Source organism: Pseudophryne corroboree, unplaced genomic scaffold (assembly GCF_028390025.1).
Source record: "Pseudophryne corroboree isolate aPseCor3 unplaced genomic scaffold, aPseCor3.hap2 scaffold_729, whole genome shotgun sequence".
Taxonomy (NCBI): Eukaryota; Metazoa; Chordata; class Amphibia; order Anura; family Myobatrachidae; genus Pseudophryne; species Pseudophryne corroboree.
Genome location: NW_026970310.1, coordinates 143,232 through 212,596, shown reverse-complemented (window position 1 = coordinate 212,596; position 69,365 = coordinate 143,232). Strand labels below are relative to the sequence as shown.

Sequence of the window (69,365 nt, the reverse complement as noted above, 5' to 3'; positions counted from 1 at the left end):
TGCATTTTTCTCCCAAACGAAAGACACTAGAATGAAAATTTTAAAGCCTCCTGTTAGTGCTTCATCTACACGGTATAGCCCTGAATTTTCCAATGCCTAGCTCTTTGCAAAAGAGAGATATCGGCAAGGAAAAGCAGCATTGTACCTTTGCATTTTTCTCCCAAACGAAAGACACTAGAATGAAAATTGTAAAGCCTCCTGTTAGTGCTTCATCTACACGTTATAGCCCTGCATTTTCCAATGCCTAGCTCTTTGCAAAAGAGAGATATTGGCAAGGAAAAGCTGTATTGTACCTTTGCATTTTTCTCCCAAACGAAAGACACTAGAATGAAAATTTTAAAGCCTCCTGTTAGTGCTTCATCTACACGTTATAGCCCTGAATTTTCCAATGCCTAGCTCTTTGCAAAAGAGAGATATTGGCAAGGAAAAGCTGTATTGTACCTTTGCATTTTTCTCCCAAACGAAAGACACTAGAATGAACATTTTAAAGCCTCCTGTTAGTGCTTCATCTACACGTTATAGCCCTGAATTTTCCAATGCCTATCTCTTTGCAAAAGAGAGATATCGGCAAGGAAATGCTGTATTGTACCTTTGCATTTTTCTCCCAAACGAAAGACACTAGAATGAAAATTTTAAAGCCTCCTGTTAGTGCTTCATCTACACGGTATAGCCCTGAATTTTCCAATGCCTAGCTCTTTGCAAAAGAGAGATATCGGCAAGGAAAAGCAGCATTGTACCTTTGCATTTTTCTCCCAAACGAAAGACACTAGAATGAAAATTGTAAAGCCTCCTGTTAGTGCTTCATCTACACGTTATAGCCCTGCATTTTCCAATGCCTAGCTCTTTGCAAAAGAGAGATATTGGCAAGGAAAAGCTGTATTGTACCTTTGCATTTTTCTCCCAAACGAAAGACACTAGAATGAAAATTTTAAAGCCTCCTGTTAGTGCTTCATCTACACGTTATAGCCCTGAATTTTCCAATGCCTAGCTCTTTGCAAAAGAGAGATATTGGCAAGGAAAAGCTGTATTGTACCTTTGCATTTTTCTCCCAAATGAAGGACACTAGAATGAAAATTTTAAAGCCTACTGTTAGTGCTTCATCTACACGTTATAGCCCTGAATTTTCCAATGCCTAGCTCTTTGCAAAAGAGAGATATCGGCAAGGAAAAGCTGTATTGTACCTTTGCATTTTTCTCCCAAACGAAAGACACTAGAATGAAAATTTTAAAGCCTCCTGTTAGTGCTTCATCTACGCGTTATAGCCCTGAATTTTCCTATGCCTATCTCTTTGCCAAAGAGAGATATCGGCAAGGAAAAACTGTATTGTACCTTTGCATTTTTCTCCCAAACGAAAGACACTAGAATGAAAATTTTAAAGCCTCCTGTTAGTGCTTCATCTACACGTTATAGCCCTGAATTTTCCAATGCCTATCTCTTTGCCAAAGAGAGAAATCGGCAAGGAAAAACTGTATTGTACCTTTGCATTTTTCTCCCAAACGAAGGACACTAGAATGAAAATTTAAAAGCCTCCTGTTAGTGCTTCATCTACACGGTATAGCCCTGAATTTTCCAATGCCTAGCTCTTTGCAAAAGAGAGATATTGGCAAGGAAAAGCTGTATTGTACCTTTGCATTTTTTCTCTCAAACGAAAGACACTAGAATGAAAATTTTAAAGCCTCCTGTTAGTGCTTCATCTTCACGTTATAGCCCTGCATTTTCAAATGCCTATCTCTTTGCAAAAGAGAGATATCGGCAAGGAAAAGCAGCATTGTACTTTTGCATTTTTCTCCCAAACGAAGGACACTAGAATGAAAATTTAAAAGCCTCCTGTTAGTGCTTCATCTACACGGTATAGCCCTGAATTTTCCAATGCCTAGCTCTTTGCAAAAGAGAGATATTGGCAAGGAAAAGCTGTATTGTACCTTTGCATTTTTCTCCCAAACGAAGGACACTAGAATGAAAATTTTAAAGCCTCCTGTTAGTGCTTCATCTGCACGTTATAGCCCTGAATTTTCCAATGCCTATCTCTTTGCAAAAGAGATATATTGGCAAGGAAAAGCTGTATTGTACCTTTGCATTTTTTCTCTCAAACGAAAGACACTAGAATGAAAATTTTAAATCCTCCTGTTAGTGCTTCATCTACACGTTATAGCCCTGAATTTTCCAATGCCTATCTCTTTGCAAAAGAGAGATATCTGCAAGGAAAAGCTGTATTGTACCTTTGCATTTTTCTCCCAAACGAAGGACACTAGAATGAAAATTTAAAAGCCTCCTGTTAGTGCTTCATCTACACGGTATAGCCCTGAATTTTCCAATGCCTAGCTCTTTGCAAAAGAGAGATATTGGCAAGGAAAAGCTGTATTGTACCTTTGCATTTTTCTCCCAAACGAAGGACACTAGAATGAAAATTTTAAAGCCTCCTGTTAGTGCTTCATCTGCACGTTATAGCCCTGAATTTTCCAATGCCTATCTCTTTGCAAAAGAGATATATTGGCAAGGAAAAACTGTATTGTACCTTTGCATTTTTCTCCTAAACGAAAGACACTAGAATGAAAATTTTAAAGCCTCCTGTTAGTGCTTCATCTACACGTTATAGCCCTGAATTTTCCAATGCCTAGCTCTTTGCAAAAGAGAGATATTGGCAAGGAAAAGCTGTATTGTACCTTTGCATTTTTCTCCCAAACGAAAGACACTAGAATGAAAATTTTAAAGCCTACTGTTAATGCTTCATCTACACGTTATAGCCCTGAATTTTCCAATGCCTAGCTCTTTGCAAAAGAGAGATATCGGCAAGGAAAAGCTGTATTGTACCTTTGCATTTTTCTCCCAAACGAAGGACACTAGAATGAAAATTTTAAAGCCTCCTGTTAGTGCTTCATCTGCACGTTATAGCCCTGAATTTTCCAATGCCTATCTCTTTGCAAAATAGATATATTGGCAAGGAAAAGCTGTATTGTACCTTTGCATTTTTTCTCTCAAACGAAAGACACTAGAATGAAAATTTTAAAGCCCCCTGTTAGTGCTTCATCTACACGTTATAGCCCTGAATTTTCCAATGCCTATCTCTTTGCAAAAGAGAGATATCGGCAAGGAAAAGCTGTATTGTACCTTTGCATTTTTCTCCCAAACGAAGGACACTAGAATGAAAATGTTAAAGCCTCCTATTAGTGCTTCATCTACACGTTATAGCCCTGAATTTTCCAATTCCTATCTCTTTGCAAAAGAGAGATATCGGCAAGGAAAAGCTGTATTGTACCTTTGCATTTTTCTCCCAAACGAAGGACACTAGAATAAAAATTTTAAAGCCTCCTGTTAGTGCTTCATCTACACGTTATAGCCCTGAATTTTCCAATGCCTATCTCTTTGCAAAAGAGAGATATCGGCAAGGAAAAGCTGTATTGTACCTTTGCATTTTTCTCCCAAACGAAAGACACTAGAATGAAAATTTTAAAGCCTCCTGTTAGTGCTTCATCTACACGTTATAGCCCTGAATTTTCCAATGCCTATCTCTTTGCAAAAGAGAGATATCGGCAAGGAAATGCTGTATTGTACCTTTGCATTTTTCTCCCAAACGAAAGACACTAGAATGAAAATTTTAAAGCCTCCTGTTAGTGCTTCATCTACACGTTATAGCCCTGCATTTTCCAATGCCTATCTCTTTGCAAAAGAGAGATATCGGCAAGGAAAAGCTGCATTGTACTTTTGCATTTTTCTCCCAAACGAAAGACACTAGAATGAAAATTTTAAAGCCTCCTGTTAGTGCTTCATCTACACGTAATAGCCCTGAATTTTCCAATGCCTATCTCTTTACAAAAGAGAGATATCGGCAAGGAAATGCTGTATTGTACCTTTGCATTTTTCTCCCAAACGAAAGACACTAGAATGAAAATTTTAAAGCCTCCTGTTAGTGCTTCATCTACACGTTATAGCCCTGCATTTTCCAATGCCTAGCTCTTTGCAAAAGAGAGATATTGGCAAGGAAAAGCTGTATTGTACCTTTGCATTTTTCTCCCAAACGAAAGACACTAGAATGAAAATTTTAAAGCCTCCTGTTAGTGCTTCATCTACGCGTTATAGCCCTGAATTTTCCAATGCCTATCTCTTTGCCAAAGAGAGATATCGGCAAGGAAAAACTGTATTGTACCTTTGCATTTTTCTCCCAAACGAAAGACACTAGAATGAAAATTTTAAAGCCTCCTGTTAGTGCTTCATCTACACGTTATAGCCCTGAATTTTCCAATGCCTATCTCTTTGCCAAAGAGAGATATCGGCAAGGAAAAACTGTATTGTACCTTTGCATTTTTCTCCCAAACGAAAGACACTAGAATTAAAATTTTAAAGCCTCCTGTTAGTGCTTCATCTACACGTTATAGCCCTGAATTTTCCAATGCCTATCTCTTTGCAAAAGAAAGATATCGGCAAGGAAAAGCTGTATTGTACCTTTGCATTTTTCTCCCAAACGAAGGACACTAGAATGAAAATTTAAAAGCCTCCTGTTAGTGCTTCATCTACACGGTATAGCCCTGAATTTTCCAATGCCTAGCTCTTTGCAAAAGAGAGATATTGGCAAGGAAAAGCTGTATTGTACCTTTGCATTTTTCTCCCAAACGAAAGACACTAGAATGAAAATTTTAAAGCCTCCTGTTAGTGCTTCATCTACACGTTATAGCCCTGAATTTTCCAATGCCTATCTCTTTGCAAAAGAGAGATATCGGCAAGGAAAAGCTGTATTGTACCTTTGCATTTTTCTCCCAAACGTAGGACACTAGAATGAAAATTTAAAAGCCTCCTGTTAGTGCTTCATCTACACGGTATAGCCCTGAATTTTCCAATGCCTAGCTCTTTGCAAAAGAGAGATATTGGCAAGGAAAAGCTGTATTGTACCTTTGCATTTTTCTCCCAAACGAAGGACACTAGAATGAAAATTTTAAAGCCTCCTGTTAGTGCTTCATCTACACGTTATAGCCCTGAATTTTCCAATGCCTAGCTCTTTGCAAAAGAGAGATATCGGCAAGGAAAATCTGTATTGTACCTTTGCATTTTTCTCCCAAACGAAAGACACTAGAATGAAAATTTTAAAGCCTCCTGTTAGTGCTTCATCTACACGTTATAGCCCTGCATTTTCCAATTGCTATCTCTTTGCAAAAGAGAGATATCGGCAAGGAAAAGCTGCATTGTACTTTTGCATTTTTCTCCCAAACGAAAGACACTAGAATGAAAATTTTAAAGCCTCCTGTTAGTGCTTCATCTACACGTAATAGCCCTGAATTTTCCAATGCCTATCTCTTTACAAAAGAGAGATATCGGCAAGGAAATGCTGTATTGTACCTTTGCATTTTTCTCCCAAACGAAAGACACTAGAATGAAAATTTTAAAGCCTCCTGTTAGTGCTTCATCTACACGTTATAGCCCTGCATTTTCCAATGCCTAGCTCTTTGCAAAAGAGAGATATTGGCAAGGAAAAGCTGTATTGTACCTTTGCATTTTTCTCCCAAACGAAAGACACTAGAATGAAAATTTTAAAGCCTCCTGTTAGTGCTTCATCTACGCGTTATAGCCCTGAATTTTCCAATGCCTATCTCTTTGCCAAAGAGAGATATCGGCAAGGAAAAACTGTATTGTACCTTTGCATTTTTCTCCCAAACGAAAGACACTAGAATGAAAATTTTAAAGCCTCCTGTTAGTGCTTCATCTACACGTTATAGCCCTGAATTTTCCAATGCCTATCTCTTTGCCAAAGAGAGATATCGGCAAGGAAAAACTGTATTGTACCTTTGCATTTTTCTCCCAAACGAAGGACACTAGAATGAAAATTTAAAAGCCTCCTATTAGTGCTTCATCTACACGGTATAGCCCTGAATTTTCCAATGCCTAGCTCTTTGCAAAAGAGAGATATTGGCAAGGAAAAGCTGTATTGTACCTTTGCATTTTTTCTCTCAAACGAAAGACACTAGAATGAAAATTTTAAAGCCTCCTGTTAGTGCTTCATCTACACGTTATAGCCCTGCATTTTCAAATGCCTATCTCTTTGCAAAAGAGAGATATCGGCAAGGAAAAGCAGCATTGTACTTTTGCATTTTTCTCCCAAACGAAAGACACTAGAATGAAAATTTTAAAGCCTCCTGTTAGTGCTTCATCTACACGTTATAGCCCTGAATTTTCCAATGCCTAGCTCTTTGCAAAAGAGAGATATCGGCAAGGAAAAGCTGTATTGTACCTTTGCATTTTTCTCCCAAACGAAGGACACTAGATTGAAAATTTTAAAGCCTCCTATTAGTGCTTCATCTACACGTTATAGCCCTGAATTTTCCAATGCCTATCTCTTTGCAAAAGAGAGATATCGGCAAGGAAAAAGCTGTATTGTACCTTTGCATTTTTCTCCCAAACGAAGGACACTAGAATGAAAATTTTAAAGCCTCCTGTTAGTGCTTCATCTACACGTTATAGCCCTGAATTTTCCAATGCCTATCTCTTTGCAAAAGAGAGATATCGGCAAGGAAAAGCTGTATTGTACCTTTGCATTTTTCTCCCAAACGAAAGACACTAGAATGAAAATTTTAAAGCCTCCTGTTAGGGCTTCATCTACACGTTATAGCCCTGAATTTTCCAATGCCTATCTCTTTGCAAAAGAGAGATATCGGCAAGGAAAAGCTGTATTGTACCTTTGCATTTTTCTCCCAAACGAAGGACACTAGAATGAAAATTTAAAAGCCTCCTGTTAGTGCTTCATCTACACGGTATAGCCCTGAATTTTCCAATGCCTAGCTCTTTGCAAAAGAGAGATATTGGCAAGGAAAAGCTGTATTGTACCTTTGCATTTTTCTCCCAAACGAAGGACACTAGAATGAAAATTTTAAAGCCTCCTGTTAGTGCTTCATCTGCACGTTATAGCCCTGAATTTTCCAATGCCTATCTCTTTGCAAAAGAGATATATTGGCAAGGAAAAACTGTATTGTACCTTTGCATTTTTCTCCTAAACGAAAGACACTAGAATGAAAATTTTAAAGCCTCCCGTTAGTGCTTCATCTACACGTTATAGCAGTGATTTTCAACCTTTTTTTACTCGCGGCACACCGAACAATATTTTAAAATTGACAAGGCACACCATCAGTTCCCCATAGAAAAAACACATTGGCCATCACAGTAAAAAAAAGAATCCATACATACATTGGCCTACACAGGAAAAACAATCACATTGCTCCCCACATAAATCATGTTGCTCACACATAAATCTATCACATTTCTACCCACATAAATCCTGTTGCTCCACACATGAATTATTCACATTGTTCCCCCCATAAATCCATAAATCCTATTGCTCCCCACAGGAAAAATAACATAACAAATATTAGCCCCTACCGACTAGCTGTTCTCCTCCCTGTCCCTCAGTGACGGGGATTGTTCATAGTGGAGTGCTGAGAATACTGAGCAGCTGTCGGTCGGGCAGGTGTGGATGTGGGTGGGAAAGGAAAGTTGTGGATGCAAGCGGGAACTGGAAGATGTGTATACAGGCGGGTGGGCTGGCTGGGTGGTGAGACGCTGCGGCTGTGACCTATGATATCACACTGCCACGTCATCAAATCATAGGTCATGGCCAGAGCATGACTGATCCTCTAAGAAGAGCCCGGGCCAACAATTCACTCTGAAGGTACAGGAAGCTGCTCTGGCTCCGCGGCACACCTTGCAACTGGTCGCAGCACACTAGTGTGCCACGGCACACTGGTTGAAAAAGCCTGCGTTATAGCCCTGAATTTTCCAATGCCTAGCTCTTTGCAAAAGAGAGATATTGGCAAGGAAAAGCTGTATTGTACCTTTGCATTTTTCTCCCAAACGAAAGACACTAGAATGAAAATTTTAAAGCCTCCTATTAGTGCTTCATCTACACGTTATAGCCCTGAATTTTCCAATTCCTATCTCTTTGCAAAAGAGAGATATCGGCAAGGAAAAGCTGTATTGTACCTTTGCATTTTTCTCCCAAACGAAGGACACTAGAATAAAAATTTTAAAGCCTCCTGTTAGTGCTTCATCTACACGTTATAGCCCTGAATTTTCCAATGCCTATCTCTTTGCAAAAGAGAGATATCGGCAAGGAAAAGCTGTATTGTACCTTTGCATTTTTCTCCCAAACGAAAGACACTAGAATGAAAATTTTAAAGCCTCCTGTTAGTGCTTCGTCTACACGTTATAGCCCTGAATTTTCCAATGCCTATCTCTTTGCAAAAGAGAGATATCGGCAAGGAAATGCTGTATTATACCTTTGCATTTTTCTCCCAAACGAAAGACACTAGAATGAAAATTTTAAAGCCTCCTGTTAGTGCTTCATCTACACGTTATAGCCCTGCATTTTCCAATGCCTATCTCTTTGCAAAAGAGAGATATCGGCAAGGAAAAGCTGCATTGTACTTTTGCATTTTTCTCCCAAACGAAAGACACTAGAATGAAAATTTTAAAGCCTCCTGTTAGTGCTTCATCTACACGTAATAGCCCTGAATTTTCCAATGCCTATCTCTTTACAAAAGAGAGATATCGGCAAGGAAATGCTGTATTGTACCTTTGCATTTTTCTCCCAAACGAAAGACACTAGAATGAAAATTTTAAAGCCTCCTGTTAGTGCTTCATCTACACGTTATAGCCCTGAATTTTCCAATGCCTATCTCTTTGCAAAAGAGAGATATCGGCAAGGAAAAGCTGTATTGTACCTTTGCATTTTTCTCCCAAACGAAAGACACTAGAATGAAAATTTTAAAGCCTCCTGTTAGTGCTTCATCTACACGTTATAGCCCTGAATTTTCCAATGCCTATCTCTTTGCCAAAGAGAGATATCGGCAAGGAAAAACTGTATTGTACCTTTTCATTTTTCTCCCAAACGAAAGACACTAGAATTAAAATTTTAAAGCCTCCTGTTAGTGCTTCATCTACACGTAATAGCCCTGAATTTTCCAATGCCTATCTCTTTACAAAAGAGAGATATCGGCAAGGAAATGCTGTATTGTACCTTTGCATTTTTCTCCCAAACGAAAGACACTAGAATGAAAATTTTAAAGCCTCCTGTTAGTGCTTCATCTACACGTTATAGCCCTGCATTTTCCAATGCCTATCTCTTTGCAAAAGAGAGATATCGGCAAGGAAAAGCTGCATTGTACTTTTGCATTTTTCTCCCAAACGAAAGACACTAGAATGAAAATTTTAAAGCCTCCTGTTAGTGCTTCATCTACACGTTATAGCCCTGAATTTTCCAATGCCTATCTCTTTGCCAAAGAGAGATATCGGCAAGGAAAAACTGTATTGTACCTTTGTATTTTTCTCCCAAACGAAAGACACTAGAATTAAAATTTTAAAGCCTCCTGTTAGTGCTTCATCTACACGTTATAGCCCTGAATTTTCCAATGCCTATCTCTTTGCAAAAGAGAGATATCGGCAAGGAAAAGCTGTATTGTACCTTTGCATTTTTCTCCCAAACGAAGGACACTAGAATGAAAATTTAAAAGCCTCCTGTTAGTGCTTCATCTACACGGTATAGCCCTGAATTTTCCAATGCCTAGCTCTTTGCAAAAGAGAGATATTGGCAAGGAAAAGCTGTATTGTACCTTTGCATTTTTCTCCCAAACGAAAGACACTAGAATGAAAATTTTAAAGCCTACTGTTAGTGCTTCATCTACACGTTATAGCCCTGAATTTTCCAATGCCTAGCTCTTTGCAAAAGAGAGATATCGGCAAGGAAAAGCTGTATTGTACCTTTGCATTTTTCTCCCTAACGAAAGACACTAGAATGAAAATTTTAAAGCCTCCTGTCAGTGCTTCATCTACACGTTATAGCCCTGAATTTTCCAATGCCTATCTCTTTGCAAAAGAGAGATATCGGCAAGGAAAAGCTGTATTGTAACTTTGCATTTTTCTCCCAAACGAAGGACACTAGAATGAAAATTTAAAAGCCTCCTGTTAGTGCTTCAACTACACGGTATAGCCCTGAATTTTCCAATGCCTAGCTCTTTGCAAAAGAGAGATATTGGCAAGGAAAAGCTGTATTGTACCTTTGCATTTTTCTCCCAAACGAAGGACACTAGAATGAAAATTTTAAAGCCTCCTGTTAGTGCTTCATCTACACGTTATAGCCCTGAATTTTCCAATGCCTAGCTCTTTGCAAAAGAGAGATATCGGCAAGGAAAATCTGTATTGTACCTTTGCATTTTTCTCCCAAACGAAAGACACTAGAATGAAAATTTTAAAGCCTCCTGTTAGTGCTTCATCTACACGTTATAGCCCTGCATTTTCCAATGCCTATCTCTTTGCAAAAGAGAGATATTGGCAAGGAAAAGCTGTATTGTACCTTTGCATTTTTCTCCCAAACGAAAGACACTAGAATGAAAATTTTAAAGCCTACTGTTAGTGCTTCATCTACACGTTATAGCTCTGAATTTTCCAATGCCTAGCTCTTTGCAAAAGAGAGATATCGGCAAGGAAAAGCTGTATTGTACCTTTGCATTTTTCTCCCAAACGAAAGACACTAGAATGAAAATTTTAAAGCCTCCTGTTAGTGCTTCGTCTACACGTTATAGCCCTGAATTTTCCAATGCCTATCTCTTTGCAAAAGAGAGATATCGGCAAGGAAAAGCTGTATTGTACCTTTGCATTTTTCTCCCAAACGAAGGACACTAGAATGAAAATTTTAAAGCCTCCTGTTAGTGCTTCATCTACACGTAATAGCCCTGAATTTTCCAATGCCTATCTCTTTGCAAAAGAGAGATATCGGCAAGGAAATGCTGTATTGTACCTTTGCATTTTTCTCCCAAACGAAAGACACTAGAATGAAAATTTTAAAGCCTCCTGTTAGTGCTTCATCTACACGTTATAGCCCTGAATTTTCCAATTCCTATCTCTTTGCAAAAGAGAGATATCGGCAAGGAAAAGCTGTATTGTACCTTTGCATTTTTCTCCCAAACGAAGGACACTAGAATGAAAATTTTAAAGCCTCCTATTAGTGCTTCATCTACACGTTATAGCCCTGAATTTTCCAATGCCTATCTCTTTGCAAAAGAGAGATATCGGCAAGGAAAAGCTGTATTGTACCTTTGCATTTTTCTCCCAAACGAAGGACACTAGAATGAAAATTTTAAAGCCTCCTATTAGTGCTTCAACTACACGTTATAGCCCTGAATTTTCCAATGCCTATCTCTTTGCAAAAGAGAGATATCGGCAAGGAAAAGCTGTATTGCACCTTTGCATTTTTCTCCCAAACGAAGGACACTAGAATGAAAATTTTAAAGCCTCCTGTTAGTGCTTCATCTACACGTTATAGCCCTGCATTTTCCAATGCCTATCTCTTTGCAAAAGAGAGATATCGGCAAGGAAAAGCTGCATTGTACTTTTGCATTTTTCTCCCAAACGAAAGACACTAGAATGAAAATTTTAAAGCCTCCTGTTAGTGCTTCATCTACACGTAATAGCCCTGAATTTTCCAATGCCTATCTCTTTGCAAAAGAGAGATATCGGCAAGGAAATGCTGTATTGTACCTTTGCATTTTTCTCCCAAACGAAAGACACTAGAATGAAAATTTTAAAGCCTCCTGTTAGTGCTTCATCTACACGTTATAGCCCTGCATTTTCCAATGCCTATCTCTTTGCAAAAGAGAGATATCGGCAAGGAAAAGCTGCATTGTACTTTTGCATTTTTCTCCCAAACGAAAGACACTAGAATGAAAATTTTAAAGCCTCCTGTTAGTGCTTCATCTACACGTTATAGCCCTGAATTTTCCAATGCCTATCTCTTTGCAAAAGAGAGATATCGGCAAGGAAAAGCTGTATTGTACCTTTGCATTTTTCTCCCAAACGAAGGACACTAGAATAAAAATTTTAAAGCCTCCTGTTAGTGCTTCATCTACACGTTATAGCCCTGAATTTTCCAATGCCTATCTCTTTGCAAAAGAGAGATATCGGCAAGGAAAAGCTGTATTGTACCTTTGCATTTTTCTCCCAAACGAAGGACACTAGAATGAAAATTTTAAAGCCTCCTGTTAATGCTTCATCTACACGTTATAGCCCTGAATTTTCCAATGCCTATCTCTTTGCAAAAGAGAGATATCGGCAAGGAAAAGCTGTATTGTACCTTTGCATTTTTCTCCCAAACGAAAGACACTAGAATGAAAATTTTAAAGCCTCCTGTTAGTGCTTCATCTACTTGTTATAGCCCTGAATTTTCCAATGCCTATCTCTTTGTTATCATGCTGTTAACTGGGTTCAGATCACAAGTTGTACGGTGTGATTGGTGTGGCTGGTATGAGTCTTACCCGGGATTCAAAATCCTTCCTTATTGTGTACGCTCGTCCGGGCACAGTATCCTAACTGAGGCTTGGAGGAGGGTCATAGGGGGAGGAGCCAGTGCACACCAGCTAGTCCTAAAGCTTTTACTTTGTGCCCAGTCTCCTGCGGAGCCGCTATTCCCCATGGTCCTTTCGGAGTCCCCAGCATCCACTACGGACTATGAGAAATAGAATTATCGGTAAGTAAATTCTTATTTTCTGGACTGTGTCCAGGATCATCCTTAGGAATAGAAGACGTGTCGTAGGGATCAGCTGCGATTTTGGAATATTAAGAATCCAACCGTGCTGCCGCAACACTACCTGAGATAGTGCTAACCCCGACTACCAACTGTTCCCTGGATCTTGCCCTTATCCGGAGATCGTCCAAGTAAGGGATAATTAAAACTCCCTTCCTTCGAAGGAGTATCATCATTTCGGCCATTACTTTGGTAAAGACCCGGGGTGCCGTGGACAAACCAAACGGCAGCGTCTGAAACTGATAGTGACAGTTCTGTACCACAAACCTGAGGTACCCTTGGTGAGAAGGGTAATTTGGGACATGGAGATAAGCATCCTTGATGTCCAGAGACACCATATAATCCCCTTCTTCCCGGTTTGCCATCACCGCTCTGAGTGACTCCATCTTGAATTTGAACCTTTGTATGTAAGTGTTCAAGGATTTCAGATTTAAATTAGGTCTCACCGAGCCGTCCGGCTTCGGTACCACAAACAGCGTGGAATAATACCCCTTTCCCTGTTGTAGGAGGGGTACCTTGATTATCACCTGCTGGGAATACAGCTTGTGAATGGCTTCCCATACCGCCTCCCTGTCGGAGGGAGACGTCGGTAAAGCAGACTTTAGGAAAACGGCGAAGGGGAGACGTCTCGAATTCCAATTTGTACCCCTGAGATACCACCTGAAGGATCCAGGGGTCCACCTGTGAGTGAGCCCACTGCACGCTGAAATTTATGAGACGGGCCCACACCGTTTCTGTTCCTGGGAACTGGCTGTTTGCTGCAGCCTTTTTCCTCTCCCTCTGCCACGGGGCAGAAATGAGGAGCCTTTTGCCCGCTTGCCCTTATGGGGCCCAAAGGACTGCGCCTGATAATACGGCGTCTTCTTATGTTGAGAGGCTACCTGGGGTAAAAATGTGGATTTCCCAGCCGTTGCCGTGGCCACCAGGTCTGTTAGACCTACCCCAAATAACTCCTCCCTTTTATAAGGCGATACTTCCATATGCCTTTTGGAATCAGCATCACCTGACCACTGTCTTGTCCATAACCCTCTTCTGGCAGAAATGGACAGCGCACTTACTCTTGATGCCAGTCGGCAAATATCCCTCTGTGCATCACGCATATATAGAAAGCATATTTTAAATGCTCTATAGTCAGTAATATACTGTCCCTATCTAGGGTATCAATATTGTCAGTCAGGGAATCCGACCAAGCCACCCCAGCACTGCACATCCAGGCTGAGGCGATTGCTGGTCGCAGTATCACACCCGTGTGAGTGTATATACATTTTAGGATATTTTACTGCTTTCTGTCAGCAGGTTCCTTAAGGGCGGCCGTATCCGGGGACGGTAGTGCCACCTGTTTAGACAAGCGTGTGAGCGCTTTATTCACCCTAGGGGGTGTTTCCCAATGTGCCCTATCCTCTGGCGGGAAGGGGTATGATGCTAATAACTTTTTAGGAATTAACAGTTTTTATCGGGGGAAACCCACGCATCATCACACACTTCATTTAATTCCTCAGATGCAGGAAAAACTACAGGCAGTTTTTTCTCACCCAACATAATACCCTTTTTAGTGGTACTGGTATTATCAGAAATGTGTAAAAACATTTTCCATAGCCTCAATCATGTAACGTGTGGCCCTACTGGAAGTCACATTCGTCTCTTAATTGTCGACACTGGAATCAGTATCCGTGTCGGCGTCTGTATCTGCCATCTGCGGTAACGGGCGTTTTAGAGCCCCTGATGGCTTTTGAGACACCTGGACAGGCACAGGCTGAGTAGCCGGCTGTCTCATGTCATCAATCTTTTGTAAAGAGCTGACACTGTCACGTAATTCCTTCCATAAGCTCAGCCACTCAGGTGTTGACTCCCTAGGGGGTGACAACTCCATTACAGGCAATTGCTCCGCCTCCACACCATTTTCCTCCTCATACATGTCGACACAATCGTACCGACACACAGCACACACACAGGGAATGCTCTGATAGAGGACAGGACCCCACTAGCCCTTTGGGGAGACAGAGGGAGAGTATGCCAGCACACACCAGAGCGCTAATAATATATATACAGGGATAACCTTATATAAGTGTTTTTCCCCTTATAGCTGCTGTATTGTTATACTACGCCTAATTAGTGCCCCCCTCTCTTTTTTAACCCCTTTCTGTAGTGTAGTAACTGCAGGGGAGAGCCAGGGAGCTTCCCTCCAACGGAGCTGTGAGAGAAAATGGCGCCAGTGTGCTGAGGAGATAGGCTCCGCCCCCTTCTCGGCGGCCTTTTCTCCCGTTTTTCTGTGGAATCTGGCAGGGGTTAAAATGCATCCATATAGCCCTGGGGGCTATATGTGATGTATTTTCGCCAGCCAAGGTGTTTCTATTGCTGCTCAGGGCGCCCCCCCCTAGCGCCCTGCACCCTCAGTGACCGAAGTGTGAAGTGTGCTGAGGAGCAATGGCGCACAGCTGCAGTGCTGTGCGCTACCTTGGTGAAGACAGGATGTCTTCTGCCGCCGATTTTCCGGACCTCTTCTTGCTTCTGGCTCTGTAAGGGGGCCGGCGGCGCGGCTCTGGGACCGAGCTCCGAGGCTGGGCCTGTGTTCGGTCCCTCTGGAGCTAATGGTGTCCAGTAGCCTAAGAAGCCCAATCCACTCTGCACGCAGGTGAGTTCGCTTCTTCTCCCCTTAGTCCCTCGATGCAGTGAGCCTGTTGCCAGCAGGTCTCACTGAAAATAAAAAACCTAAAACTAAACTTTCACTAAGAAGCTCAGGAGAGCCCCTAGTGTGCACCCTTCTCGGCCGGGCACAAAAATCTAACTGAGGCTTGGAGGATTGTCATAGGGGGAGGAGCCAGTGCACACCAGGTAGTCCTAAAGCTTTACTTTTGTGCCCAGTCTCCAGCGGAGCCGCTAATCCCCATGGTCCTTATGGAGTTCCCAGCATCCACTAGGACGTCAGAGAAACACTGATAGAGTACATTATATTTATGAATTAATTGCTTCCAGATTCTGCAGCAGCATCATCAGCACCACCAGTGTTACTCACAGTCACTTCACACTGACTGCTGCACAACACATCACTTAATTTCCGGGCCGCCCGCCACCTGGTGAAGAGACATGGGAGATGAAGGACCAGCAGTGCCACGTTGAGCGGAAGTATTGTGAATTAGTTACCCACACACTCCTTGTGACACCTGCTCCCCGTCTGCCCTCCCACCCGCCGCCTGCCGTCCGGAACCCGCACTGACAAGTAAGTCTCAGCAGAATGTGTCTGCCAGCAGCTCCCAGTCCCTCCTAGAGGAACACTGCCAGTGGTGTGGCGGCCGCGGCACACTAGGACTGAGAGACCGCAGCAGGAGGAAAGCACAGGTGGGCGGGAGGAGAGCATGGGCGGACATCACCATGTCACATTGCAAGGTGACGCCAGTCCCCCCAGTGAGGCCGCCGATGAATGCACTCAGCATAGTATTAGCAGCAGGCAGAGGGGGGTCGGGTGCAGCGGTGGTGGGAGGTACGGAAATGAGCTGCAGGCTAGGCTCCACCGATCACACACTCAGCGATCACTGTGCTACAGCAAGCGTGGCGTGCAGCGGTGCTGGACATTAGGGAGTGCCTGTGCGCACCAGGCACCCCCTGTACGCACGCCTATGCGCTACCACCACCCATATGCCACACTACATCACTATGCTACAGCCCTCCCATATGCTGCACTTCATAATTACACTATACCCCCCATACAACATACTACATCACCACACTACACTACTCACAATAAAATTAAAACATCCCAGTTCCTCATTCTTAATGAGCTCACGTGAGTTCTCTCCCCAACGGAGCTCCAGACCAAGTAACAATGAAGACACCAGCAGCGTGTAGGGGGCAGGCCTGGTCCACTTGTCAGGAGAGAGCAGTCACAGGAGGGTAAGAAGGGGGCGGGGCCTAGTCCTACAGACGGGAGAGAGCACAGACAGGAGAGAGCAAGGTACAGGGGTAGAAGGGGACGGAGCCTATTCTTACACGCTTTCAAAATTCGACTTTAAAATTCGACATTTGACAAATTCGACTTTTCTGCAATGGTACAAATGCGGCAATTCGACAAAAGTATATTCAATTGAAGTTTGTAAATTCGACAACAGTGCTTTTAAACAGTAAATTCGTCATTTTCAATCCGCCACACTTTGCTGGCGGAATCTAATAAAAAAAATTTAAAAACATGTTTTTTTTTTGCAGTTTTTTTTTTTTGGTAATAGCATATCTATTTATATTAGAAGGGATTAGGTACTTGGTTTGTCTTTTTTGGAGGCACAAGTATTATTTATATATTTTTTAAAATATTATTTATTTTTTAAATGGAATGTGAAAAACCCGAAAAAAAATTGCGTGGGTCCCCCCTCCAAAGCATAACGAGCCTCGGGCTCTTCGAGCCGGTCCTGGTTCTAAAAATCTGGGGGAAAAACGGACAGGGGATCCCCCGTATTTTTAAAACCAGCACCGGGCTCTGCGCCTGGTGCTGGTGCAAAAAATACGGGGAACAAAAAGAGTAGGGGTCCCCCGTATTTTTTACACCAGCATCGGGCTCCACTAGCTGGACAGATAATGCCACAGCCGGGGGTCACTTTTATACAGTGCCCTGCGGCCGTGGCATTAAATATCCAACTAGTCACCCCTGGCCGGGGTACCCTTGGGGAGTGGGGACCCCTTCAATCAAGGGGTCCCCCCCAGCCACCCAAGGGCCAGGGGTGAAGCCCGAGGCTGTCCCCCCCATCCAAGGGCTGCGGATGGGAGGCTGATAGCCTTGAGAAAATTTAAATAATATTGTTTTTTCTAGTAGTACTACAAGTCCCAGCAAGCCTCCCCCGCAAGCTGGTACTTGGAGAACCACAAGTACCAGCATGCAGGAGAAAAACGGGCCCGCTGGTACCTGTAGTTCTACTGGGGAAAAAATACCCAAATAAAAACAGGACACAGACACCGTAAAAATATAACTTTATTTCCCACCTGCCGACACACCCATACTTACCTATGTTGACATGAAGCAGTCGGTCCTCTTCTCCAAGTAGAATCCACGGGTACCTGAAAATAAAAGATAATTATACTCACCTGATCCAGGTTCCAGATTAAATCCACGTACTTGGCAAAACAACAAACCGAACACCCGGACCAGACGGACTGAAAGGGGTCCCATGTTTACACATGGGATCCCTTTCCACGAATGCAGACATCCGAATCTCGCGAGAATCCGACAGCGGGATGATGACGTTCGTGCGCGCTCGGGCTAGCCGAGCAAGGCGGGAAGGTTCGAACCTGCCTCGGACCCGTGTAAAATGGGTGAAGTTCGGGGGGTTCGGATTCCGACGAACCGAACCCACTCATCACTAGTATGTACGTGAGTGTCAGGTGCCGTGCGCGTACATACGTGTCAGTGCCGTGCGTGTACGTACGTGTGTGTCAAGTGTCGTGCGTGTACGTGTGTGTGTGTGTGTCAGGTGGCGCGTACCTACATGTGTGTATGTCAGGTGCTGTGCATGTGTGTACGTACAGGCGTGTGTCAGGTGCCGCGCGTGTACGTACGTGTGTGTGTGTGCCAGGAGCCGCGCGTGTACATGCGTGTGGGTGTCAGGAGCCATGCGTATACGTACATACGTGTAGGTGTCAGGTGCCGTGCGTATACGTATATACGTGTGTGTGTCAGGAGCCGCGCGTGTTCGTACATGTGTGTGTGTGTCAGGAGCCACGCGTGTGTGTGTGTGTGTCAGGAGCCGCGCGTGTTCGTACATGTGTGTCAGGTGCCGCACGTGTATGTGTGTGTGTGTGTTAAATTCCGCGTGTGTACGTACGTATGTGTGTGCCTGGAGCCGCGCGTGTACATACATGTGTGTGTGTGTCAGGTGCTGTACGTGTATGTGTGTGTCTCAGGTGCTGCACGTGTATATGTGTGTATCTCAGGTGCTGCATTTGTATGCGTCAGCTGCCACGTGGGTGTCAGGTGTTGAGCGTGTATGTGTTTGTGTCGCATCTGTATGTGTGTGACTGTCAGGTGCTGCACGTGTATGTGTGTGTCAGGTGCTGCATGTATATATGTGTGTGTTAGGTGCTGTTCATGTATGTGGGAGTGGCAGGTGCTACATGTGTATATATGTGTGAGTGGCAGGTGCTGCGTGTGTATACGAGTGTGTGTGAGGTGCTGCGAGTGTATGTGTGTGTTAGGTGCTCTGAGTGTATATGATTGTGTGTCAGGTGCTGTGCGTGTGTGCGTTAAATGCCACATGTATGTATGTATGTGTGTCAGGTGCTGCGTGTGTGTGTGGGTGTGTCAGGTGCTGCATGTCTGTGTGTGTGGGTGTGTCAGGTGCTGCATGTGTGTGTGTGTGTGTGTCTGTCAGGTGCTGCATGTGTGTGTCAGGTGCTGCATGTCTGCGTGTGTGTCAGGCGCTGCATGTCTGTGTCAGGTGCTGCGTGTGTGTGTGTGTGTGTGTGTGTGTGTCAGGTGCTGTGTGTGTGTGTGTGTGTGTGTCAGGTGCTGCGTGTCTGCGTGTGTGTGTCAGGTGCTGCGTGTGTGTGTGTGTGTGTCAGGTGCTGCGTGTCTGCGTGTGTGTGTCAGGTGCTGCATGTCTGCATGTGTGTGTCAGGCGCTGCATGTCTGTGTGTCAGGTGCTGCGTGTGTGTGTGTCAGGTGCTGTGTGTGTGTGTCAGGTGCTGCGTGCCGTGTGCGTGTGTCAGGTGCGTGAGTGTGCGTGTGTCAGGTGCGTGAGTGTGTGTGTGTCAGGTGCGTGAGTGTGTGTGTGTGTGTCAGGTGCGTGAGTGTGTGTGTCAGGTGCGTGAGTGTGTGTGTGTCAGGCGCTGCGTGTCTGTGTGTGTCAGGCGCTGCGTGTCTGTGTGTGTAAGGCGCTGCGTGTGAGTGTGTGCGTGTGTGTCAGGTCCGTGTGAGTGTCAGGTGCTGCGTCTGTGTGTGTGTGTCAGGTGCTGCGTGTGTGCGTGTGTGTCAGGCGCTGCGTGTGCGTGTGTCAGGCGCTGCAGGGAGGGCGGGGGGGACGGACAGCAGGGAGGGCGGGGGGGGGGACGGACACACAGCAGGGAGTGCGGGGGGAGAACGGACACACAGCAGAGAGGAGGAGGGGGGGTGGCCGGACACAGCGGGAGGAGGGGGGGTGGCCGGACACAGCGGGAGGAGGGGGGTGGCCGGACACAGCGGGAGGAGGGGGGGTGGCCGGACACAGCGGGAGGAGAGGGGGTGGCCGGACACGCGGGGGAGAAGTGGAAGCTGGGTACACAGCGGTGGGCTGCCTGACAGAACTCACCCAGTGCTACGCAGCTCCGGCGATCTCCTCCCGCTTCATGGACCTCAATGAACTCACACGCCGGGAACCGCTGGCTGTCCTCCTGCAGCTCCACGTGACTCCTTCCCGCTCTGTCTCCTCGTGCCCAACTGCCAGAGCTACTCTCTGTACACCCCCTGCTGGCGGTCACTGCGCAGGCGCAACAAATTGAAATGCCCTATCTCTATAATGGGGCATATTTCTCTTAATTAAAAAAACCCTATAACTTTCTGAAAAACCACAAACCCAAAAGGCACTGCACTGGGGCATACTCTATCTAGTAAAACAAACCCCAAGTCTTAATTCGTCCTCTATCCTGACTTATGCCTTCCCAAAAAAATCTTCATTCACTCTATGGGAAAACGTTGTCAAAAAGCCACAGAGGGAGTGGCAGAAAAAAACTGACAGTTGGAAATTTAGCTTACTCCCAATTCCTCATTTTTTATTATTTTGCCCTGAAATTTGTCCTGCAGCAGCGGGTGACGATTCTACGCGTCCATACCAAATTTCAGCTCAGTACGTCCAATCAGTTTTGAGGTGTAGCCCCTCAAACACCATGCCCCCATCTCAGAAGTTCCCTATGGGAGAATTCCGTTTGTTCGATTCAGCCTTAATATAAGGGCACGACCGTGCCCTTATAATTGACTGTATTGTTTTCTTTCAAAAATCCACTTAATTTTCTTTACCCGATTATTAAAATGGTAATTGACAAAAACAAACTACATTGTCACCAGAAGAGCAATACAAAATGTACAAGTGATATATTAAAATCATCTTTCCAGCTTGAATTTCAATGATGCATTGGGGCAACGATTTTGTGAGAAACATCTTCACCCTTAAATAAAGATTTTCTTAATTCCTTACCTGTGTGCTAATTAGATATCACCTTGTTTTCACATTAAACAGACTTCCACATGAGAAAACAGCAAAGATGCAGTGGCGTTAATGTTTCCTGGTGTCAACCTGTATTATTTCCGTAGATATTGAAATGAGGATGCATCTTGCTGCCTTTCCAATGAAGCAAGTTTAATTTAGTAATAGGTGAAAAACCATCCCTACAAAGATGTTAATCAGATACTTGGCTTTGTGGACACTTTTCAGAGAACAAATTTGTTATCATAAAAATAAAGCCAGAAAATGAAGAGCTGTTTAATCACTCAATTGGATTTTTCTGCCAGCATTTTTCTTTTTCTCTGCAACCCACTGCTAAATTGTGCTTCCTAGCTGTTTTTTTATAAAACCACTTAATCAAATTTAACTCTGATTACATCAGAGAAGGCCAGGTACCCTACACCATAAGAGGGGGTTTGCAATTTTGACTTGTCTACTTAAATATCACCAAAATCTGATCACAAGGTCAATTACGTCCCTGGGTGGGATTGAACCACCAACCTTTTGATTAATAGCTGAACACACTAACCGATTGCGCCACAGAGACACTTTGCAAAAACTATATACTGACAAAGACTAATAAGCATTCATCTAGAACGTTTCCTAGAAAAACTTTAAAAAGTCAATAATCTGGAGAGTTTTTGTAAGATGTTTCTTCCAGCAACCAATGAAGAAACACATTGGTACTTTCGCATGATGAGTGAGTGCTTCAGGATCTCTTGCACTTACATGTGCAGCAGAGTACTGCAATGGAAGCATGCTGGGCCCATAACCCAGAGGTAGGCAGATTGAAACTATCCTTTGCTATATGCATTTTTTTTTGTTCATTAAAGTAATCCAAAACTGGGATTGATATTTTAGCTTTTATTTTTACTTAAAGTACAATAACTTTTACCATTTTAATTTGTTTTAATAGTATATTGACAGTATTGTTTTCTTTCAAAAATCCACTTAATTTTCTTTACCCTATTATTAAAATGGTAATTGACAAAAACAAACTACATTGTCACCAGAAGAGCAATACAAAATGTACAAGTGATATATTAAAATCATCTTTCCAGCTTGAATTTCAATGATGCATTGGGGCAACGATTTTGTGAGAAACATCTTCACCCTTAAATAAAGATTTTCTTAATTCCTTACCTGTGTGCTAATTAGATATCACCTTGTTTTCACATTAAACAGACTTCCACATGAGAAAGCAGCAAGGATGCAGTGGCGTTAATGTTTCCTGGTGTCAACCTGTATTATTTCAGTAGATATTGAAATGAGGATGCATCTTGCTGCCTTTCCAATGAAGCAAGTTTAATTTAGTAATAGGTGAAAAACCATCCCTACAAATATGTTAATCAGATACTTGGCTTTGTGGACACTTTTCAGAGAACAAATTAGTTAGCATAAAAATAAAGCCAGAAAATGAAGAGCTGTTTAATCACTCAATTGGATTTTTCTGCCAGCATATTTCTTTTTCTCTGCAACCCACTGCTAAATTGTGCTTCCTAGCTGTTTTTATAAAATCACTGAATCAAATCTAACTCTGATTACATCAGAGAAGGCCAGGTACCCTACACCATAACAGGGGGTTTGAAATTTTGACTTGTCTACTTAAAGATCACCAAAATCTGATAACAAGGTCAATTAAGTCCCTAGGTGGAATTGAACCACCAACCTTTTGGTTAATAGCCTTACACACTAACTGATTGCGCCACAGCAACACTTTGCAAAAGTAGATACTGACAAAGGCTAATAAGCATTCATCTAGAACGATTCCTAGAAACATTTTAAAAAGTCAATAATGTGGAGAGTTTTTGTAAGATGTTTCTTCCATCAACCAATGAAGAAACACATTGGTACTTTCCCATGATGAGTGAGTGCTTCAGGATCTCTTGCACTTACATGTGCAGCAGAGTACTGTAATGGAAGCATGCTGGGTCCATAACCCAGAGGTAGGCAGATTGAAACTATCCTCTGCTATATGCATTTTTTTTTGTTAATTAAAGTAATCCAAAACTGGGATTGATATTTTTGCTCTTTTATTTTTACTTAAAGTACAATAACTTTTACCATTTTAATTTGTTTTAATAGTATATTGACAGTATTGTTTTCTTTCAAAAATCCAATTAATTTTCTTTACCCGATTATTAAAATGGTAATTGACAAAAGCAAACTACATTGTCACCAGAAGAGCAATACAAAATGTACAAGTGATATATTAAAATCATCTTTCCAGCTTGAATTTCAATGATGCATTGGGGCAACGATTTTGTGAGAAACATCTTCACCCTTAAATAAAGATTTTCTTAATTCCTTACCTGTGTGCTAATTAGATATCTCCTTGTTTTCACATTAAACAGACTTCCACATGAGAAAGCAGCAAGGATGCAGTGGCGTTGATGTTTCCTGGTGTCAACCTGTATTATTTCAGTAGATATTGAAATGAGGATGCATCTTGCTGCCTTTCCAATGAAGCAAGTTTAATTTAGTAATAGGTGAAAAACCATCCCTACAAAGATGTTAATCAGATACTTGGCTTTGTGGACACTTTTCAGAGAACAAATTTGTTATAAAAATAAAGCCAGAAAATGAAGAGCTGTTTAATCACTCAATTGGATTTTTCTGCCAGCATTTTTCTTTTTCTCTGCAACCCACTGCTAAATTGTGCTTCCTAGCTGTTTTTTTTTTAAATCACTTAATCAAATCTAACTCTGATTACATCAGAGAAGGCCAGGTACCCTACACCATAAGAGGGGGTTTGCAATTTTGACTTGTCTACTTAAATATCACCAAAATCTGATCACAAGGTCAATTACGTCCCTGGGTGGGATTGAACCACCAACCTTTTGATTAATAGCTGAACACACTAACCGATTGCGCCACAGAGACACTTTGCAAAAAGTACATACTGACAAAGACTAATAAGCATTCATCTAGAACGTTTCCTAGAAAAACTTTAAAAAGTCAATAATCTGGAGAGTTTTTGTAAGATGTTTCTTCCAGCAACCAATGAAGAAACACATTGGTACTTTCGCATGATGAGTGAGTGCTTCAGGATCTCTTGCACTTACATGTGTAGCAGAGTACTGCACTGGAAGCATGCTGGGCCCATAACCCAGAGGTAGGCAGATTGAAACTATCCTTTGCTATATGCATTTTTTTTGTTCATTAAAGTAATCCAAAACTGGGATTGATATTTTAGCTTTTATTTTTACTTAAAGTACAATAACTTTTACCATTTTAATTTGTTTTAATAGTATATTGACAGTATTGTTTTCTTTCAAAAATCCAATTAATTTTCTTTACCCGATTATTAAAATGGTAATTGACAAAAACAAACTACATTGTCACCAGAAGAGCAATACAAAATGTACAAGTGATATATTAAAATCATCTTTCCAGCTTGAATTTCAATGATGCATTGGGGCAACGATTTTGTGAGAAACATCTTCACCCTTAAATAAAGATTTTCTTAATTCCTTACCTGTGTGCTAATTAGATATCACCTTGTTTTCACATTAAACAGACTTCCATATGAGAAAACAGCAAAGATGCAGTGGCTTGGATTTTTGAAAGAAAACAATACTGTCAATATACTATTAAAACAAATTAAAATGGTAAAAGTTATTGTACTTTAAGTAAAAATAAAAGCTAAAATATCAATCCCAGTTATGAATTACTTTAATGTACAAAAAAATAATGCATATAGCAAAGGATAGTTTCAATCTGCCTACCTCTGGGTTATGGGCCCAGCATGCTTCCATTGCAGTACTCTGCTGCACATGTAAGTGCAAGAGATCCTGAAGCACTCACTCATCATGCGAAAGTACCAATGTGTTTCTTCATTGGTTGCTGGAAGAAACATCTTACAAAAACTCTCCAGATTATTGACTTTTTAAAGTTTTTCTAGGAAACGTTCTAGATGAATGCTTATTAGTCTTTGTCAGTATGTATTTTCTGCAAAGTGTCTCTGTGGCGCAATCGGTTAGTGTGTTCAGCTATTTATCAAAAGGTTGGTGGTTCAATCCCACCCAGGGACGTAATTGACCTTGTGATCAGATTTTGGTGATATTTAAGTAGACAAGTCAAAATTGCAAACCCCCTCTTATGGTGTTGGGTACCTGGCCTTCTCTGATGTAATCAGAGTTAGATTTGATTAAGTGATTTTATAAAAAAAACAGCTAGGAAGCACAATTTAGCAGTGGGTTGCAGAGAAAAAGAAAAATGCTGGCAGAAAAATCCAATTGAGTGATTAAACAGCTCTTCATTTTCTGGCTTTATTTTTATGATAACAAATTTGTTCTCAGAAAAGTGTCCACAAAGCCAAGTATCTGATTAACATCTTTGTAGGGATGGTTTTTCACCTATTACTAAATTAAACTTGCTTCATTGGAAAGGCAGCAAGATGCATCCTCATTTCAATATCTACGGAAATAATACAGGTTGACACCAGGAAACATTAACGCCACTGCATCTTTGCTGTTTTCTCATGTGGAAGTCTGTTTAATATGAAAACAAGGTGATATCTAATTAGCACACAGGTAAGGAATTAAGAAAATCTTTATTTAAGGGTGAAGATGTTTCTCACAAAATCGTTGCCCCAATGCATCATTGAAATTCAAGCTGGAAAGATGATTTTAATATATCACTTGTACATTTTGTATTGCTCTTCTGGTGACAATGTAGTTTGTTTTTGTCAATTACCATTTTAATAATCGGGTAAAGAAAATTAATTGGATTTTTGAAAGAAAACAATACTGTCAATATACTATTAAAACAAATTAAAATGGTAAAAGTTATTGTACTTTAAGTAAAAATAAAAGAGCAAAAATATCAATCCCAGTTTTGGATTACTTTAATTAACAAAAAAAAATGCATATAGCAGAGGATAGTTTCAATCTGCCTACCTCTGGGTTATGGACCCAGCACTTCCATTACAGTACTCTGCTGCACATGTAAGTGCAAAAGATCCTGAAGCACTCACTCATCATGGGAAAGTACCAATGTGTTTCTTCATTGGTTGATGGAAGAAACATCTTACAAAAACTCTCCACATTATTGACTTTTTAAAATGTTTCTATTAATCGTTCTAGATGAATGCTTATTAGCCTTTGTCAGTATGGACTTTTGCAAAGTGTTGCTGTGGCGCAATCAGTTAGTGTGTAAGGCTATTAACCAAAAGGTTGGTGGTTCAATCCCACCCAGAGACTTAATTGACCTTGTTATCAGATTTTGGTGATCTTTAAGTAGACAAGTCAAAATTTCAAACCCCCTGTTATGGTGTAGGGTACCTGGCCTTCTCTGATGTAATCAGAGTTAGATTTGATTCAGTGATTTTATAAAAACAGCTAGGAAGCACAATTTAGCAGTGGGTTGCAGAGAAAAAGAAATATGCTGGCAGAAAAATCCAATTGAGTGATTAAACAGCTCTTCATTTTCTGGCTTTATTTTATGCTAACAAATTTGTGCTCTGAAAAGTGTCCACAAAGCCAAGTATCTGATTAACACCTTTGTAGGGATGGTTTTTCACCTATTATTAAATTAAACTTGCTTCATTGGAAAGGCAGCAAGTGATGTCATCCAAGCAGTGGGTCAAAGTTGGCTTCAAACCTCGTCTGCTTATGAAAAGAGAAAAGGGGTATGCAGGGCATGGCGGCCTTTTGCGGTGCTTGGATGACCCCTAGTTCGCATTAAATAATGCAGTCGAGTTTCCCACATTTGGGGAAATCACAGGGGTCAGCATACCCAGAATGCAATGAATGAACCGCTCCCTGGGAGAACAGTCTTCATGACCATGGTATCTCCTATGCAAAATAAGTATGATTTGGGATAGGGCTGGGGAGGGCCGCTGCTCAGGCACATCTCTGTCAAGTAAAGGAGATTCAACTGAGGCAGCACAAGGGAACTCTCATCTGGGGACAACAACTGCAGGGAGAACACATATTTTCAGATGAACATGGGAGGGCAGAAGGCTGCCTAATACTGAAGCACCCCCAAACAACAAACCAAATGCAACAACTAGTGCAAGCATTCCTGGGGGAAGGCCTGCAGCAGATGGATTTGCATATGGCGATGTCATCCAAGCAGTGGGTCAAAGTTGGCTTCAACCCTCGTCTGCATATGAAAAGAGAAAAGGGGCGTGCAGGGCATGGCGGCCTTTTGCGGCACTTGGATGACCCCTAGTTCACATTTCTTGCAGCAGCTGGGCACTGTAACAGCTCCAGAGCTGCTCTGTAAGGCAAGTAAAAGGGTGTGGGCCCTGCAGCACTACCTGTAGTTCGCATTGTGCGAGACCCCTAGTTCGCATTAAACACCCCCACCCTCCTTCGGTGTGGGGCTCATGTTGGCCATGCCCCAGCCCCTGAAGCATTCACGCTGATTTCTTGCAGCAGCTGGGCACTGTAACAGCTCAAGAGCTGCTCTGTAAGGCAAGTAAAAGGGTGTGGGCCCTGCAGCACTACCTGTAGTTTGCATTGTGCTTTGGAAGGCACAAAGTAAGCAGACGGGAAGAGAAGTCAGGATAGTGCACAAGGGTATAGACGGGAGGGGCTCAAGAAAAAAGAAGTGGAAACAGACAGCAAACTAGGCTTCCAATGCACAATGCAAACTACAGGTAGTGCTGCAGGGCCCACACCCTTTTACTTGCCTTACAGAGCAGCTCTGGAGCTGTTTAATCACTCAATTGGATTTTTCTGCCAGCATAATTTTTCTCTTACGTCCTAGAGGATGCTGGGGACTCCGTAAGGACCATGGGGGATAGACGGGCTCCGCAGGAGACATGGGCACTTTAAGAAAGACTTTAGATCTGGGTGTGCACTGGCTCCTCCCTCTATGCCCCTCCTCCAGACCTCAGTTTACTACTGTGCCCAGAGGAGACTGGGTGCTTTTCAGGGAGCTCTCCTGAGTTTCCTGACAGAAAGTATATTTGTTAGATTTTTTTATTTTCAGGGAGCCTGCTGGCAACAGACTCCCTGCATCGAGGGGCGGAGGGGAGAGATGCACACCTACTTCTGTGAGTTGATAGGCTCTGCTTCTTAGGCTACTGTACAGCATTAGCTCCAGAGGGATCGGTACGCAGGTCTCACCCTCGCCGTCCGTCCCAGCGCCGCGCCGCCGTCCCCCTCGCAGAGCCGGAAGATAGAAGCCGGGTGAGTATGAGAAGAAAAGAAGACTTCAGAGGCGGCGGAAGACTTCATGATCTTCACTGAGGTAACGCACAGCAGTAAAGCTGTGCTCCATTGCTCCCATACACCTCTCACACGGCAGTCAGTGTAAGGGTGAAGGGCGCAGGGGGGACGCCCTGGGCAGCAATATAGACCTCTCTTTGGCAAAATAAATATATATGCAGCTAGGCACTGTATATATATATAAGAGCCCCCGCCTTTTTTTTACTATATTTGAGCGGGACAGAAGCCCGTCGCTGAGGGGGTGGGGCTTCTCCCTCAGCACTCACCAGCGCCATTTTCTCCACAGCACCGCTGAGGGGAAGCTCCACGGACTCTCCCCTGCTTATACCACGGTAGAAAGAGGGTCTTAAAGAAGAGGGGGGCACATAATTAGGCGCATATATATATGGAAATACAGCGCTACTGGGTAAACATAAAATTATTGTGTTTTTTTCCTGGGTCATATAGCGCTGGGGTGTGTGCTGGCATACTCTCTCTCTCTGTCTCTCCAAAGGGCCTTGTTGGGGAACTGTCCTCAGATAAGAGGATTCCCTGAGTGTATGGTGTGTCGGTACACGTGTGTCGACATGTCTGAGGTAGAAGGCTCTCCTAGAGAGGAGCAGGAGCAAATTAATGTGGTGTCTCCATCGACAACGCCGACACCTGACTGGATGGATATGTGGAATGTTTTAAGTGCTAATGTAAACTTATTACACAAGAGATTAGACAAAGCTGAAGCTAGGGAACAGTCAGGGAGTCAACCCATGCCTGTCCCTATGTCGCAGGGACCTTCGGGGTCTCAAAAGCGCCCACTATCCCAAATAGTTGACACAGATACCGACACGGATTCTGACTCCAGTGTCGACTACGATGATGCAAAGTTACAGCCAAAATTGGCTAAATGTATTCGATATATGATTATTGCACTAAAAGATGTTTTGCACATCACAGAGTCCCCTGTCCCTGACACGAGGGTACACATGTATAAGGGAAAGAAACCTGAGATAACCTTTCCCCCCTCACATGAGTTGAACGAATTATGTGAAAAAGCTTGGGAATCTCCAGACAAAAAGCTGCAGATTCCCAAAAGGATTCTTATGGCGTATCCTTTCCCGCCAATGGACAGGATACAGTGGGAATCCTCCCCTAGGGTGGATAAAGCATTGACACGCTTATCCAAAAAGGTAGCGCTGCCATCCCAGGATACGGCTACCATCAGGGACCCTGCTGACCGCAAGCAGGAGGTTACCCTAAAGTCCATTTACACACATTCTGGTACCTTACTCAGACCGGCAATTGCGTCGGCCGGGGTTGTAGCGCGGTGGCAGCGGAATTGCAGACCCGTCCTCAATTCCTGCTAAAAGTGGAATCATCCTTTCATATGAACCAACCTATTGTGATGCCTGTGGCTACGCGTGACTTGGAGGATTCCGAGTCCCTTGATGTGGTCAGGGCTTTGAAAATTTACGTGGCCAGAACGGCTAGAGTCAGAAAAACAGAAGCACTGTTTGTCCTGTATGCAGCCAACAAGATTGGCACCCCTGCTTCAAAGCAGACTATTGCTCTCTGGATCTGTAACACGATTCAGCAGGCGCATTCTATGGCGGCAAATCCATCTGCGAACTACAGGTAGTGCTGCAGGGCCCACACCCTTTTACTTGCCTTACAGAGCAGCTCTGGAGCTGTTACAGTGCCCAGCTGCTGCAAGAATTCAGCTTGAATGCTTCAGGGGCTGGGGCATAGCCAACATGAGCCCCACACCAAAGGAGGGTGGAGGTGTTTAATGCAAACTAGGGGTCAGCCAAGCGCCGCAAAAGGCCACCATGCCCTGCACGCCCCTTTTCTCTTTTCATATGCAGACGAGGGTTGAAGCCAACTTTGACAAACTGCTTGGATGACATCACCATATGCAAATCCATCTGCGGCAGGCCTTCCCCCAGGAATGCTTGCACTAGTTGTTGCATTTGGTTTGTTGTTTGGGGGTGCTTCAGTATTAGGCAGCCTTCTGCCCTCCCATGTTCATCTGAAAATATATGTTCTCCCTGCAGTTGTTGTCCCAAGATGAGAGTTCCCTTGTGCTGCCTCAGTTGAATCTCCTTTACTTGACAGAGATGTGCATGAGCAGCGGCCCTCCCCAGCCCTATTCCAAATCATACTTATTTTGCATAGGAGATACCATGGTCATGAAGATTTTTCTCCCAGGGTGAGGTTCATTCATTGCATTTTGGGTATGCTGACCCCTGTGATTTCCCCAAATGTGGGAAACTCGACTGCATTATTTGTGGTAGTGGGAGGCTGTGTTTGTGATTTCTTCTGGTCAGCTCTGGTAAAAGTCAGATTTCTTTGTTTCAGATTTTCCTTTAGCCTTGTTCTTCTTTCGAGAGTTCCCTTGTGCTGCCTCAGTTGGATCTCCTTCACTTAACAGGGGGGTGCCCGAGCAGCGACCCTCCCCAGCTCTAGCCCAACTCCTACTTACCTGCCAGGTGAGATACTATGATCATGAAGGTGCTTCTCCCAGGGCAAGGCTCACCCATTGCACTCTGGGTGTGCTGCCCCTGCGATTTCCCCAAATGTGGGAAACTTGACTGCATAATTTGTGTTTCCCCTGGTCGGCTCTCGTATAATTCAGATCTCTTTGTCTCAGATCTCTCTCCAGCCTAGTTTGCTGTCTGTTTCCACTTCTCTTTTCTTCAGCCGCTCCCTTCTATACCCTTGTGCACTATCCTGACTTCTCCTCCCGTCTGCTTACTTTGTGCCTTCCAATGCACAATGCAAACTACAGGTAGTGCTGCAGGGCCCACACCCTTTTACTTGCCTTACAGAGCGTCTCTGGAGCTGTTACAGTGCCCAGCTGCTGCAAGAAATCTGCTTGAATGCTTCAGGGGATGGGACATGGCCAACATGAGCCCCACACCAAAGGAGGGTGGAGCAGAAGGCTGCCTAATACTGAAGCACCCCCAAACAACAAACCAAATGCAACAACTAGTGCAAGCATTCCTGGGGGAAGGCCTGCCGCAGATGGATTTGTGGTGATGTCATCCAAGCAGTTGGTCAAAGGTGGCTTCAACCCTCGTCTGCATATGAAAACAGAAAAGGGGCGTGCAGGGCATGGTGGCCTTTTGCGGCGCTTGACTGACCCCTAGTTTGCATTAAACACCTCCACCCTCCTTCGGTGTGGGGCTCATGTTGGCTATGCCCCAGCCCCTGAAGCATTCAAGCTGATTTCTTGCAGCAGCTGGCCACTGTAACAGCTCCAGAGCTGCTCTGTAAGGCAAGTAAAAGGGTGTGGGCCCTGCAGCACTACCTGTAGTTTGCATTGTGCATTGGAAGGCACAAAGTAAGCAGACGGGAGGAGAAGTCAGGATAGTGCACAAGGGTATAGAAGGGAGCGGCTGAAGAAAAGAGAAGTGGAAACAGACAGCAAACTAGGCTGGAGAGGGACCTGAGACAAAGAGATCTGAATTATACGAGAGCCGACTAGGAGAAACACAAATTATGCAGTCAAGTTTCCCACATTTGGGGAAATCGCAGGAGCAGCACACCCAGAGTACAATGGGTGAGCCTTGCCCTGGGAGAAGCACCTTCATGATCATAGTATCTCACCTGGCAGGTAAGTAGGAGTTGGGCTAGAGCTGGGGAGGGTCGCTGCTCGGGTACCCCCCTGTAAAGTGAAGGAGATCCAACTGAGGCAGCACAAGGGAACTCTCGAAAGAAGAACAAGGCTAAAGGAAAATCTGAGACAAAGAAATCTGACTTTTACCAGAGCTGACCAGAAGAAATCACAAACACAGCCTCCCACTACCACAAATAATGCAGTCAAGTTTCCCACATTTGGGGAAATCACAGGGGTCAGCATACCCAAAATACAATGAATAAACCTCACCCTGGGAGAAAAATCTTCATGACCATGGTATCTCCTATGCAAAATAAGTATGATTTGGAATAGGGCTGGGGAGGGCCGCTGCTCATGCACATCTCTGTCAAGTAAAGGAGATTTAACTGAGGCAACACAAGGGAACTCTCATCTGGGGACAACAACTGCAGGGAGAACATATATTTTCAGATGAACATGGGAGGGCAGAAGGCTGCCTAATACTGAAGCACCCCCAAACAACAAACCAAATGCAACAACTAGTGCAAGCATTCCTGGGGGAAGGCCTGCCGCAGATGGATTTGCATATGGTGATGTCATCCAAGCAGTGGGTCAAAGTTGGCTTCAACCCTCGTCTGCATATGAAAAGAGAAAAGGGGCGTGCAGGGCATGGTGGCCTTTTGCGGCGCTTGGCTGACCCCTAGTTTGCATTAAACACCTCCACCCTCCTTTGGTGTGGGGCTCATGTTGGCTATGCCCCAGCCCCTGAAGCATTCAAGCTGATTTCTTGCAGCAGCTGGGCACTGTAACAGCTCCAGAGCTGCTCTGTAAGGCAAGTAAAAGGGTGTGGGCCCTGCAGCACTACCTGTAGTTCGCATTGTGCGTTGGAAGGCACAAAGTAAGCAGACAGGAGGAGAAGTCAGGATAGTGCGCAAGGGCATAGAAGGGAGCGGCTCAAGAAAAGAGAAGTGGAAACAGACAGCAAACTAGGCTGGAGAGAGACCTGAGACAAAGAGATCTGAATTATACGAGAGCCGACCAGGGGAAACACAAATTATGCAGTCAAGTTTCCCACATTTGGTGAAATCGCAGGAGCAGCACACCCAGAGCAATGGGTGAGCCTTGCCCTGGGAGAAGCACCTTCATGATCATAGTATCTCACCTGGCAGGTAAGTAGGAGTTGGGCTAGAGCTGGGGAGGGTCGCTGCTCGGGTACCCCCCTGTAAAGTGAAGGAGATCCAACTGAGGCAGCACAAGGGAACTCTCGAAAGAAGAACAAGGCTAGAGGAAAATCTGAGACAAAGAAATCTGACTTTTACCAGAGCTGACCAGAGGAAAGCACAAACACAGTCCCCCACTACCACAAATAATGCAGTCAAGTTTCCCACATTTGGGGAAATCACAGGGGTCAGCATACCCAAAATGCAATGAATGAACCTCACCCTGGGAGAACAATCTTCATGACCATGGTATCTCCTATGCAAAATAAGTATGATTTGGAATAGGGCTGGGGAGGGCCGCTGCTCATGCACATCTCTGTCAAGTAAAGGAGATTCAACTGAGGCAGCACAAGGGAACTCTCATCTGGGGACAACAACTGCAGGGAGAACACATATTTTCAGATGAACATGGGAGGGCAGAAGGCTGCCTAATACTGAAGCACCCCCAAACAACAAACCAAATGCAACAACTAGTGCAAGCATTCCTGGGGGAAGTTCTGCAGAAGACGGATTTGCATACGGTGATGTCATCCAAGCAGTGGGTCAAAGTTGGCTTCAACCCTCATCTGCATATGAAAAGAGAAAAGGGGCGTGCAGGGCATGGCGGCCTTTTGCGGTGCTTGGATGACCCCTAGTTCGCATTAAACACCTCCACCCTCCTTTGGTGTGGGGCTCATGTTGGCCATGCCCCATCCCCTGAAGCATTCAAGCAGATTTCTTGCAGCAGCTGGGCACTGTAACAGCTCCAGAGCTGCTCTGTAAGGCAACTAAAAGGGTGTGGGCCCTGCAGCACTACCTGTAGTTTGCATTGTGCATTGGAAGGCACAAAGTAAGCAGACGGGAGGAGAAGTCAGGATAGTGCATAAGGGTATAGAAGGGAGCGGCTGAAGAAAAGAGAAGTGGAAACAGACAGCAAACTAGGCTGGAGAGAGACCTGAGACAAAGAGATCTGAATTATACGAGAGCCGACCAGGGGAAACACAAATTATGCAGTCAAGTTTCCCACATTTGGGGAAATCGCAGGGGCAGCACACCCAGAGTGCAATGGGTGAGCCTTGCCCTGGGAGAAGCACCATCATGATCATAGTATCTCACCTGGCAGGTAAGTAGGAGTTGGGCTAGAGCTGGGGAGGGTCTCTGCTCGGGCACCCCCCTGTCAAGTGAAGGAGATCCAACTGAGGCAGCACAAGGGAACTCTCAAAAGAAGAACAAGGCTAGAGGAAGATCTGAAACAAAGAAATCTGACTTTTACCAGAGCTGACCAGAGGAAAACACAAACACAGTCCCCCACTACCACAAATAAAGCAGTCGAGTTTCCCACATTTGGGGAAATCACAGGGGTCAGCATACCCAGAATGCAATGAATGAACCTCACCCTGGGAGAATAATCTTCATGACCATGGTATCTCCTATGCAAAATAAGTATGATTTGGGATAGAGCTGGGGTGGGCCGCTGCTCAGGCACATCTCTGTCAAGTTAAGGAGATTCAACTGAGGCAGCACAAGGGAACTCTCATCTGGGGACAACAACTGCAGGGAGAACACATATTTTCAGATGAACATGGGAGGGCAGAAGGCTGCCTAATACTGAAGCACCCCCAAACAACAAACCAAATGCAACAACTAGTGCAAGCATTCCTGGGGGAAGGCCTGCCGCAGATGGATTTGCATATGGTGATGTCATCCAAGCAGTGGGTCAAAGTTGGCTTCAACCCTCGTCTGCATATGAAAACAGAAAAGGGGCGTGCAGGGCATGGTGGCCTTTTGCGGCGCTTGTCTGACCCCTAGTTTGCATTAAACACCTCCACCCTCCTTCGGTGTGGGGCTCATGTTGGCTATGCCCCAGCCCCTGAAGCATTCAAGCTGATTTCTTGCAGCAGCTGGGCACTGTAACAGCTCCAGAGCTGCTCTGTAAGGCAAGTAAAAGGGTGTGGGCCCTGCAGCACTACCTGTAGTTTGCATTGTGCATTGGAAGGCACAAAGTAAGCAGACGGGAGGAGAAGTCAGGATAGTGCACAAGAGTATAGAAGGGAGCGGCTGAAGAAAAGAGAAGTGGAAACAGACAGCAAACTAGGCTGGAGAGAGACCTGAGACAGAGAGATCTGAATTATACGAGAGCCGACCAGGGGAAACACAAATTATGCAGTCAAGTTTCCCACATTTGGGGAAATTGCAGGAGCAGCACACCCAGAGTACAATGGGTGAGCCTTGCCCAGGGAGAAGCACCTTCATGATCATAGTATCTCACCTGGCAGGTAAGTAGGAGTTGGGCTAGAGCTGGGGAGGGTCGCTGCTCGGGTACCCCCCTGTAAAGTGAAGGAGATCCAACTGAGGCAGCACAAGGGAACTCTCGAAAGAAGAACAAGGCTAAAGGAAAATGTGAGACAAAGAAATCTGACTTTTACCAGAGCTGACCAGAGGAAAGCACAAACACAGTCTCCCACTACCACAAATAATGCAGTCAAGTTTCCCACATTTGGGGAAATCACAGGGGTCAGCATACCCAAAATGCAATGAATGAACCTCACCCTGGGAGAAAAATCTTCATGACCATGGTATCTCCTATGCAAAATAAGCATGATTTGGAATAGGGCTGGGGAGGGCCGCTGCTCATGCACATCTCTGTCAAGTAAAGGAGATTCAACTGAGGCAGCACAAGGGAACTCTCATCTTGGGTCAACAACTGCAGGGAGAACACATATTTTCAGATGAACATGGGAGGGCAGAAGGCTGCCTAATACTGAAGCACCCCCAAACAACAAACCAAATGCAACAACTAGTGCAAGCATTCCTGGGGGAAGTTCTGCAGAAGACGGATTTGCATACGGTGATGTCATCCAAGCAGTGGGTCAAAGTTGGCTTCAACCCTCATCTGCATATGAAAAGAGAAAAGGGGCGTGCAGGGCATGGCGGCCTTTTGCGGTGCTTGGATGACCCGTAGTTCGCATTAAACACCTCCACCCTCCTTTGGTGTGGGGCTCATGTTGGCCATGCCCCATCCCCTGAAGCATTCAAGCTGATTTCTTGCAGCAGCTGGGCACTGTAACAGCTCCAGAGCTGCTCTGTAAGGCAAGTAAAAGGGTGTGGGCCCTGCAGCACTACCTGTAGTTTGCATTGTGCATTGGAAGGCACAAAGTAAGCAGACGGGAGGAGAAGTCAGGATAGTGCACAAGGGTATAGAAGGGAGCGGCTGAAGAAAAGAGAAGTGGAAACAGACAGCAAACTAGGCTGGAGAGAGACCTGAGACAAAGAGATCTGAATTATACGAGAGCCGACCAGGGGAAACACAAATTATGCAGTCAAGTTTCCCACATTTGGGGAAATCGCAGGAGCAGCACACCCAGAGTACAATGGGTGAGCCTTGCCCTGGGAGAAGCACCTTCATGATCATAGTATCTCACCTGGCAGGTAAGTAGGAGTTGGGCTAGAGCTGGGGAGGGTCGCTGCTCGGGTACCCCCCTGTAAAGTGAAGGAGATCCAACTGAGGCAGCACAAGGGAACTCTCGAAAGAAGAACAAGGCTAAAGGAAAATCTGAGACAAAGAAATCTGACTTTTACCAGAGCTGACCAGAGGAAAGCACAAACACAGTCTCCCACTACCACAAATAATGCAGTCAAGTTTCCCACATTTGGGGAAATCACAGGGGTCAGCATACCCAAAATGCAATGAATGAACCTCACCCTGGGAGAAAAATCTTCATGACCATGGTATCTCCTATGCAAAATAAGTATGATTTGGAATAGGGCTGGGGAGGGCCGCTGCTCATGCACATCTCTGTCAAGTAAAGGAGATTCAACTGAGGCAGCAAAAGGGAACTCTCATCTTGGGACAACAACTGCAGGGAGAACACATATTTTCAGATGAACATGGGAGGGCAGAAGGCTGCCTAATACTGAAGCACCCCCAAACAACAAACCAAATGCAACAACTAGTGCAAGCATTCCTGGGGGAAGGCCTGCCGCAGATGGATTTGCATATGGTGATGTCATCCAAGCAGTGGGTCAAAGTTGGCTTCAACCCTCGTCTGCATATGAAAACAGAAAAGGGGCGTGCAGGGCATGGTGGCCTTTTGCGGCGCTTGTCTGACCCCTAGTTTGCATTAAACACCTCCACCCTCCTTCGGTGTGGGGCTCATGTTGGCTATGCCCCAGCCCCTGAAGCATTCAAGCTGATTTCTTGCAGCAGCTGGGCACTGTAACAGCTCCAGAGCTGCTCTGTAAGGCAAGTAAAAGGGTGTGGGCCCTGCAGCACTACCTGTAGTTTGCATTGTGCATTGGAAGGCACAAAGTAAGCAGACGGGAGGAGAAGTCAGGATAGTGCACAAGGGTATAGAAGGGAGCGGCTGAAGAAAAGAGAAGTGGAAACAGACAGCAAACTAGGCTGGAGAGAGACCTGTGACAAAGAGATCTGAATTATACGAGAGCCGACCAGGGGAAACACAAATTATGCAGTCAAGTTTCCCACATTTGGGGAAATCGCAGGAGCAGCACACCCAGAGTACAATGGGTGAGCCTTGCCCTGGGAGACGCACCTTCATGATCATAGTATCTCACCTGGCAGGTAAGTAGGAGTTGGGCTAGAGCTGGGGAGGGTCGCTGCTCGGGTACCCCCCTGTAAAGTGAAGGAGATCCAACTGAGGCAGCACAAGGGAACTCTCGAAAGAAGAACAAGGCTAAAGGAAAATCTGAGACAAAGAAATCTGACTTTTACCAGAGCTGACCAGAGGAAAGCACAAACACAGTCTCCCACTACCACAAATAATGCAGTCAAGTTTCCCACATTTGGGGAAATCACAGGGGTCAGCATACCCAAAATGCAATGAATGAACCTCACCCTGGGAGAAAAATCTTCATGACCATGGTATCTCCTATGCAAAAAAAGTATGATTTGGAATAGGGCTGGGGAGGGCCGCTGCTCATGCACATCTCTGTCAAGTAAAGGAGATTCAACTGAGGCAGCACAAGGGAACTTTCATCTGGGGACAACAACTGCAGGGAGAACACATATTTTCAGATGAACATGGGAGGGCAGAAGGCTGCCTAATACTGAAGCACCCCCAAACAACAAACCAAATGCAACAACTAGTCCAAGCATTCCTGGGGGAAGTTCTGCAGAAGACGGATTTGCATACGGTGATGTCATCCAAGCAGTGGGTCAAAGTTGGCTTCAACCCTCATCTGCATATGAAAAGAGAAAAGGGGCGTGCAGGGCATGGCGGCCTTTTGCGGTGCTTGGATGACCCCTAGTTCGCATTAAACACCTCCACCCTCCTTTGGTGTGGGGCTCATGTTGGCCATGCCCCATCCCCTGAAGCATTCAAGCTGATTTCTTGCAGCAGCTGGGCACTGTAACAGCTCCAGAGCTGCTCTGTAAGGCAAGTAAAAGGGTGTGGGCCCTGCAGCACTACCTGTAGTTTGCATTGTGCATTGGAAGGCACAAAGTAAGCAGATGGGAGGAGAAGTCAGGATAGTGCACAAGGGTATAGAAGGGAGCGGCTGAAGAAAAGAGAAGTGGAAACAGACAGCAAACTAGGCTGGAGAGAGACCTGAGACAAAGAGATCTGAATTATACGAGAGCCGACCAGGGGAAACACAAATTATGCAGTCAAGTTTCCCACATTTGGGGAAATCGCAGGGGCAGCACACCCAGAGTGCAATGGGTGAGCCTTGCCCTGGGAGAAGCACCTTCATGATCATAGTATCTCACCTGGCAGGTAAGTAGGAGTTGGGCTAGAGCTGGGGAAAGTCGCTGTTCGGGCACCCCCCTGTCAAGTGAAAGAGATCCAACTGAGGCAGCACAAGGGAACTCTCGAAAGAAGAACAAGGCTAGAGGAAGATCTGAGACAAAGAAATCTGACTTTTTCCAGAGCTGACCAGAGGAAAGCACAAACACAGTCCCCCACTACCACAAATAATGCAGTCGAGTTTCCCACATTTGGGGAAATCACAGGGGTCAGCATACCCAAAATGCAATGAATGAACCTCACCCTGGGAGAACAATCTTCATGACCATGGTATCTCCTATGCAAAAAAAGTATGATTTGGGATAGGGCTGGGGAGGGCCGCTGCTCATGCACATCTCTGTCAAGTAAAGGAGATTCAACTGAGGCAGCACAAGGAAACTCTCATCTGGGGACAACAACTGCAGGGAGAACACATATTTTCAGATGAACATGGGAGGGCAGAAGGCTGCCTAATACTGAAGCACCCCCAAACAACAAACCAAATGCAACAACTAGTACAAGCATTCCTGGGGGAAGTTCTGCAGAAGACGGAATTGCATACGGTGATGTCATCCAAGCAGTGGGCCAAAGTTGGCTGGAACCCTCATCTGCATATGAAAAGAGAAAAGGGGTATGCAGGGCATGGCGGCCTTTTGCGGCGCTTGGATGACCCTTAGTTCGCATTAAACACCCCCACCCTCCTTCGGTGTGGGGCTCATGTTGGCCATGCCCCATCCCCTGAAGCATTCAAGCTGATTTCTTGCAGCAGCTTGGCACTGTAACAGCTCCAGAGCTGTTCTGTTAGGCAAGTAAAAGGGTGTGGGCCCTGCAGCACTACCTGTAGTTTGCATTGCGCATTGGAAGGCACAAAGTAAGCAGACAGGAGGAGAAGTCAGGATAGTGCACAAGGGTATAAAAGGGAGCGGCTCAAGAAAAGAGAAGTTGAAACAGACAGCAAACTAGGCTGGAGAGAGACCTGAGACAAAGAGATCTGAATTATACGAGACCTGACCAGGGGAAACACAAATTATGCAGTCAAGTTTCCCACATTTGGGGAAATCGCAGGGGCAGCACACCCAGAGTGCAATGGGTGAGCCTTGCCCTGGGAGAAGCACCTTCATGATCATAGTATCTCACCTGGCAGGTAAGTAGGAGTTGGGCTAGAGCTGGGGAGGGTCGCTGCTCGGGCACCCCCCTGTCAAGTGAAGGAGATCCAACTGAGGCAGCACAAGGAAACTCTCGAAAGAAGAACAAGGCTAGAGGAAGATCTGAGACAAAGAAATTTGACTTTTACCAGAGCTGACCAGAGGAAAACACAAACACAGTCCCCCACTACCAACAAATAAAGCAGTCGCGTTTCCCACATTTGGGGAAATCACAGGGGTCAGCATACCCAGAATGCAATGAATGAACCTCACCCTGGGAGAGTAATCTTCATGACCATGGTATCTCCTATGCAAAATAAGTATGATTTGGGATAGGGCTGGGGAGGGCCGCTGCTCATGCACATCTCTGTCAAGTAAAGGAGATTCAACTGAGGCAGCACAAGGGAACTCTCATCTGGGGACAACAACTGCAGGGAGAACACATATTTTCAGATGAACATGGGAGGGCAGAAGGCTGCCTAATACTGAAGCACCCCCAAACAACAAACCAAATGCAACAACTAGTGCAAGCATTCCTGGGGTAAGTTCTGCAGAAGACGGATTTGCATACGGTGATGTCATCCAAGCAGTGGGTCAAAGTTGGCTTCAACCCTCATCTGCATATGAAAAGAGAAAAGGGGCGTGCAGGGCATGGCGGCCTTTTGCGGTGCTTGGATGACCCCTAGTTCGCATTAAACACCCCCACCCTCCTTTGGTGTGGGGCTCATGTTGGCCATGCCCCATCCCCTGAAGCATTCAAGCTGATTTATTGCAGCAGCAGGGCACTGTAACAGCTCCAGAGCTGCTCTGAACGGCAAGTAAAAGGGTGTGGGCCCTGCAGCACTACCTGTAGTATGCATTGTGCATTGGAAGGCACAAAGTAAGCAGACGGGAGAAGTCAGGATAGTGCGCAAGGGCATAGAAGGGAGCGGCTCAAGAAAAGAGAAGTTGAAACAGACAGCAAACTAGGCTGGAGAGAGACCTGAGACAAAGAGATCTGAATTATACGAGAGCCGACCAGGGGAAACACAAATTATGCAGTCAAGTTTCCCACATTTGGGGAAATCGCAGGAGCAGCACACCCAGAGTGCAATGGGTGAGCCTTGCCCTGGGAGAAGCACCTTCCTGATTATAGTATCTCACCTGGCAGGTAAGTAGGAGTTGGGCTAGAGCTTGGGAGGGTCGCTGCTCGGGCACCCCCCTGTCAAGTGAAGGAGATCCAACTGAGGCAGCACAAGGAAACTCTCGAAAGAAGAACAAGGCTAGAGGAAGATCTGAGACAAAGAAATCTGACTTTTACCAGAGCTGACCAGAGGAAAGCACAAACACAGTCCCCCACTACCACAAATAATGCAGTCGAGTTTCCCAAATTTGGGGAAATCACAGGGGTCAGCATACCCAAAATGCAATGAATGAACCTCACCCTGGGAGAACAATCTTCATGACCATGGTATCTCCTATGCAAAATAAGTATGATTTGGGATAGGGCTGGGGAGGGCCGCTGCTCAGGCACATCTCTGTCAAGTAAAGGAGATTCAACTGAGGCAGCACAAGGGAACTCTCATCTGGGGACAACAACTGCAGGGAGAACACATATTTTCAGATGAACATGGGAGGACAGAAGGCTGCCTAATACTGAAGCACCCCCAAACAACAAACCAAATGCAACAACTAGTAAAAGCATTCCTGGGTGAAGGTCTGCAGAAGACGGATTTGCATACGGTGATGTCATCCAAGCAGTGGGCCAAAGTTGGCTGGAACCCTCATCTGCATATGAAAAGAGAAAAGGGTTATGCAGGGCATGGCGGCCTTTTGCGGCGCTTGGATGACCCCTAGTTCGCATTAAACACCTCCACCCTCCTTCGGTGTGGGGCTCATGTTGGCTATGCCCCAGCCCCTGAAGCATTCAAGCTGATTTCTTGCAGCAGCTGGGCACTGTAACAGCTCCAGAGCTGCTCTGTAAGGCAACTAAAAGGGTGTGGGCCCTGCAGCACTACCTGTAGTTCGCATTGTGCGTAGGAAGGCACAAAGTAAGCAGACGGGAGAAGTCAGGATAGTGCGCAAGGGCATAGAAGGGAGCGGCTCAAGAAAAGAGAAGTGGAAACAGACAGCAAACTAGGCTGGAGAGAGACCTGAGACAAAGAGATCTGAATTATACGAGAGCCGACCAGGGGAAACACAAATTATGCAGTCAAGTTTCCCACATTTGGGGAAATCGCAGGGGCAGCACACCCAGAGTGCAATGGGTGAGCCTTGCCCTGGGAGAAGCACCTTCATGATCATAGTATCTCACCTGGCAGGTAAGTAGGAGTTGGGCAAGAGCTGGGGAGGGTCGCTGCTCGGGCACCCCCCTGTCAAGTGAAGGAGATCCAACTGAGGCAGCACAAAGGAACTCTCGAAAGAAGAACAAGGCTAGAGGAAGATCTGAGACAAAGAAATCTGACTTTTACCAGAGCTGACCAGAAGAAAGCACAAACACAGTCCCCCCACTACCAACAAATAAAGCAGTCGCGTTTCCCACATTTGGGGAAATCACAGGGGTCAGCATACCCAGAATGCAATGAATGAACCTCACCCTGGGAGAGTAATCTTCATGACCATGGTATCTCCTATGCAAAATAAGTATGATTTGGGATAGGGCTGGGGAGGGCCGCTGCTCATGCACATCTCTGTCAAGTAAAGGAGATTCAACTGAGGCAGCACAAGGGAACTCTCATCTGGGGACAACAACTGCAGGGAGAACACATATTTTCAGATGAACATGGGAGGGCAGAAGGCTGCCTAATACTGAAGCACCCCCAAACAACAAACCAAATGCAACAACTAGTGCAAGCATTCCTGGGGGAAGGCCTGCAGCAGATGGATTTGCATACGGTGATGTCATCCAAGCAGTGGGTCAAAGTTGGCTTCAACCCTCGTCTGCATATGAAAAGAGAAAAGGGGCGTGCAGGGCATGGCGGCCTTTTGCGACGCTTGGATGACCCCTAGTTCGCATTAAACACCTCCACCCTCCTTCGGTGTGGGGCTCATGTTGGCTATGCCCCAGCCCCTGAAGCATTCAAGCTGATTTCTTGCAGCAGCTGGGCACTGTAACAGCTCCAGAGCTGCTCTGTACGGCAAGTAAAAGGGTGTGGGCCCTGCAGCACTACCTGTAGTTTGCATTGTGCATTGGAAGGCACAAAGAAAGCAGACAGGAGGAGAAGTCAGGATAGTGCACAAGGGTATAAAAGGGAGGGGCTCATGAAAAAAGAAGTGGAAACAGACAGCAAATTAGGCTGGAGAGAGACCTGAGACAAAGAGATCTGAATTATACGAGAGCCGACCAGGGGAAACACAAATTATGCAGTCAAGCTTCCCACATTTGGGGAAATCAGAGTGCAATGGGTGAGCCTTGCCCTGGGAGAAGCACCTTCATGATCATAGTATCTCACCTGGCAGGTAAGTAGGAGTTGGGCTAGAGCTGGGGAGGGTCGCTGCTCGGGCACCCCCCTGTCAAGTGAAAGAGATCCAACTGAGGCAGCACAAGGGAACGCTCGAAAGAAGAACAAGGCTAGAGGAAGATCTGAGACAAATAAATCTGACTTTTACCAGAGCTGACCAGAGGAAAGCACAAACACAGTCCCCCACTACCACAAATAATGCAGTCGAGTTTCCCACATTTGGGGAAATCACAGGGGTCAGCATACCCAGAATACAATGAATGAACCTCACCCTGGGAGAACAATCTTCATGACCATGGTATCTCCTATGCAAAATAAGTATGATTTGGGATAGGGCTGGGGAGGGCCGCTGCTCAGGCACATCTCTGTCAAGTAAAGGAGATTCAACTGAGGCAGCACAAGGGAACTCTCATCTGGGGACAACAACTGCAGGGAGAACACATATTTTCAGATGAACATGGGAGGGCAGAAGGCTGCTTAATACTGAAGCACCCCCAAACAACAAACCAAATGCAACAACTAGTGCAAGCATTCCTGGGGGAAGGCCTGCAGCAGATGGATTTGCATACGGTGATGTCATCCAAGCAGTGGGTCAAAGTTGGCTTCAACCCTCGTCTGCATATGAAAAGAGAAAAGGGGCGTGCAGGGCATGGCGGCCTTTTGCGGCGCTTGGATGACCCCTAGTTCACATTAAACACCTCCACCCTCCTTCGGTGTTGGGCTCATGTTGGCTATGCCCCAGCCCCTGAAGCATTCAAGCTGATTTCTTGCAGCAGCTGGGCACTGTAACAGCTCCAGAGTTGCTCTGTACGGCAAGTAAAAGGGTGTGGGCCCTGCAGCACTACCTGTAGTTTGCATTGTGCATTGGAAGGCACAAAGTAAGCAGACAGGAGGAGAAGTCAGGATAGTGCACAAGGGTATAAAAGGGAGGGCTCATGAAAAAAGAAGTGGAAACAGACAGCAAACTAGGCTGGAGAGAGACCTGAGACAAAGAGATCTGAATTATATGAGAGCCGACCAGGGGAAACACAAATTATGCAGTCAAGTTTCCCACATTTGGGGAAATCGCAGGAGCAGCACACCCAGAGTGCAATGGGTGAGCCTTGCCCTGGGAGAAGCACCTACATGATCATAGTATCTCACCTGCCAGGTAAGTAGAAGTTGGGCTAGAGCTGGGGAGGGTCGCTGCTCGGGTACCCCCCTGTCAAGTGAAGGAGATCCAACTGAGGCAGCACAAGGGAACTCTCGAAAGAAGAACAAGGCTAGAGGAAGATCTGAGACAAATAAATCTGACTTTTACCAGAGCTGACCAGAGGAAAGCACAAACACAGTCCCCCACTACCACAAATAATGCAGTCGAGTTTCCCACATTTGGGGAAATCACAGGGGTCAGCATACCCAGAATGCAATGAATGAACCTCACCCTGGGAGAACAATCTTCATGACCATGGTATCTCCTATGCAAAATAAGTATGATTTGGGATAGGGCTGGGGAGGGCCGCTGCTCAGGCACATCTCTGTCAAGTAAAGGAGATTCAACTGAGGCAGCACAAGGGAACTCTCATCTGGGGACAACAACTGCAGGGAGAACACAAATTTTCAGATGAACATGGGAGGGCAGAAGGCTGCCTAATAATGAAGCACCCCCAAACAACAAACCAAATGCAACAACTAGTGCAAGCATTCCTGGGGGAAGGCCTGCAGCAGATGGATTTGCATACGGTGATGTCATCCAAGCAGTGGGTCAAACAACAAACCAAATGCAACAACTAGTGCAAGCATTCCTGGGGGAAGGCCTGCAGCAGATGGATTTGCATACGGTGATGTCATCCAAGCAGTGAGTCAAAGTTGGCTTCAACCCTCGTCTGCATATGAAAAGAGAAAAGGGGCGTGCAGGGCATGGCGGCCTTTTGCGGCGCTTGGATGACCCCTAGTTCGCATTAAACACCTCCACCCTCCTTCGGTGTGGGGCTCATGTTGGCTATGCCCCAGCCCCTGAAGCATTCAAGCTGATTTCTTGCAGCAGCTGGGCACTGTAACAGCTCCAGAGCTGCTCTGTACGGCAAGTAAAAGGGTGTGGGCCCTGCAGCACTACCTGTAGTTTGCATTGTGCATTGGAAGGCACAAAGTAAGCAGGCAAGGTCCAGAGAACAGTTAGAGGTCGGAGTAGCACTATCTCAAGTAGTACTACGACAGCACGGATGGATTCTAAATATTCCAAAATCGCAGCTGATTCCGACGACACGTCTGCTGTTCCTAGGGATGATTCTGGACACAGTACAGAAAAAGGTGTTTCTCCCGGAGGAGAAAGCCAAGGAGTTATCCGACATAGTCAGGAACCTCCTAAGACCAGGCCAAGTGTCAGTACAATGCACAATGGTCCTGGGAAAGATGGTGGCTTCTTACGAAGCGATTCCATTCGGCAGATTCCATGCAAGAACTTTTCAGTGGGATCTGCTGGACAAATGGTCCGGATCGCATCTTCAAATGCATCAGCGGATAACCCTGTCTCCAAGGACAAGGATGTCTCTCCTGTGGTGGTTACAGAGTGCTCATCTCCTAGAGGGCCGCAGATTCGGCATTCAGGATTGGGTCCTGGTGACCACGGATGCCAGCCTGAGAGGCTGGGGAGCAGTCACACAGGGAAGAAATTTCCTGGGCTTGTGGTCAAGCATGGAAACGTCACTTCACATAAATATCCTGGAACTAAGGGCCATTTACAATGCCCTAAGTCAGGCAAGACCTCTGCTTCAGGGTCAGCCGGTGTTGATCCAGTCGGACAACATCACGGCAGTCGCCCACGTAAACAGACAGGGCGGCACAAGAAGCAGGAGGGCAATGATGGAAGTGGCAAGGATTCTTCGCTGGGCGGAGAATCATGTGATAGCACTGTCAGCAGTGTTCATTCCGGGAGTGGACAACTGGGAAGCAGACTTCCTCAGCAGACACGATCTTCACCCGGGGGAGTGGGGACTTCACCCAGAAGTCTTCCACATGATTGTGAACCGTTGGGAAAAACCAAAGGGTGGACATGATGGCGTCCCGCCTCAACAAAAAGCTGGACAGATATTGCGCCAGGTCAAGGGACCCTCAGGCAATAGCTGTGGACTCTCTGGTAACACCGTGGGTGTACCAGTCAGTGTATGTGTTCCCTCCTCTTCCTCTCATACCAAAAGTACTGAGAATCATAAGAAGGAGAGGAGTAAAGACTATACTCGTGGCTCCGGATTGGCCAAGAAGGACTTGGTACCCGGAAATTCAAGAGATGCTCACGGAAGACCCGTGGCCTCTACCTCTAAGAAAGGACCTGCTCCAGCAGGGACCATGTCTGTTCCAAGACTTACCGCGGCTGCGTTTGACGGCATGGCGGTTGAACGCCGGATCCTGAAGGAAAAAGGCATTCCGGATGAAGTCATCCCTACCCTGATCAAAGCCAGGAAGGATGTAACCATACAACATTATCACCGTATTTGGCGTAAATATGTTGCGTGGTGCGAGGCCAGGAAGGCCCCTACAGAGGAATTTCAACTGGGTCGTTTCCTGCATTTCCTGCAAACAGGACTGTCTATGGGCCTCAAATTAGGGTCCATTAAGGTTCAAATTTCGGCCCTGTCAATATTCTTCCAAAAAGAACTGGCTTCTGTTCCTGAAGTTCAGACGTTTGTCAAGGTAGTACTGCATATACAGCCTCCTTTTGTGCCTCCAGTGGCACCTTGGGATCTCAATGTAGTTTTGGGATTCCTAAAATCACATTGGTTTGAACCACTCACCACTGTGGACTTAAAATATCTCACATGGAAAGTGGTAATGCTGTTAGCCCTGGCTTCAGCCAGGCGTGTCTCAGAATTGACCAAAACAAAAAACTGCAACAAACGAGCGCCTAATCATCAAAATAAAAAGTGAAAACCAATACGTGTTTCATAGAATTAAATAATCACAATTTTATGTTCCTGATAGTCTGCGCTTGCCGGAATACTATGTGTAGTATTGTGGTGATAGCATAGAAAAAGAACAAACGGCTGCGCTGAATATCAGGAACGAAACATGATGTACAGAGAGCCAACGTAAAAAATAACAATGTTTATTAATAAAACATATAAAAAGATTAATTGTCAAATAACCGGTGAAAAATATATACAAATATATATAAGAACAGTCACTAGACGTGAACTAGTGGTATATTGTAATGACTCAGCTTATTGGGGTGAAAAGTTCAGTGATTCACTTGTTAGATAGTTGATAAATACCAGGTGTGTTGGTAGGATCCTAATGAATAAAAAAGTCCCTCAGTTGAAATTGATATTCAATACCTTTCCAAAATGGGCTGGTAAGAGCCGAGCGTCCTCGGCTTCAATGTCCTGCAATGCCCATATACGCTGTGCAGCGGAAAGGAATGGACCGTCTCTCTCACAACCCGGTCGTGGCGGCGTGTGCGCTGAAGCCGCTGATGTCGGATGCTGTAGAAGGAGGGTGCAGTGGGGACCAAGGAACACCTGGAAGATTTCACCTGAGCTGAGTGTGGATAGGGGCGGGTCCTGACGCGTTTCGTCACGTTCACGTGACTTTCTCAAAGGTAGAATGTTCTTATATATATTTATATATATTTTTCACCGGTTATTTGACAATTAATCTTTTTATATGTTTTATTAATAAACATTGTTATTTTTTACGTTGGCTCTCTGTACATCGTGTCTCAGAATTGGCGGCTTTATCCTATAAAAGCCCTTACCTAATTTTTCATATGTGGTGCCTGCGGCTACTAGGGACTTGGAGGATTCCAAGTTGCTGGACGTAGTCAGGGCCCTGAAAATATATGTTTCCAGGACGGCTGGAGTCAGAAAATCTGATTCGCTGTTTATCCTGTATGCACCCAGCAAGCTGGGTGCTCCTGCTTCTAAGCAGACGATTGCTCGTTGGATTTGTAGTACAATTCAGCTTGCACATTCTGTGGCAGGCCTGCCACAGCCAAAATCTGTAAAAGCCCATTCCACACGGAAAGTGGGCTCATCTTGGGCGGCTGCCCGAGGGGTCTCGGCTTTACAACTTTGCCGAGCAGCTACTTGGTCAGGGGAAAACATGTTTGCAAAAATTCTACAAATTTGATACCCTGGCTGAGGAGGACCTGGAGTTCTCTCATTCGGTGCTGCAGAGTCATCCGCACTCTCCCACCCGGTTGGGAGCTTTGGTATAATCCCCATGGTCCTTTCGGAGTCCCCAGCATCCACTAGGACGTTAGAGAAAATAAGAATTTACTTACCGATAATTCTATTTCTCATAGTCCATAGTGGATGCTGGGCGCCCATCCCAAGTGCGGATTGTCTGCATTACTTGTACATAGTTATTGTTACAAAAATCGGGTTATTGTTGTTGTGAGCCATCTTTTCAGAGGCTCCTTCTGTTATCATGCTGTTAACTGGGTTCAGATCACAAGTTGTACGGTGTGATTGGTGTGGCTGGTATGAGTCTTACCCGGGATTCAAAATCCTTCCTTATTGTGTACGCTCGTCCGGGCACAGTATCCTAACTGAGGCTTGGAGGAGGGTCATAGGGGGAGGAGCCAGTGCACACCAGCTAGTCCTAAAGCTTTTACTTTGTGCCCAGTCTCCTGCGGAGCCGCTATTCCCCATGGTCCTTTCGGAGTCCCCAGCATCCACTACGGACTATGAGAAATAGAATTATCGGTAAGTAAATTCTTATTTTCTGGACTGTGTCCAGGATCATCCTTAGGAATAGAAGACGTGTCGTCGGAATCAGCTGCGATTTTGGAATATTAAGAATCCAACCGTGCTGCCGCAACACTACTTGAGATAGTGCTACCCCGACTACCAACTGTTCCCTGGATCTTGCCCTTATCCGGAGATCGTCCAAGTAAGGGATAATTAAAACTCCCTTCCTTCGAAGGAGTATCATCATTTCGGCCATTACTTTGGTAAAGACCCGGGGTGCCGTGGACAAACCAAACGGCAGCGTCTGAAACTGATAGTGACAGTTCTGTACCACAAACCTGAGGTACCCTTGGTGAGAAGGGTAATTTGGGACATGGAGATAAGCATCCTTGATGTCCAGAGACACCATATAATCCCCTTCTTCCCGGTTTGCCATCACCGCTCTGAGTGACTCCATCTTGAATTTGAACCTTTGTATGTAAGTGTTCAAGGATTTCAGATTTAAATTAGGTCTCACCGTGCCGTCCGGCTTCGGTACCACAAACAGCGTGGAATAATACCCCTTTCCCTGTTGTAGGAGGGGTACCTTGATTATCACCTGCTGGGAATACAGCTTGTGAATGGCTTCCCATACCGCCTCCCTGTCGGAGGGAGACGTCGGTAAAGCAGACTTTAGGAAAACGGCGAAGGGGAGACGTCTCGAATTCCAATTTGTACCCCTGAGATACCACCTGAAGGATCCAGGGGTCCACCTGTGAGTGAGCCCACTGCACGCTGAAATTTATGAGACGGGCCCCCACCGTTTCTGTTCCTGGGAACTGGCTGTTTGCTGCAGCCTTTTTCCTCTCCCTCTGCCACGGGGCAGAAATGAGGAGCCTTTTGCCCGCTTGCCCTTATGGGGCCCAAAGGACTGCGCCTGATAATACGGCGTCTTCTTATGTTGAGAGGCTACCTGGGGTAAAAATGTGGATTTCCCAGCCGTTGCCGTGGCCACCAGGTCTGTTAGACCTACCCCAAATAACTCCTCCCTTTTATAAGGCGATACTTCCATATGCCTTTTGGAATCAGCATCACCTGACCACTGTCTTGTCCATAACCCTCTTCTGGCAGAAATGGACAGCGCACTTACTCTTGATGCCAGTCGGCAAATATCCCTCTGTGCATCACGCATATATAGAAAGCATCTTTTAAATGCTCTATAGTCAGTAATATACTGTCCCTATCTAGGGTATCAATATTGTCAGTCAGGGAATCCGACCAAGCCACCCCAGCACTGCACATCCAGGCTGAGGCGATTGCTGGTCGCAGTATCACACCCGTGTGAGTGTATATACATTTTAGGATATTTTACTGCTTTCTGTCAGCAGGTTCCTTAAGGGCGGCCGTATCCGGGGACGGTAGTGCCACCTGTTTAGACAAGCGTGTGAGCGCTTTATTCACCCTAGGGGGTGTTTCCCAATGTGCCCTATCCTCTGGCGGGAAGGGGTATGATGCTAATAACTTTTTAGGAATTAACAGTTTTTATCGGGGGAAACCCACGCATCATCACACACTTCATTTAATTCCTCAGATGCAGGAAAAACTACAGGCAGTTTTTTCTCACCCAACATAATACCCTTTTTAGTGGTACTGGTATTATCAGAAATGTGTAAAAACATTTTCCATAGCCTCAATCATGTAACGTGTGGCCCTACTGGAAGTCACATTCGTCTCTTAATCGTCGACACTGGAATCAGTATCCGTGTCGGCGTCTGTATCTGCCATCTGCGGTAACGGGCGTTTTAGAGCCCCTGATGGCTTTTGAGACACCTGGACAGGCACAGGCTGAGTAGCCGGCTGTCTCATGTCATCAATCTTTTGTAAAGAGCTGACACTGTCACATAATTCCTTCCATAAGCTCAGCCACTCAGGTGTCGACTCCCTAGGGGGTGACAACTCCATTACAGGCAATTGCTCCGCCTCCACACCATTTTCCTCCTCATACATGTCGACACAATCGTACCGACACACACACAGGGAATGCTCTGATAGAGGACAGGACCCCACTAGCCCTTTGGGGAGACAGAGGGAGAGTATGCCAGCACACACCAGAGCGCTATATATATATATATATATATACAGGGATAACCTTATATAAGTGTTTTTCCCCTTATAGCTGCTGTATTGTTATACTACGCCTAATTAGTGCCCCCCTCTCTTTTTTAACCCCTTTCTGTAGTGTAGTAACTGCAGGGGAGAGCCAGGGAGTTTCCCTCCAACGGAGCTGTGAGAGAAAATGGCGCCAGTGTGCTGAGGAGATAGGCTCCGCCCCCTTCTCGGCAGCCTTTTCTCCCGTTTTTCTGTGGAATCTGCCAGGGGTTAAAATTCATCCATATAGCCCTGGGGGCTATATGTGATGTATTTTCGCCAGCCAAGGTGTTTCTATTGCTGCTCAGGGTGCCCCCCCCTAGCGCCCTGCACCCTCAGTGACCGAAGTGTGAAGTGTGCTGAGGAGCAATGGCGCACAGCTGCAGTGCTGTGCGCTACCTTGGTGAAGACAGGATGTCTTCTGCCGCCGATTTTCCGGACCTCTTCTTGCTTCTGGCTCTGTAAGGGGGCCGGCGGCGCGGCTCTGGGACCGAGCTCCGAGGCTGGGCCTGTGTTCGGTCCCTCTGGAGCTAATGGTGTCCAGTAGCCTAAGAAGCCCAATCCACTCTGCACGCAGGTGAGTTCGCTTCTTCTCCCCTTAGTCCCTCGATGCAGTGAGCCTGTTGCCAGCAGGTCTCACTGAAAATAAAAAACCTAAAACTAAACTTTCACTAAGAAGCTCAGGAGAGCCCCTAGTGTGCACCCTTCTCGGCCGGGCACAAAAATCTAACTGAGGCTTGGAGGATTGTCATAGGGGGAGGAGCCAGTGCACACCAGGTAGTCCTAAAGCTTTACTTTTGTGCCCAGTATCCTGCGGAGCCGCTAATCCCCATGGTCCTTACGGAGTTCCCAGCATCCACTAGGACGTCAGAGAAACACTGATAGAGTACATTATATTTATGAATTAATTGCTTCCAGATTCTGCAGCAGCATCATCAGCACCACCAGTGTTACTCACAGTCACTTCACACTGACTGCTGCACAACACATCACTTAATTTCCGGGCCGCCCGCCACCTGGTGAAGAGACATGGGAGATGAAGGACCAGCAGTGCCACGTTGAGCGGAAGTATTGTGAATTAGTTACCCACACACTCCTTGTGACACCTGCTCCCCGTCTGCCCTCCCACCCGCCGCCTGCCGTCCGGAACCCGCACTGACAAGTAAGTCTCAGCAGAATGTGTCTGCCAGCAGCTCCCAGTCCCTCCTAGAGGAACACTGCCAGTGGTGTGGCGGCCGCGGCACACTAGGACTGAGAGACCGCAGCAGGAGGAAAGCACAGGTGGGCGGGAGGAGAGCATGGGCGGACATCACCACGTCACATTGCAAGGTGACGCCAGTCCCCCCAGTGAGGCCGCCGACGAATGCACTCAGCATAGTATTAGCAGCAGGCAGAGGGGGGTCGGGTGCAGCGGTGGTGGGAGGTACGGAAATGAGCTGCAGGCTAGGCTCCACCGATCACACAGTCAGCGATCACTGTGCTACAGCAAGCGTGGCGTGCAGCGGTGCTGGACATTAGGGAGTGCCTGTGCGCACCAGGCACCCCCTGTACGCACGCCTATGCGCTACCACCCCCCATATGCCACACTACATCACTATGCTACAGCCCTCCCATATGCTGCACTTCATAATTACACTATACCCCCCATACAACATACTACATCACCACACTACACTACTCACAATAAAATTAAAACATCCCAGTTCCTCATTCTTAATGAGCTCACGTGAGTTCTCTCCCCAACGGAGCTCCAGACCAAGTAACAATGAAGACACCAGCAGCGTGTAGGGGGCAGGCCTGGTCCACTTGTCAGGAGAGAGCAGTCACAGGAGGGTAAGAAGGGGGCGGGGCCTAGTCCTACAGACGGGAGAGAGCACAGACAGGAGAGAGCAAGGTACAGGGGTAGAAGGGGACGGAGCCTATTCTTACAGGCTTTCAAAATTCGACTTTAAAATTCGACATTTGACAAATTCGACTTTTCTGCAATGGTACAAATGCGGCAATTCGACAAAAGTATATTCAATTGAAGTTTGTAAATTCGACAACAGTGCTTTTAAACAGTAAATTCGTCATTTTCAATCCGCCACACTTTGCTGGCGGAATCTAATAAAAAAAATTTAAAAACATGTTTTTTTTTTGCAGTTTTTTTTTCTTGGTAATAGCATATCTATTTATATTAGAAGGGATTAGGTACTTGGTTTGTCTTTTTTGGAGGCACAAGTATTATTTATATATTTTTTAAAATATTATTTATTTTTTAAATGGAATGTGAAAAACCCGAAAAAAAAATTGCGTGGGTCCCCCCTCCAAAGCATAACCAGCCTCGGGCTCTTCGAGCCGGTCCTGGTTCTAAAAATCCGGGGGAAAAACGGACAGGGGATCCCCCGTATTTTTAAAACCAGCACCGGGCTCTGCGCCTGGTGCTGGTGCAAAAAATACGGGGGACAAAAAGAGTAGGGGTCCCCCGTATTTTTTACACCAGCATCGGGCTCCACTAGCTGGACAGATAATGCCACAGCCGGGGGTCACTTTTATACAGTGCCCTGCGGCCGTGGCATTAAATATCCAACTAGTCACCCCTGGCCGGGGTACCCTGGGGGAGTGGGGACCCCTTCAATCAAGGGGTCCCCCCCCCCAGCCACCTAAGGGCCAGGGGTGAAGCCCGAGGCTGTCCCCCCCATCCAAGGGCTGCGGATGGGAGGCTGATAGCCTTGAGAAAATTTAAAGAATATTGTTTTTTCTAGTAGTACTACAAGTCCCAGCAAGCCTCCCCCGCAAGCTGGTACTTGGAGAACCACAAGTACCAGCATGCAGGAGAAAAACGGGCCCGCTGGTACCTGTAGTTCTACTGGGGGAAAAATACCCAAATAAAAACAGGACACAGACACCGTGAAAGTATAACTTTATTTCCCACCTGCCGACACACACATACTTACCTATGTTGACATGAAGCAGTCGGTCCTCTTCTCCAAGTAGAATCCACGGGTACCTGAAAATAAAAGATAATTATACTCACCTGATCCAGGTTCCAGATTAAATCCACGTACTTGGCAAAACAACAAACCGAACACCCGGACCAGACGGACTGAAAGGGGTCCCATGTTTACACATGGGATCCCTTTCCACGAATGCAGACATCCGAATCTCGCGAGAATCCGACAGCGGGATGATGACGTTCGTGCGCGCTCAGGCTAGCCGAGCAAGGCGGGAAGGTTCGAACCTGCCTCGGACCCGTGTAAAATGGGTGAAGTTCGGGGGGTTCGGATTCCGACGAACCGAACCCACTCATCACTAGTATGTACGTGAGTGTCAGGTGCCGTGCGCGTACATACGTATCAGTGCCGTGCGTGTACGTACGTGTGTGTCAAGTGTCGTACGTGTACGTGTGTGTGTGTGTGTGTGTCAGGTGGCGCGAACCTACATGTGTGTATGTCAGGTGCTGTGCATGTGTGTACGTACAGGCGTGTGTCAGGTGCCGCGCGTGTACGTACGTGTGTGTGTGTGTGTGTGCCAGGAGCCGCGCGTGTACATGCGTGTGGGTGTCAGGAGCCGTGCGTATACGTACATACGTGTAGGTGTCAGGTGCCGTGCGTATACGTATATACGTGTGTGTGTCAGGAGCCGCGCGTGTTCGTACATGTGTGTGTGTGTGTGTGTCAGGAGCCACGCGTGTGTGTGTGTCAGGAGCCACGCGTGTTCGTACATGTGTGTCAGGTGCCGCACGTGTATGTGTGTGTGTGTGTTAAATTCCGCGTGTGTACGTACGTATGTGTGTGCCTGGAGCCGCGCGTGTACATACATGTGTGTGTGTGTCAGGTGCTGTACGTGTATGTGTGTGTCTCAGGTGCTGCACGTGTATATGTGTGTATCTAAGGTGCTGCATTTGTATGCGTCAGCTGCCACGTGGGTGTCAGGTGTTGAGCGTGTATGTGTTTGTGTCGCATCTGTATGTGTGTGACTGTCAGGTGCTGCATGTGTATGTGTGTGTCAGGTGCTGCATGTATATATGTGTGTGTTAGGTGCTGTTCATGTATGTGGGAGTGGCAGGTGCTACATGTGTATATATGTGTGAGTGGCAGGTGCTGCGTGTGTATACGAGTGTGTGTGAGGTGCTGCGAGTGTATGTGTGTGTTAGGTGCTCTGAGTGTATATGATTGTGTGTCAGGTGCTGTGCGTGTGTGCGTTAAATGCCACATGTATGTATGTGTGTCAGGTGCTGCGTGTGTGTGTGGGTGTGTCAGGTGCTGCATGTCTGTGTGTGTGGGTGTGTCAGGTGCTGCATGTGTGTGTGTGTGTGTGTGTGTCTGTCAGGTGCTGCATGTGTGTGTCAGGTGCTGCATGTCTGCGTGTGTGTGTCAGGCGCTGCATGTCTGTGTCAGGTGCTGCGTGTGTGTGTGTCAGGTGCTGTGTGTGTGTGTGTGTCAGGTGCTGCGTATGTGTGTGTGTGTCAGGTGCTGCGTGTCTGTGTCAGGTGCTGCGTGTCTGCGTGTGTGTGTCAGGTGCTGCGTGTCTGCGTGTGTGTGTCAGGTGCTGCATGTCTGCGTGTGTGTGTCAGGTGCTGCGTGTGTGTGTGTGTGTCAGGTGCTGCGTGTCTGCGTGTGTGTGTCAGGTGCTGCGTGTCTGTGTGTGTGTGTCAGGCGCTGCATGTCTGTGTGTCAGGTGCTGCGTGTGTGTGTGTGTGTCAGGTGCTGTGTGTGTGTGTCAGGTGCTGCGTGCCGTGTGCGTGTGTCAGGTGCGTGAGTGTGCGTGTGTCAGGTGCGTGAGTGTGTGTGTGTCAGGTGCGTGAGTGTGTGTGTGTGTGTCAGGTGCGTGAGTGTGTGTGTCAGGTGCGTGAGTGTGTGTGTGTCAGGCGCTGCGTGTCTGTGTGTGTCAGGCGCTGCGTGTCTGTGTGTGTCAGGCGCTGCGTGTGAGTGTGTGCGTGTGTGTCAGGTCCGTGTGAGTGTCAGGTGCTGCGTCTGTGTGTGTGTGTCAGGTGCTGCGTGTGTGCGTGTGTGTCAGGCGCTGCGTGTGCGTGTGTCAGGCGCTGCAGGGAGGGCGGGGGGGGACGGACACATAGCAGGGAGGGCGGGGGGAGAACGGACACACAGCAGAGAGGAGGAGTGGGGGTGGACAGACACAGCGGGAGGAGGGGGGGTGGCCTGACACAGCGGGAGGAGGGGGGGTGGCCGGACACAGCGGGAGGAGGGGGGGGTGGCCGGACACAGCGGGAGGGGGAGGGTGGCCGGACACAGCGGGAGGGGGGGGTGGACGGACACAGCGGGAGGGGGGGTGGCCGGACACAGCGGGAGGGGGGGTGGCCGGACACAGCGGGAGGAGGGGAGGGTGGCCGGACACAGCGGGAGGAGGGGAGGGTGGCCGGACACAGCGGGAGGGGGGGGTGGCCAGACACAGCGGGAGTGGGGGGGTGGCCGGTCACAGCGGGAGGGGGGGGTGGCCGGACACAGCGGGAGGGGGGGGGGTGGACGGACACAGCGAGAGGGGGGGGGGGTGGCCGGACACAGCGGGAGGGGGGGTGGCCGGACACAGCGGGAGGAGGGGAGGGTGGCCGGACTCACAGCAGGGAGGGCACGGGGGGGAACACACTGCAGGGAGGTGGGGGGGACACACAGCAGGGAGGGCAAGGGGGGGGGCGACGGACACACAGCAGGGGGGGGGAGACGGACACACAGCAGGGAGGGCGAGAGGGGGAAGGGGGGGTGACTGGTGACCATAGAGACCTTGATAAATACCGCATACTGCAGGTAGGGAGGGCCGGACACAGCGGGAGGAGGAGGAGGGAGGAGTGGCCGGACACAGCTGCCCGAGACGCCTCCTACTGCCAGCCGCACCACAGACGCGGGGAGGAGACGCAGGCAGCCACCAGGGAAGGTCCGGCGGGCGGCCGGGCACACAGCGGGCAAGCGGGCGGGCGAGCGGGCGAGCGGGCGGGCGGGCGGGAGGGGAGGGTGGCCGGGCGGGCGGGAAGGGAGGGTGGCCGGACACGCGGGGGAGAAGTGGAAGCTGGGTACACAGCGGTGGGCTGCCTGACAGAACTCACCCAGTGCTACGCAGCTCCGGCGATCTCCTCCCGCTTCATGGACCTCAATGAACTCACACGCCGGGAACCGCTGGCTGTCCTCCTGCAGCTCCACGTGACTCCTTCCCGCTCTGTCTCCTCGTGCCCAACTGCCAGAGCTACTCTCTGTACACCCCCTGCTGGCGGTCACTGCGCAGGCGCAACAAATTGAAATGCCCTATCTCTATAATGGGGCATATTTCTCTTAATTAAAAAAACCCTATAACTTTCTGAAAAACCACAACCCCAAAAGGCACTACACTGGGGCATACTCTATCTAGTAAAACAAACCCCAAGTCTTAATTCGTCCTCTATCCTGAGTTATGCCTTCCCAAAAAAATCTTCATTCACTCTATAGGAAAACGTTGTCAAAAAGCCACAGAGGGAGTGGCAGAAAAAAACTGACAGTTGGAACTTTAGCTTACTCCCAATTCCTCATTTTTTATTATTTTGCCCTGAAATTTGGCCTGCAGCAGCGGGTGACGATTCTACGCGTCCATGCCAAATTTCAGCTCAGTACGTCCTATCAGTTTTGAGGTGTAGCCCCTCAAACACCATGCCCCCATCTCAGAAGTTCCCTATGGGAGAATTCCGTTTGTTCGATTCAGCCTTAATATAAGGGCACGACCGTGCCCTTATAATTGACAGTATTGTTTTCTTTCAAAAATCCACTTAATTTTCTTTACCCGATTATTAAAATGGTAATTGACAAAAACAAACTACATTGTCACCAGAAGAGCAATACAAAATGTACTAGTGATATATTAAAATCATCTTTCCAGCTTGAATTTCAATGATGCATTGGCGCAACGATTTTGTGAGAAACATCTTCACCCTTAAATAAAGATTTTCTTAATTCCTTACCTGTGTGCTAATTAGATATCACCTTGTTTTCACATTAAACAGACTTCCACATGAGAAAACAGCAAAGATGCAGTGGCGTTAATGTTTCCTGGTGTCAACCTGTATTATTTCCGTAGACATTGAAATGAGGATGCATCTTGCTGCCTTTCCAATGAAGCAAGTTTAATTTAGTAATAGGTGAAAAACCATCCCTACAAAGATGTTAATCAGATACTTGGCTTTGTGGACACTTTTCAGAGAACAAATTAGTTAGCATAAAAATAAAGCCAGAAAATGAAGAGCTGTTTAATCACTCAATTGGATTTTTCTGCCAGCATTTTTCTTTTTCTCTGCAACCCACTGCTAAATTGTGCTTCCTAGCTGTTTTTTTATAAAATCACTGAATCAAATCTAACTCTGATTACATCAGAGAAGGCCAGGTACCCTACACCATAAGAGGGGGTTTGCAATTTTGACTTGTCTACTTAAATATCACCAAAATCTGATCACAAGGTCAATTACGTCCCTGGGTGGGATTGAACCACCAACCTTTTGATTAATAGCTGAACACACTAACCGATTGCGCCACAGAGACACTTTGCAAAAAGTATATACTGACAAAGACTAATAAGCATTCATCTAGAACGTTTCCTAGAAAAACTTTAAAAAGTCAATAATCTGGAGAGTGTTTGTAAGATGTTTCTTCCAGCAACCAATGAAGAAACACATTGGTACTTTCGCATGATGAGTGAGTGCTTCAGGATCTCTTGCACTTACATGTGCAGCAGAGTACTGCAATGGAAGCATGCTGGGTCCATAACCCAGAGGTAGGCAGATTGAAACTATCCTTTGCTATATGCATTTTTTTGTTGTTCATTAAAGTAATCCAAAACTGGGATTGATATTTTAGCTTTTATTTTTACTTAAAGTACAATAACTTTTACCATTTTAATTTGTTTTAATAGTATATTGACAGTATTGTTTTCTTTCAAAAATCCACTTAATTTTCTTTACCCTATTATTAAAATGGTAATTGACAAAAACAAACTACATTGTCACCAGAAGGGCAATACAAAATGTACAAGTGATATATTAAAATCATCTTTCCAGCTTGAATTTCAATGATGCATTGGGGCAACGATTTTGTGAGAAACATCTTCACCCTTAAATAAAGATTTTCTTAATTCCTTACCTGTGTGCTAATTAGATATCACCTTGTTTTCACATTAAACAGACTTCCACATGAGAAAGCAGCAAGGATGCAGTGGCGTTAATGTTTCCTGGTGTCAACCTGTATTATTTCAGTAGATATTGAAATGAGGATGCATCTTGCTGCCTTTCCAATGAAGCAAGTTTAATTTAGTAATAGGTGAAAAACCATCCCTACAAATATGTTAATCAGATACTTGGCTTTGTGGACACTTTTCAGAGAACAAATTAGTTAGCATAAAAATAAAGCCAGAAAATGAAGAGCTGTTTAATCACTCAATTGGATTTTTCTGCCAGCATTTTTCTTTTTCTCTGCAACCCACTGCTAAATTGTGCTTCCTAGCTGTTTTTATAAAATCACTGAATCAAATCTAACTCTGATTACATCAGAGAAGGCCAGGTACCCTACACCATAACAGGGGGTTTGAAATTTTGACTTGTCTACTTAAAGATCACCAAAATCTGATAACAAGGTCAATTAAGTCCCTGGGTGGGATTGAACCACCAACCTTTTGGTTAATAGTCTTACACACTAACTGATTGCGCCACCACGACACTTTGCAAAAGTCCATACTGACAAAGGCTAATAAGCATTCATCTAGAACGATTCCTAGAAACATTTTAAAAAGTCAATAATGTGGAGAGTTTTTGTATGATGTTTCTTCCATCAACCAATGAAGAAACACATTGGTACTTTCCCATGATGAGTGAGTGCTTCAGGATCTCTTGCACTTACATGTGCAGCAGAGTACTGTAATGGAAGCATGCTGGGTCCATAACCCAGAGGTAGGCAGATTGAAACTATCCTCTGCTATATGCATTTTTTTTTTGTTAATTAAAGTAATCCAAAACTGGGATTGATATTTTTGCTCTTTTATTTTTACTTAAAGTACAATAACTTTTACCATTTTAATTTGTTTTAATAGTATATTGACAGTATTGTTTTCTTTCAAAAATCCAATTAATTTTCTTTACCCGATTATTAAAATGGTAATTGACAAAAGCAAACTACATTGTCACCAGAAGAGCAATACAAAATGTACAAGTGATATATTAAAATCATCTTTCCAGCTTGAATTTCAATGATGCATTGGGGCAACGATTTTGTGAGAAACATCTTCACCCTTAAATAAAGATTTTCTTAATTCCTTACCTGTGTGCTAATTAGATATCACCTTGTTTTCACATTAAACAGACTTCCACATGAGAAAGCAGCAAGGATGCAGTGGCGTTAATGTTTCCTGGTGTCAACCTGTATTATTTCAGTAGATATTGAAATGAGGATGCATCTTGCTGCCTTTCCAATGAAGCAAGTTTAATTTAGTAATAGGTGAAAAACCATCCCTACAAAGATGTTAATCAGATACTTGGCTTTGTGGACACTTTTCAGAGAACAAATTTGTTAGCATAAAAATAAAGCCAGAAAATGAAGAGCTGTTTAATCAGTCAATTGGATTTTTTTGCCAGCATATTTCTTTTTCTCTGCAACCCACTGCTAAATTGTGCTTCCTAGCTGTTTTTATAAAATCACTGAATCAAATCTAACTCTGATTACATCAGAGAAGGCCAGGTACCCTACACCATAACAGGGGTTTTCGAAATTTTGACTTGTCTACTTAAAGATCACCAAAATCTGATAACAAGGTCAATTAAGTCCCTGGGTGGGATTGAACCACCAACCTTTTGGTTAATAGCCTTACACACTAACTGATTGCGCCACCGCGACACTTTGCAAAAGTACATACTGACAAAGGCTAATAAGCATTCATCTAGAACGATTCCTAGAAACATTTTAAAAAGTCAATAATGTGGAGAGTTTTTGTATGATGTTTCTTCCATCAACCAATGAAGAAACACATTGGTACTTTCCCATGATAAGTGAGTGCTTCAGGATCTCTTGCACTTACATGTGCAGCAGAGTACTGTAATGGAAGCATGCTGGGTCCATAACCCAGAGGTAGGCAGATTGAAACTATCCTCTGCTATATGCATTTTTTTTTTGTTAATTAAAGTAATCCAAAACTGGGATTGATATTTTTGCTCTTTTATTTTTACTTAAAGTACAATAACTTTTACCATTTTAATTTGTTTTAATAGTATATTGACAGTATTGTTTTCTTTCAAAAATCCAATTAATTTTCTTTACCCGATTATTAAAATGGTAATTGACAAAAGCAAACTACATTGTCACCAGAAGAGCAATACAAAATGTACAAGTGATATATTAAAATCATCTTTCCAGCTTGAATTTCAATGATGCATTGGGGCAACGATTTTGTGAGAAACATCTTCACCCTTAAATAAAGATTTTCTTAATTCCTTACCTGTGTGCTAATTAGATATCACCTTGTTTTCACATTAAACAGACTTCCACATGAGAAAGCAGCAAGGATGCAGTGGCGTTAATGTTTCCTGGTGTCAACCTGTATTATTTCAGTAGATATTGAAATGAGGATGCATCTTGCTGCCTTTCCAATGAAGCAAGTTTAATTTAGTAATAGGTGAAAAACCATCACTACAAATATGTTAATCAGATACTTGGCTTTGTGGACACTTTTCAGAGAACAAATTAGTTAGCATAAAAATAAAGCCAGAAAATGAAGAGCTGTTTAATCAGTCAATTGGATTTTTTTGCCAGCATATTTCTTTTTCTCTGCAACCCACTGCTAAATTGTGCTTCCTAGCTGTTTTTATAAAATCACTGAATCAAATCTAACTCTGATTACATCAGAGAAGGCCAGGTACCCTACACCATAACAGGGGTTTTCGAAATTTTGACTTGTCTACTTAAATATCACCAAAACCTGATCACAAGGTCAATTACATCCCTGGGTGGGATTGAACCACCAACCTTTTGATTAATAGTTGAACACACTAACCGATTGCGCCACAGAGACACTTTGCAAAAAGTACATACTGACAAAGACTAATAACCATTCATCTAGAACGTTTCCTAGAAAAACTTTAAAAAGTCAATAATCTGGAGAGTTTTTGTAAGATGTTTCTTCCAGCAACCAATGAAGAAACACATTGGTACTTTCGCATGATGAGTGAGTGCTTCAGGATCTCTTGCACTTACATGTGCAGCAGAGTACTGCACTGGAAGCATGCTGGGCCCATAACCCAGAGGTAGGCAGATTGAAACTATCCTTTGCTATATGCATTTTTTTTTTGTTCATTAAAGTAATCCAAAACTGGGATTGATATTTTAGCTTTTATTTTTACTTAAAGTACAATAACTTTTACCATTTTAATTTTTTTTAATAGTATATTGACAGTATTGTTTTCTTTCAAAAATCCAATTAATTTTCTTTACCCGATTATTAAAATGGTAATTGACAAAAACAAACTACATTGTCACCAGAAGAGCAATACAAAATGTACAAGTGATATATTAAAATCATCTTTCCAGCTTGAATTTCAATGATGCATTGGGGCAACGATTTTGTGAGAAACATCTTCACCCTTAAATAAAGATTTTCTTAATTCCTTACCTGTGTGCTAATTAGATATCACCTTGTTTTCACATTAAACAGACTTCCACATGAGAAAGCAGCAAGGATGCAGTGGCGTTAATGTTTCCTGGTGTCAACCTGTATTATTTCAGTAGATATTGAAATGAGGATGCATCTTGCTGCCTTTCCAATGAAGCAAGTTTAATTTAGTAATAGGTGAAAAACCATCCCTACAAATATGTTAATCAGATACTTGGCTTTGTGGACACTTTTCAGAGAACAAATTAGTTAGCATAAAAATAAAGCCAGAAAATGAAGAGCTGTTTAATCACTCAATTGGATTTTTCTGCCAGCATTTTTCTTTTTCTCTGCAACCCACTGCTAAATTGTGCTTCCTAGCTGTTTTTATAAAATCACTGAATCAAATCTAACTCTGATTACATCAGAGAAGGCCAGGTACCCTACACCATAACAGGGGGTTTGAAATTTTGACTTGTCTACTTAAAGATCACCAAAATCTGATAACAAGGTCAATTAAGTCCCTGGGTGGGATTGAACCACCAACCTTTTGGTTAATAGCCTTACACACTAACTGATTGCGCCACCGCGACACTTTGCAAAAGTACATACTGACAAAGGCTAATAAGCATTCATCTAGAACGATTCCTAGAAACATTTTAAAAAGTCAATAATGTGGAGAGTTTTTGTATGATGTTTCTTCCATCAACCAATGAAGAAACACATTGGTACTTTCCCATGATGAGTGAGTGCTTCAGGATCTCTTGCACTTACATGTGCAGCAGAGTACTGTAATGGAAGCATGCTGGGTCCATAACCCAGAGGTAGGCAGATTGAAACTATCCTCTGCTATATGCATTTTTTTTTTGTTAATTAAAGTAATCAAAAACTGGGATTGATATTTTTGCTCTTTTATTTTTACTTAAAGTACAATAACTTTTACCATTTTAATTTGTTTTAATAGTATATTGACAGTATTGTTTTCTTTCAAAAATCCAATTAATTTTCTTTACCCGATTATTAAAATGGTAATTGACAAAAGCAAACTACATTGTCACCAGAAGAGCAATACAACATGTACAAGTGATATATTAAAATCATCTTTCCAGCTTGAATTTCAATGATGCATTGGGGCAACGATTTTGTGAGAAACATCTTCACCCTTAAATAAAGATTTTCTTAATTCCTTACCTGTGTGCTAATTAGATATCACCTTGTTTTCACATTAAACAGACTTCCACATGAGAAAGCAGCAAGGATGCAGTGGCGTTAATGTTTCCTGGTGTCAACCTGTATTATTTCAGTAGATATTGAAATGAGGATGCATCTTGCTGCCTTTCCAATGAAGCAAGTTTAATTTAGTAATAGGTGAAAAACCATCCCTACAAAGATGTTAATCAGATACTTGGCTTTGTGGACACTTTTCAGAGAACAAATTTGTTAGCATAAAAATAAAGCCAGAAAATGAAGAGCTGTTTAATCAGTCAATTGGATTTTTTTGCCAGCATATTTCTTTTTCTCTGCAACCCACTGCTAAATTGTGCTTCCTAGCTGTTTTTATAAAATCACTGAATCAAATCTAACTCTGATTACATCAGAGAAGGCCAGGTACCCTACACCATAACAGGTGTTTTCGAAATTTTGACTTGTCTACTTAAATATCACCAAAATCTGATCACAAGGTCAATTACGTCCCTGGGTGGGATTGAACCACCAACCTTTTGATTAATAGCTGAACACACTAACCGATTGCGCCACAGAGACACTTTGCAAAAAAGTACATACTGACAAAGACTAATAAGCATTCATCTAGAACGTTTCCTAGAAAAACTTTAAAAAGTCAATAATCTGGAGAGTTTTTGTAAGATGTTTCTTCCAGCAACCAATGAAGAAACACATTGGTACTTTCGCATGATGAGTGAGTGCTTCAGGATCTCTTGCACTTACATGTGCAGCAGAGTACTGCACTGGAAGCATGCTGGGCCCATAACCCAGAGGTAGGCAGATTGAAACTATCCTTTGCTATATGCATTTTTTTTTGTTCATTAAAGTAATCCAAAACTGGGATTGATATTTTAGCTTTTATTTTTACTTAAAGTACAATAACTTTTACCATTTTAATTTTTTCTAATAGTATATTGACAGTATTGTTTTCTTTCAAAAATCCAATTAATTTTCTTTACCCGATTATTAAAATGGTAATTGACAAAAACAAACTACATTGTCACCAGAAGAGCAATACAAAATGTACAAGTGATATATTAAAATCATCTTTCCAGCTTGAATTTCAATGATGCATTGGGGCAACGATTTTGTGAGAAACATCTTCACCCTTAAATAAAGATTTTCTTAATTCCTTACCTGTGTGCTAATTAGATATCACCTTGTTTTCACATTAAACAGACTTCCACATGAGAAAGCAGCAAGGATGCAGTGGCGTTAATGTTTCCTGGTGTCAACCTGTATTATTTCAGTAGATATTGAAATGAGGATGCATCTTGCTGCCTTTCCAATGAAGCAAGTTTAATTTAGTAATAGGTGAAAAACCATCACTACAAATATGTTAATCAGATACTTGGCTTTGTGGACACTTTTCAGAGAACAAATTAGTTAGCATAAAAATAAAGCCAGAAAATGAAGAGCTGTTTAATCATTCAATTGGATTTTTCTGCCAGCATATTTCTTTTTCTCTGCAACCCACTGCTAAATTGTGCTTCCTAGCTGTTTTTATAAAATCACTGAATCAAATCTAACTCTGATTACATCAGAGAAGGCCAGGTACCCTACACCATAAGAGGGGGTTTGCAATTTTAACTTGTCTACTTAAATATCACCAAAATCTGATCACAAGGTCAATTACGTCCCTGGGTGGGATTGAACCACCAACCTTTTGATTAATAGTGAACACACTAACCGATTGCGCCACAGAGACACTTTGCAAAAAGTATATACTGACAAAGACTAATAAGCATTCATCTAGAACGTTTCCTAGAAAAACTTTAAAAAGTCAATAATCTGGAGAGTGTTTGTAAGATGTTTCTTCCAGCAACCAATGAAGAAACACATTGGTACTTTCGCATGATGAGTGAGTGCTTCAGGATCTCTTGCACTTACATGTGCAGCAGAGTACTGCAATGGAAGCATGCTGGGTCCATAACCCAGAGGTAGGCAGATTGAAACTATCCTTTGCTATATGCATTTTTTTTTGTTCATTAAAGTAATCCAAAACTGGGATTGATATTTTAGCTTTTATTTTTACTTAAAGTACAATAACTTTTACCATTTTAATTTGTTTTAATAGTATATTGACAGTATTGTTTTCTTTCAAAAATCCACTTAATTTTCTTTACCCTATTATTAAAATGGTAATTGACAAAAACAAACTACATTGTCACCAGAAGAGCAATACAAAATGTACAAGTGATATATTAAAATCATCTTTCCAGCTTGAATTTCAATGATGCATTGGGGCAACGATTTTGTGAGAAACATCTTCACCCTTAAATAAAGATTTTCTTAATTCCTTACCTGTGTGCTAATTAGATATCACCTTGTTTTCACATTAAACAGACTTCCACATGAGAAAGCAGCAAGGATGCAGTGGCGTTAATGTTTCCTGGTGTCAACCTGTATTATTTCAGTAGATATTGAAATGAGGATGCATCTTGCTGCCTTTCCAATGAAGCAAGTTTAATTTAGTAATAGGTGAAAAACCATCCCTACAAATATGTTAATCAGATACTTGGCTTTGTGGACACTTTTCAGAGAACAAATTAGTTAGCATAAAAATAAAGCCAGAAAATGAAGAGCTGTTTAATTACTCAATTGGATTTTTCTGCCAGCATTTTTCTTTTTCTCTGCAACCCACTGCTAAATTGTGCTTCCTAGCTGTTTTTATAAAATCACTGAATCAAATCTAACTCTGATTACATCAGAGAAGGCCAGGTACCCTACACCATAACAGGGGGTTTGAAATTTTGACTTGTCTACTTAAAGATCACCAAAATCTGATAACAAGGTCAATTAAGTCCCTGGGTGGGATTGAACCACCAACCTTTTGGTTAATAGCCTTACACACTAACTGATTGCGCCACCGCGACACTTTGCAAAAGTACATACTGACAAAGGCTAATAAGCATTCATCTAGAACGATTCCTAGAAACATTTTAAAAAGTCAATAATGTGGAGAGTTTTTGTATGATGTTTCTTCCATCAACCAATGAAGAAACACATTGGTACTTTCCCATGATGAGTGAGTGCTTCAGGATCTCTTGCACTTACATGTGCAGCAGAGTACTGTAATGGAAGCATGCTGGGTCCATAACCCAGAGGTAGGCAGATTGAAACTATCCTCTGCTATATGCATTTTTTTTTTGTTAATTAAAGTAATCCAAAACTGGGATTGATATTTTTGCTCTTTTATTTTTACTTAAAGTACAATAACTTTTACCATTTTAATTTGTTTTAATAGTATATTGACAGTATTGTTTTCTTTCAAAAATCCAATTAATTTTCTTTACCCGATTATTAAAATGGTAATTGACAAAAGCAAACTACATTGTCACCAGAAGAGCAATACAAAATGTACAAGTGATATATTAAAATCATCTTTCCAGCTTGAATTTCAATGATGCATTGGGGCAACGATTTTGTGAGAAACATCTTCACCCTTAAATAAAGATTTTCTTAATTCCTTACCTGTGTGCTAATTAGATATCACCTTGTTTTCACATTAAACAGACTTCCACATGAGAAAGCAGCAAGGATGCAGTGGCGTTAATGTTTCCTGGTGTCAACCTGTATTATTTCAGTAGATATTGAAATGAGGATGCATCTTGCTGCCTTTCCAATGAAGCAAGTTTAATTTAGTAATAGGTGAAAAACCATCCCTACAAAGATGTTAATCAGATACTTGGCTTTGTGGACACTTTTCAGAGAACAAATTTGTTAGCATAAAAATAAAGCCAGAAAATGAAGAGCTGTTTAATCAGTCAATTGGATTTTTTTGCCAGCATATTTCTTTTTCTCTGCAACCCACTGCTAAATTGTGCTTCCTAGCTGTTTTTATAAAATCACTGAATCAAATCTAACTCTGATTACATCAGAGAAGGCCAGGTACCCTACACCATAACAGGGGTTTTCGAAATTTTGACTTGTCTACTTAAATATCACCAAAATCTGATCACAAGGTCAATTACGTCCCTGGGTGGGATTGAACCACCAACCTTTTGATTAATAGCTGAACACACTAACCGATTGGGCCACAGAGACACTTTGCAAAAAGTACATACTGACAAAGACTAATAAGCATTCATCTAGAACGTTTCCTAGAAAAACTTTAAAAAGTCAATAATCTGGAGAGTTTTTGTAAGATGTTTCTTCCAGCAACCAATGAAGAAACACATTGGTACTTTCGCATGATGAGTGAGTGCTTCAGGATCTCTTGCACTTACATGTGCAGCAGAGTACTGCACTGGAAGCATGCTGGGCCCATAACCCAGAGGTAGGCAGATTGAAACTATCCTTTGCTATATGCATTTTTTTTTGTTCATTAAAGTAATCCAAAACTGGGATTGATATTTTAGCTTTTATTTTTACTTAAAGTACAATAACTTTTACCATTTTAATTTGTTTTAATAGTATATTGACAGTATTGTTTTCTTTCTAAAAATCCAATTAATTTTCTTTACCCGAGTATTAAAATGGTAATTGACAAAAACAAACTACATTGTCACCAGAAGAGCAATACAAAATGTACAAGTGATATATTAAAATCATCTTTCCAGCTTGAATTTCAATGATGCATTGGGGCAACGATTTTGTGAGAAACATCTTCACCCTTAAATAAAGATTTTCTTAATTCCTTACCTGTGTGCTAATTAGATATCACCTTGTTTTCACATTAAACAGACTTCCACATGAGAAAGCAGCAAGGATGCAGTGGCGTTAATGTTTCCTGGTGTCAACCTGTATTATTTCAGTAGATATTGAAATGAGGATGCATCTTGCTGCCTTTCCAATGAAGCAAGTTTAATTTAGTAATAGGTGAAAAACCATCCCTACAAAGATGTTAATCAGATACTTGGCTTTGTGGACACTTTTCAGAGAACAAATTTGTTAGCATAAAAATAAAGCCAGAAAATGAAGAGCTGTTTAATCAGTCAATTGGATTTTTTTGCCAGCATATTTCTTTTTCTCTGCAACCCACTGCTAAATTGTGCTTCCTAGCTGTTTTTATAAAATCACTGAATCAAATCTAACTCTGATTACATCAGAGAAGGCCAGGTACCCTACACCATAACAGGGGTTTTCGAAATTTTGACTTGTCTACTTAAATATCACCAAAATCTGATCACAAGGTCAATTACGTCCCTGGGTGGGATTGAACCACCAACCTTTTGATTAATAGCTGAACACACTAACCGATTGCGCCACAGAGACACTTTGCAAAAAGTACATACTGACAAAGACTAATAAGCATTCATCTAGAACGTTTCCTAGAAAAACTTTAAAAAGTCAATAATCTGGAGAGTTTTTGTAAGATGTTTCTTCCAGCAACCAATGAAGAAACACATTGGTACTTTCGCATGATGAGTGAGTGCTTCAGGATCTCTTGCACTTACATGTGCAGCAGAGTACTGCACTGGAAGCATGCTGGGCCCATAACCCAGAGGTAGGCAGATTGAAACTATCCTTTGCTATATGCATTTTTTTTTTGTTCATTAAAGTAATCCAAAACTGGGATTGATATTTTAGCTTTTATTTTTACTTAAAGTACAATAACTTTTACCATTTTAATTTGTTTTAATAGTATATTGACAGTATTGTTTTCTTTCAAAAATCCAATTAATTTTCTTTACCCGATTATTAAAATGGTAATTGACAAAAACAAACTACATTGTCACCAGAAGAGCAATACAAAATGTACAAGTGATATATTAAAATCATCTTTCCAGCTTGAATTTCAATGATGCATTGGGGCAAC

General features: G+C 44.6%; 23 non-coding genes and 3 pseudogenes across 23 annotated transcripts; 2 read left to right on the top strand and 24 right to left on the bottom strand.

Annotated features, from left to right (window-relative positions):
• Window positions 1–26,363: 26,363 nt before the first annotated feature.
• LOC135040090 (U1 spliceosomal RNA) lies at window positions 26,364–26,542 on the bottom strand (annotated as a pseudogene).
• A 3,497-nt stretch (window positions 26,543–30,039) lies between these two features.
• Window positions 30,040–30,203, top strand: LOC135040120 (U1 spliceosomal RNA). Its single transcript, XR_010234064.1, has one exon. It is a non-coding gene; the product is annotated as a U1 spliceosomal RNA (small nuclear RNA).
• A 152-nt stretch (window positions 30,204–30,355) lies between these two features.
• On the top strand, window positions 30,356–30,518 carry LOC135040139 (U1 spliceosomal RNA). Its single transcript, XR_010234081.1, has one exon. It is a non-coding gene; the product is annotated as a U1 spliceosomal RNA (small nuclear RNA).
• An 841-nt stretch (window positions 30,519–31,359) lies between these two features.
• LOC135040079 (U1 spliceosomal RNA) lies at window positions 31,360–31,505 on the bottom strand (annotated as a pseudogene).
• A 152-nt stretch (window positions 31,506–31,657) lies between these two features.
• LOC135040122 (U1 spliceosomal RNA) lies at window positions 31,658–31,821 on the bottom strand. Its single transcript, XR_010234066.1, has one exon. It is a non-coding gene; the product is annotated as a U1 spliceosomal RNA (small nuclear RNA).
• Window positions 31,822–32,495: 674 nt separating this feature from the next.
• LOC135040092 (U1 spliceosomal RNA) lies at window positions 32,496–32,656 on the bottom strand. The gene has a single exon (XR_010234038.1). It is a non-coding gene; the product is annotated as a U1 spliceosomal RNA (small nuclear RNA).
• A 152-nt stretch (window positions 32,657–32,808) lies between these two features.
• On the bottom strand, window positions 32,809–32,972 carry LOC135040096 (U1 spliceosomal RNA). Its single transcript, XR_010234041.1, has one exon. It is a non-coding gene; the product is annotated as a U1 spliceosomal RNA (small nuclear RNA).
• Window positions 32,973–33,646: 674 nt separating this feature from the next.
• Window positions 33,647–33,809, bottom strand: LOC135040066 (U1 spliceosomal RNA). The gene has a single exon (XR_010234016.1). It is a non-coding gene; the product is annotated as a U1 spliceosomal RNA (small nuclear RNA).
• A 152-nt stretch (window positions 33,810–33,961) lies between these two features.
• LOC135040109 (U1 spliceosomal RNA) lies at window positions 33,962–34,125 on the bottom strand. Its single transcript, XR_010234054.1, has one exon. It is a non-coding gene; the product is annotated as a U1 spliceosomal RNA (small nuclear RNA).
• A 674-nt stretch (window positions 34,126–34,799) lies between these two features.
• Window positions 34,800–34,962, bottom strand: LOC135040062 (U1 spliceosomal RNA). The gene has a single exon (XR_010234012.1). It is a non-coding gene; the product is annotated as a U1 spliceosomal RNA (small nuclear RNA).
• A 152-nt stretch (window positions 34,963–35,114) lies between these two features.
• LOC135040124 (U1 spliceosomal RNA) lies at window positions 35,115–35,278 on the bottom strand. Its single transcript, XR_010234068.1, has one exon. It is a non-coding gene; the product is annotated as a U1 spliceosomal RNA (small nuclear RNA).
• A 674-nt stretch (window positions 35,279–35,952) lies between these two features.
• On the bottom strand, window positions 35,953–36,115 carry LOC135040070 (U1 spliceosomal RNA). The gene has a single exon (XR_010234020.1). It is a non-coding gene; the product is annotated as a U1 spliceosomal RNA (small nuclear RNA).
• Window positions 36,116–36,267: 152 nt separating this feature from the next.
• On the bottom strand, window positions 36,268–36,431 carry LOC135040117 (U1 spliceosomal RNA). The gene has a single exon (XR_010234061.1). It is a non-coding gene; the product is annotated as a U1 spliceosomal RNA (small nuclear RNA).
• Window positions 36,432–37,105: 674 nt separating this feature from the next.
• Window positions 37,106–37,268, bottom strand: LOC135040084 (U1 spliceosomal RNA). Its single transcript, XR_010234032.1, has one exon. It is a non-coding gene; the product is annotated as a U1 spliceosomal RNA (small nuclear RNA).
• A 152-nt stretch (window positions 37,269–37,420) lies between these two features.
• On the bottom strand, window positions 37,421–37,584 carry LOC135040127 (U1 spliceosomal RNA). Its single transcript, XR_010234071.1, has one exon. It is a non-coding gene; the product is annotated as a U1 spliceosomal RNA (small nuclear RNA).
• Window positions 37,585–38,258: 674 nt separating this feature from the next.
• LOC135040138 (U1 spliceosomal RNA) lies at window positions 38,259–38,421 on the bottom strand. The gene has a single exon (XR_010234080.1). It is a non-coding gene; the product is annotated as a U1 spliceosomal RNA (small nuclear RNA).
• Window positions 38,422–38,573: 152 nt separating this feature from the next.
• On the bottom strand, window positions 38,574–38,737 carry LOC135040098 (U1 spliceosomal RNA). The gene has a single exon (XR_010234043.1). It is a non-coding gene; the product is annotated as a U1 spliceosomal RNA (small nuclear RNA).
• Window positions 38,738–39,411: 674 nt separating this feature from the next.
• LOC135040059 (U1 spliceosomal RNA) lies at window positions 39,412–39,574 on the bottom strand. The gene has a single exon (XR_010234008.1). It is a non-coding gene; the product is annotated as a U1 spliceosomal RNA (small nuclear RNA).
• Window positions 39,575–39,726: 152 nt separating this feature from the next.
• LOC135040063 (U1 spliceosomal RNA) lies at window positions 39,727–39,891 on the bottom strand. Its single transcript, XR_010234013.1, has one exon. It is a non-coding gene; the product is annotated as a U1 spliceosomal RNA (small nuclear RNA).
• A 671-nt stretch (window positions 39,892–40,562) lies between these two features.
• Window positions 40,563–40,725, bottom strand: LOC135040082 (U1 spliceosomal RNA). Its single transcript, XR_010234031.1, has one exon. It is a non-coding gene; the product is annotated as a U1 spliceosomal RNA (small nuclear RNA).
• Window positions 40,726–40,877: 152 nt separating this feature from the next.
• On the bottom strand, window positions 40,878–41,041 carry LOC135040125 (U1 spliceosomal RNA). The gene has a single exon (XR_010234069.1). It is a non-coding gene; the product is annotated as a U1 spliceosomal RNA (small nuclear RNA).
• A 671-nt stretch (window positions 41,042–41,712) lies between these two features.
• LOC135040137 (U1 spliceosomal RNA) lies at window positions 41,713–41,875 on the bottom strand. Its single transcript, XR_010234079.1, has one exon. It is a non-coding gene; the product is annotated as a U1 spliceosomal RNA (small nuclear RNA).
• Window positions 41,876–42,027: 152 nt separating this feature from the next.
• On the bottom strand, window positions 42,028–42,193 carry LOC135040131 (U1 spliceosomal RNA). Its single transcript, XR_010234073.1, has one exon. It is a non-coding gene; the product is annotated as a U1 spliceosomal RNA (small nuclear RNA).
• Window positions 42,194–43,165: 972 nt separating this feature from the next.
• On the bottom strand, window positions 43,166–43,329 carry LOC135040088 (U1 spliceosomal RNA). Its single transcript, XR_010234035.1, has one exon. It is a non-coding gene; the product is annotated as a U1 spliceosomal RNA (small nuclear RNA).
• Window positions 43,330–44,023: 694 nt separating this feature from the next.
• Window positions 44,024–44,165, bottom strand: LOC135040129 (U1 spliceosomal RNA; annotated as a pseudogene).
• Window positions 44,166–44,317: 152 nt separating this feature from the next.
• LOC135040102 (U1 spliceosomal RNA) lies at window positions 44,318–44,481 on the bottom strand. Its single transcript, XR_010234047.1, has one exon. It is a non-coding gene; the product is annotated as a U1 spliceosomal RNA (small nuclear RNA).
• Between the last annotated feature and the right edge of the window lie 24,884 nt (window positions 44,482–69,365).